Source organism: Nomascus leucogenys, chromosome 20, assembly GCF_006542625.1.
Source record: "Nomascus leucogenys isolate Asia chromosome 20, Asia_NLE_v1, whole genome shotgun sequence".
NCBI classification, from domain to species: Eukaryota; Metazoa; Chordata; class Mammalia; order Primates; family Hylobatidae; genus Nomascus; species Nomascus leucogenys.
The window spans coordinates 34,442,855-34,514,943 of record NC_044400.1 but is presented as its reverse complement, the minus strand read 5'-3'; positions in this window follow the sequence as shown (position 1 = coordinate 34,514,943).

Sequence of the window (72,089 nt, the reverse complement as noted above, 5' to 3'; positions counted from 1 at the left end):
GCAGGGCCTAGCTCGGGGTAACAGGGGCTCTCCTGGTTCAGCAGTTTAGATGAGATGATTTCTAGAGGCCGAATGAGCACAAACTCAGGGAGCTGCTCTCTGCCAAAGGAATGCTGCCCCACTGCCTCCTGTGCACATGTGGGTGGGTTTCCTGGCTGGGAAGCGGTGCAGCCTAGGGGCTTGGTGTGGGTCATGCTCCCAGGGAAGGATTTTCACAGCAGAAGAGAGAAAGTGGTGGCATGAGTCAAAGCTGTGCTTCAAAGTCACTAATCCAAGCGCCACGCGTCCAAACAAGTCACGGAGTCAGGCTGGAGGCTACACGTCAGAGCAGTGAGGTCCTGCCCTTGGAGGCCAAGTCTGGGGCTGTGAAACCACTCGTGAAGTAAAGCACAGAGAGTCAAGCACTCCCAGCATCCTGCGTTCTTCCATAAGCACACTTACAAAGGTAAGGGAAGACAGACTCTTAAGGCATGAAGAGGAGCGGTCCCTCTGGTGAAGACACAGAGGACCTGAATGACGGGGGCAGTGTCCAGGCAGGGGAAGTGGTGCAAGGGCCCTGAGGCCAGTCAGGCAGCTGAAGGAAGCCAAGGAGCACTGCTTGGAGCAGGAGAACCAGAGGGAGGGTGGCAGGGGCAGGTCAGAGAAGCAGCAGGGCTGGAGGGAAGTCACAGGCAGACAGTGAGCCAGGAGGGCTGAGCCACGAGGGCAGCTCCGGGAGCTGAGGCCATCCAGGAGCAGGCAGGAGGCAGACTGCCTATGCAGCAGCCTCCTGCAGAGTCTCAGAGATGCCTGAGCCCAGGGCACAGATGCCACCCCAGGAGAAGAGGGGTCTGACCAGCAAGAGATAGGGTTCCCACATGAGCCATGGAACAGAAGGTACCACCTTACCTGCTCTTTCCCCAACAGAGAGCAGATGGGATCCCGGGGCTAGGGTGGAGGAGGGCAGGGAGGGTAGCCACAGAGCTGGTGTCACTGAAGACCTCCTGTCCCTCAGCCCTCCACCCCAGCTCAGCTGCAAAAGTAGGCATGACTCAACCACCAGACAAGCGCAGGGCACCCCCAGAGCTGTAAGAACATTTCCTGTAGAGACCCCAGGAGGCAGCAGAGAAGGCCTGAGTCAGCCTCCTCAGTGCCTTGTGCCTAGAGGAGCAACAGCACAGCCAGGTGCACACGTGTGGCCTCAGAGTCCCATGCAGAGAGGACACAGAGTATGTGTCAAATGCCAGGGCGCCACAGACCAAGGCAGGACCTGGATGTCCCATCGGATGCCAGCGGGAGACAGCAATCACCCAGCCTGGGTCAGACACACTTAGCAAGAGAGGCCCCCTGGCTCTCTCCTGCCAGTTCTGAAGCCCTGCCTCGGTTTCCCAGAGCCGCGGTTCTCCACAGCCTGGACTGAGCCAGGGGAGAAAAGTTTGGTGGTTGGGGTGGGAGGCAGTAAACTTAAACTGAAAATACTTGGGATAGAAGAGATTGACATCATTACATTTCTTTTTTTTTTTTTTTTTTTTTTTTTGAGATAGGGTATCACTCTGTCACCCACACTGGAGTGCAGTGGCATGATCATGGCTCCCTGAGGCCTTGAACTCCTGGACTCAAATAATCCTCCTGCCTCAGCCTCCTGTGTAGCTGGGACTACAAAGGGCTAGACACCATGCCTGGCTAATGTTTTGATTTTTTGTAAAAACAGGGTCTTGCTATGTTGCCTGGACTGGTCTCGAACTTCTGGGCTCAAGTGATCCTCTTGCCTCAGCCTCCCTAAGTGCTGGGGTTACAGATGTGAGCCACTACGCCCAGCCACATTTCAAACTTCAGAGCACTGAGGACAAACAGAAAATCCTATAAGCTTTCAAGAGAGACATAAAAATAAGTTGACCTGCGTTAGATGTAATAATCCAGGAATCACAATGCCAGAGAGTCTTCTTAGTAATTCTAAAATCTGTTTTAAAAAAACCTACATCTATACATATGGCAATACCTTCAAAATTCTATAGAAAAATCATTTTGATCAGAGAATTATATACCAGCTGTAGAAGTTTGCCAGGGCTGCTGTAACAAAGTATTGCAGACTGGCTTAAACAGAGATTTATTTTCTCACAATTCTGGAGGATGGACATCTGAGATCGAGGTGTTGGCAGGTTTGGTTTCTCCTGAAGCCTCTCTCCTTGGCTTGTAGAGGGCCACCTTCTCCCTATCCCCACAAGATCATCCCTCTGTATGGCCTATGTCCTGATCTTCTCTTCCTATAAGGACACCAGTTAGACAGGATTAGGGCCCACCATAATAGCCTCATCTTACCTTAATTACCCCTTCAAAGGCCCCATCTCTAAATACAGTCACATTCAGAGGTACTGGGGTTAGGACTTCAACATGCAAGCTTGGGAAGCAGGGGGACACAGTTCAGCTGATACCACCAGCCAAACAAGTCTGACATTTTCAGACATGCAGGCCCTCGGATTGCCCTCCCAGTCACCCTTCTTTCCAGCCCTTCAGGAAATGAGCTTTCCCAAATTAAGGGCATGACATAATCAAGGCTGGCATCACCCTGCCAGGTCTGCAGGAAACAGAGGTCCAATGGGACGGAGAGCTGAGGACAGTCTCCAGTCCAGCAATGAAAGTAGACTCCATGATGGCTGAGCAGCAGGGCCAGAACAGCCAGGGCAGCTGGGAGGTCAGGGGCTCCCAGGAAGACTTTGCAGGAAAATGAAATTGATGGAATAGCTAATGTACTGGAACACCATGAGAGGAAATGTACACCAACAGGAAGGGGCGCTGGCAATAAGCGAGGAGTTTGGGGATCAGTTAAGGACAAGGACAAAAAAGATAAATGTAAAATACAGATGATTATTCACTCTGGACAAAACAAAAACGTTATGCAAGAAAGAAAAAGAAAATGAAGTAAATGAAAAATAGAAAGCAATCATCAACTTCAGGTAAAACAAAAACGTTATGCAGGAATGGGCTTGGCTGTGAAAAGCCCTAATAGGCCGGGTGCGGTGGCTCACGCTTGTAATCCCAGCACTTTGGGAGGCTGAGGCGGGCGGATCACGAGGTCAGGAGATCGAGACCACGGTGAAACCCTGTCTCTACTAAAAATACAAAAAATTAGCTGGGTGTGGTGGCGGGCGCCTGTAGTCCCAGCTACTTGGAGAGGCTGAGGCAGGAGAATGGCGTGAACCCGGGAGGCGGAGCTTGCAGTGAGCCGAGATTGTGCCACCGCACTCCAGCCTGGGTGACAGAGCGAGACTCCGTCTCAAAAAAAAAAAAAAAGAAAAAGAAAGGCCCTAACATAGTCACAAAGTCACAATATAAACACAGGGTGTTAATCTTGTCAAGGATGATGGGACCACCCTCAACTCCAAAATAAAAAGCAGAGCTCAACTTATTGCCAACTCAAGCAAGGGAAAGCACTGCTGCTCAGGCAGCCTCCCGGAGGAAGCAGAGCTGGGAATGAAGGAATTAGTGGACCACCGGGTCGGGGATGATGCCATCACCCATCCCTTGAAGGTTATTGGGTGAAAGAGACTGTGGTTGATTGGCTGGCACTCCTGGGTTTAGTCAAGTAGTTCATTCCCTGATTGGCTGAGTTTCAGTGAGGGGCTGACACTGATTGGTTGGCTACAAAACATGTTTCCTAAGGCTTTTGAAAGAGTTTTAAACCAGTTCTGCTGCTGCTTGTTGCCATGGCTACAGAATAATGGGTCTTTTCCTAGGAGTGTGGGAACGATAGTATTCTCAAGCCACCCAGAATTAGGATGTAACTGTGTTGTTGATTAAGGGGGATTGGAAGCGTGGGGAATCTGTGTGTGGTATTGCCTACTTTCCCACCTTCCAGAGAGGGGAGTAAAAGGGTAACACCAGAAACTGGAAAGTCAAAGTTAGCCATGCAAGCATTTTACTTAGAGCTATAAACACAACATCAAAAGAACAGCTGAGGCTGGAGTCCTCCAAGTAGCCAGAAACTGCAAGGTGGGACAAGGGACTGCACCTTGCCTAACAAACCTTGTGGGGCTTTTCCACACCTTCAGTCTCATAGACGCGTAACTTTGATAAAATATTTGTTTAACTGAGTGTGATTTTTTTTGAAGTTTTCACCTGTAAGTTATTAAAATGTTTTTGTAAAAAAATGAGAGTCCCACCCCTCGCACACTGCGGCATGGAGGTAGATGTCTGCACTGGGTGCTCAGTCTCTGCGCTGGTGAACTCACACAGGGCGCTGCCTCGCTCACCTACCTCACTCACTGTAGCATCTGAGGAGGTGAAGAAGTTTCAGGTGCCAGCCCAGACACACCTCCCTGGGCTCACACCACGTACACCCTGTGTGACTCCTCCAGCTGGAAGCTGGAGGGCAAACTTCACCCCCAGCTCAATAGGGAGTCACTAAATCAAGTTGAACAAAAACCAGGCACAAAACTAAAGTACAGAGGTGAAAAGGTGATTGAAGAGGGCATCAATAAAAAACTCCTGCAAATCCACATTTAAAGAAAAAAAACTCAAGAAAAATGAACAAAATACACAAACAGGCATTTCACAGAAGAAATACACATGAGAAAAGATGTCGTTCCTCATTAGTGATCAGAGAAATGCAAATCAAGGCCCCAGTGAAATTCCATTTTACACTCATTTGGCAGAAACTGAAGGGTCTAAAGAGAAGTGGTGCTAGAGAGAGAGGATGCAGGTGTGGACCACAGATGCTCTGCTGGTGGGAGGGCACACAGCGCTCTGCTGGTGGGAGGTACAGCTATGCTGGAAAATAATTGGCGTATCAATGTGGACCAGTCACGTGCCCTAAGGCCCAGCAGCACCACCCCTAGGTATATATCTGATAGAAACTCTGGCACATGTGTGCCAGCATGCATGGACAACAATGTTCATGGCAGCATTCACAGAACAAAACTGTGGAGACATTCCAGGTGCCACACAGAAAAGAATGAGGCTCCTTCACAAGGCGGAATTCCACACTTCAGTCAGCACAACTGCACCAAAGGGTCAGACGATGGTATGGGTGATCTGGAAGCGTCTTATCAGGGAAAAAGCTGCATTCCACGAGAGCACACACAGCATTAAACCCCATTTAGGAGGAGCATCAAGCTGAGCTTTACACACAATGATAGACCTAGGATTCAAAGAAGTGTACTAAATAATTCCTTAATCCAGGCGTCATTAAATGACAACTTTTCCCCCGGGAATCTAGAATAACTTCCGGTGCAAATGCTCCAGGCCCCTGGCAGAGGAGCTCCTCTCCCTGGAGGCTGCACTGCTGCCTTCTGGTCTATTAGAAGCCATTAAGTCCTGAGACACACACCCTCCCCTTCTCCCTCTGCAGCACTCCAGGGTCAGGGGGCACCAAGGGCCTGACCATGGGCCTAATTGACACCACCCCTGGAGCCCTTACCCTGATCTCATCAGGAAGATCAAAAGTGGGGGGCGGGGATGGACCCATAGCCAGGGCAGAAGGGATGTTCATGATTGTAGCTATCGTGGTGGCCAGATGTTGTGGACAATTGTGCAGAGCTGCGGGGGCCAGACCGTGCTAGGGTGACGGAACTTCAGAGCTAAACCTGGGACAGGCAGGCTGAGATGCTTGTCACCCACATGGCCCTCCAAGGGCCCAACCCCAGAGGGCTTCACTGCATCACCATGGCCTGGATCTGATGTCTTGCCAGGCTCCTCAGGGACAGCCCATTGTCATCTTCAAGTATCAGCCAAGGGGACCTCAGAACTATTTGAGTTCTCTTTGAGACCCCCCATTCTTATGAGCACCCCATCACCAGCAAGAGAGAATCTCTTCACTTCTAATGGAATTTGATTCCCAAAGGGAATTCTGGCCTTCTCTGTCCCATCAGTCAGGCTCTGAAGTTAATAAAAGGAGTCCCTAGACCTGCAGCCCTAGACACATTGAATACACATGGCAGCCTTCATGAAAGGCACTTTGACCACAAGCTCTGTTGGGCATAGACAGGCTGCCCGTGAAGTGAAGGTCCCTTGCACCCAGAGGAAGGTGGTCGCTTCCTGGGGAGGGGAGAGCCGGGAGAGAGGAGGCTCCTCCCTCCCTTCATGAGGCTGACTAGGGCTGGGCTGTATTCAGGTCCTGAAGGAGAAATGGCCCTGTGGTCAGCGAGCAGCCCTGTCACTTGGGGACCTCAGAGCCCCAGCACTATCACTGGCCTTGAGGCATCAGGCACAACAGCTGTCAGGAAGGAGGAGGTGGCCGTGCCAGGTGCCTGTGGTCTTTCCAGTCATCCAGTCTCCGGCAGCCAGGTCCCCAGGCCTGGAGATGCCCCCTTGCCTCCTCTGTTTGTCATCGTTGCTATGGCCGCTGTTTTTGTAGACAGTGCTGTCCCCAGATTGACTCAGCACAGACCACAGGACAGGAGTTTCCCGTACACCATCCTTGACCCTCCCCTGTACCTGCCAGGCCAGTGTGCCCCTCCTCAGGTGACAGCTGAGGCTCAGAAGGAAAGAACTTGCCTGTCTTCACCTGCAGAAGGACCCCATGCGTCTGACTCCAAAGCCCTTCCCAGGAACACTGAAATGACGCTTCGAAAGTACCTGCCTTTTCAAAGGGCCTGTCCAGACCACTGGCAATTCAGCATGGCCTGGCTTAAAGGCCAGGCCCCTCCGGGGAGGAGTGTGGTCTCCATAAGAAGGACTTACAGGAAAAGGCCAGGGATGGGGAAGAAACTGAGGCTGCTGATGTAATCCCGTGGGGTGCCTGGCTGGGGCTGGGGTGTTGAAGTGTGCCTGGTGACTCAGCAAAGGCTGTGCAGCTCTGCCCTGCCCTGTGTGCCCCAAGATGAAGTGGGCAGTGACTTAGGCCTGCCCCTCTCCCACCCAAAGCCCTTTTGTCTAGATTTCAAGTATACCTGGCTGATCCCAGCTAGGTGTCAGCTGGGCTGGTTCCTTCCAGCCTCTGCTTGGCGTGAAGATTCCATCTTCTCCCATGTCCCGATGTCTGCACAGGTGGGGTAACTTCTAGAAACTTTCACTAACCCCACGTCCTTGCTACCGCCCCTCAAGTTTCTCCACTTTTCTTTTCCAAAATCCCATTTCACTTCCTATGGGAAGAGCCAGGCCTTGGGGAGCTAGTTCTGCAATCTGGCTGTCCTTGTAAATCTGCTCCAAGGCCCTGGGAATGGACGCTAATGTGCCCCAGGCTGACCCCCTACCCTGAAGAGTGGGGCAGGGCTGGCATCCTCAGTCATCCCGGGAGAGTCTCTGCCCCCCACCATGCCCTGCTCTGCTCTGTGCTCAGCCCTGGTCCAGGTGCTGAGATCCGGTGGCACACACAGGATGCTCACAAAGCATGTTAGAACAAAACTCCATGCAGTAAGTGGGAAGGGGACAGCCAGGGCCATGGGACATGCTGGGTAGAGGGTGTGAACTCCAAGACCTCACTGAGGGGTGGCTTTGAGACAAAGAAGTCTGTGAGGGAGCTGGCCATGTGGACACCAAGGAACTGGCATTCCCGCTGAGGAAACAGCAAGGACAGAGGCCCAGCCATGGGAGGACCTGGGTGTTTGAGAAACATGAAAGGCCTGGGGCCCAGGAGCAGGCTAGCGGCCAGAGTGGAGCAGGCGGGGCCTGTGGCTCCTGCCAGGGCACTGTGGACCCCTGGAGGGGTCTGCACAGAAGCAGGATGTGGTTGGAGCCGAGAAGCATGGTGCTGCTGTGGTGAGGAAGGACTGGTGGGAGGCAAGGGGGGCTGGGGAATCTCCTAGGTGATGCACTGGCCAGCTCGGGACCCCGCAGCAAATGCCACCAGCTGACAGAGACTCCTGTCATTCTGTTGTGGAGCCTAAGAGCCAGAGAGCAAGGTGTCAGCTGGGCTGCTTCCTTCCAGGCCTCTCTGCTTGGTATGGAGATGCCATCTTCTCCCATATCCTCACATGGCCTTCCCTCTGGGTATCCATGTCCTCATCTCCTCTTCTCAGAAGGACACCAGTCACCTTGGATAGGGGCCCCACCCATGTGGTCTTGTTTACTTTAATCCCCTCTTTAAAGCCCCTATCTCCAATGCACCCACCGTGTCCATGGAGAGAGGCTGAGGCAGCCAACCTCCAGCCCGAAGCACCGGGAAGCTGGGACGGCGAAGATGTCGGCTTCCTTAGTCCGGGCCAAGCAAGAGGAAGCTGCAGCCCACCCGGGCAGCCCTCACCCTGACACCTTCAGCAGTAAACAAGATAAAACAACTTCTTAAAGATAAGCGTGAGCATGTAGGTGTAAAAGTTGGTGTCCGAACCAGGGGCTGTAATGGCCTTTCTTATGCTCTAGAATATACAAAGACAAAAGGAGATTCTGATGAAGAAGTTATTCAAGATGGAATCAGAGTATTCATTGAAAAGAAAGCACAGCTAACACTTTTAGGAACAGAAATGGACTATGTTGAAGACAAATTATCCAGTGAGTTTGTGTTCAATAACCCAAACATCAAAGGGATTTGCGGCTGTGGAGAAAGCTTTAATATTTGAAATCTCAAGACTCCTCTGGCTATAGGTTCCAGGAAAGCTCGTGGAAGCTTTGGGGCTCAGTGCAGAGATCATGTGACTGTCACGTGCTGGAAAATAAAGTGATACATCTTGTAAATGAAGCCAGTGTGTTGGATTCCAGAGGAAATGATATTTATATTCTCTACAGGGGACAGAAAATGAGAAGCCATCACTCTCTTTGTATCATTTAGGTCTCTTGCATCCTTTGTTTTAGAACCAGTTTCATTAAAGTTGCCTTCCTGGGCACCTGTTTATCCATTTCCTGAACTGTGTGCACTCCTTAGATCGCTATTGAACGGCTTGAACATCCCTCAGCATTTCTCCCAACCAGATTGGCGACTCCTAAAATCCGAGACAGGACGTCCTGACTGCTGGTAGTAATGTGGTGGTGCATTGTTTTTTCCACCCAAACTTAACATAGCCTTTTTATACATTTTTATGAAAAATTTCATTGTCAACTGCCTCATCGCATACCCTTTAATAGTACCAGGCAAAGATTTTCTTCAACTATAGTACAGATTAGTTCTGAGTGATGGTGTCAAAAGGTGAGAAAGACGTCATCCACCTTTTTTTCATCCATTTCTTTTGCCACCCTATATGTCTGTTCAGAGATGGGATCTCAAGCTGACTTTGATTCTTTTAGTTGAGGAGTCTCTTAAAGCCATCTAGCCCACCTCCCTCAATTCCCTATGTGAGGAAGCAAAACCCCAGGGAAGTCAAAGGACCCCTCTCCACCCCGACTCCACAGGCCGGGGGAGAGTAGGGACTCTACCCCCCTCTCCCCTTCCTTGTAGGTGACACATGCTCTGCCTTCTGAGGCAGTCAGCGAAGGCAAATGGTCTGACTTCTTTATGTGGTCAACATTTTGATAGAATTTCTTTATAATTTGATAGAGATTATATTATTTTTATTGTATTTTGAGTGGGAAGAATTTTAAAACCTTTTTGTGTGAATTACCATCTTGTTTCTTTCACCTTTGAAACAATGGTTTGTAGCAGAGACGACATTGTAGCAACCCAGAATTATGCTTTTGGAATGTGGTCCTCACTGTACAGGAGAACGTGGGGATCTTTTGTTAAAATTCCCAGTGTGCATACACTTTCTGGTTCCTCGGTCCAGTTGCTAAAGTTCTTAATATTTTAGTCTAACATATTTATCACCAACTTTTCTTTAAAACTGTTCCTTTTGTCACTTAGTTACTGATTTTCCTGGGTTTGACATAATAAGTATTCTATGAGATGATATATATGCTTTTCTTGAAAGCTGATTCTCATGAATTCAAGTAGCTGAGTTCCTTTATGTTTTGTTTATTCACTAAAGTAGCTGGCACAAAACACACCAAAACCTAGAGCGGTAGTTTTATGTAAATGCTCATGAGTTTGTATCAATAATATAATTGTTGATCCACTTATAATTCATGCAATACTGTATGTATGTAGAGATTGAGTTGCCAATTAAGAAAAACGTGGCCTCTTTGTGATCATAACAAAAAAAGGCCCCTATCTCCAAATACAGTCACATTCTGAGGTCCTGGGGTGCAGACTTCACCATATGAATGTTCTGGGGTGAATCACAATTCATCCCACTACAGTGACAATAACAGGAATCCTGGGGAGGCATAGTGGGGGCTGGGGCCATCAGGGCAGCAGGGAAGATGGTGAGAAGGGGTCAGATCCCACAGGCAGGCACCGAGGGAGGGTGCAGAGATGGGCTGCCTAGGTGAAGGCGTTAAGGGGTACACAGTCCACAGTGAATTTAACACCACCAATGACACTGATGAAAAGTTGGTGGCTTCATAATATTACCATGTGCAGACAATAATATATTCATTGATAAAATACTACTCCTGCAAAAACTGTTCTGTTTATCTCATTTCTATCACTGCTGCAGTCACTGTTGAGTTCTAATAACACATGTGTGAACCTCAAGCTTGTGCCTCTGTCACTTTTCCTCTTGTCAGCATTGTGTTCTACATACACATTAATTCAGAGGGCTCCCAGCTGCTCGGGTGGTCCCACATGGGCACCAGCTCTCACAAAAGTTCACGGGTTTCAGAATCACACCAGCCACCATGGCCAAATCAGGTCTCCAACCCCTTCAAGTAAACAGGATATTTAAAATAAACATTAACAGCACAATTATAAAGACAAGGGAAGGCCGGGCACGGTGGTTCATGACTGTAATCTCAACGCTTTGGGAGGCTGAGGTTGGAATTCAGCCTGGGCAATACATAAGACATCATCTCTGCAAAAATAAAAATAAAAATTATCCAGGTATGGTAGCAGAGGCTGAGGTAGAAGGATCATTTGAGCCCAGGAATCTGAGGCTGCAGTGAGCTACGACTGCACCACTGTACTCCAGCCTGGACAACAGAGGAAGACCCTGTCTCAAAAAAAAAATTAAAAAACCCAAAACAAAATAAAGACGAGGAAACAGAACATCAGTTACTTCAACTCTGTCAGTCTATGGGACCACTTGGGGTGTTTATTTGTGTTTAAAATATGTAAAGTGATAAAACTGTGAACTTCAAGGTATAACATTTTTTGTTTGACAAATATACATATTAGTTCATACATTAAATATTACTGATTTTAAATACTATCTTTAAAAATGAAATGTAGGCTGGGCGCGGTGGCTCACGCCTGTAATCCCAGCACTTTGGGAGGCGGAGGCAGGCGGATCATGAGGTCAAGAGATTGAGACCATCCTGGCCAACATGGTGAAACCTCGTCTCTACTAAAAATACAAAAATTAGCCAGGCATGGTGGCAGGCACCTGTAGTCCCAGCTACCCGGGAAGCTAAGGCAGGAGAATTGCTTGAACCCGGGAGGCGGAGGTTGCAGTGAGCCAAGATCACGCCACTGCACTCCAGCCTGGGCAACAAGAGTGAAACTCTGTCTCAAAAAAAAAAAAAAAATTTTTCACTTTTATCATGGCATGATCATACATACAAAGTTCAATTTAAGACACTCTATACTCCGCATTTTTTTTTTCTGGACATGATTGTTAGTTTTATCTCATGACTATGACTGATAATAATTCTGCCATACAGAAGAGGGATGTCTTGGTCAGTTTCGGCTGCTGTAACAAAGTACCATAGACTGGGTGGCTTAAACAGCAAACACTCCCTCCTTGTGCTCTGGAGGCCAGAAGTCCGAGATGAGGGTGGCAGCATGGTCGGGGTCCTCACCTGACCTTTCCTTGCTTCATGCAGAAAGAGAGAGAGAAATCTGGTATCTCTTCTTGTTTTAAAAGGCAGGAATCCCACAGCGGGGCTCCTCCCTCATGACCTAATCTCACCCAGAGGCCCCACTCCTAATGCCAACAACTTGGGGCTTAGGGTGATTCAACACATGAATTTCGGGAGGATACATGCCTTCTGTCCATGGCACAGGGGTTGTTAGAAAAAGTTATAACCGGCCGGGAGCGGTGGCTCACGCCTGTAATCCCAACACTTTGGGAGGCAGAAGCGGGCGAATCACGAGATCAGGAGTTCAAGACCAGCCTGGCCAACACGGTGAAACCCCATCTCTACTAAAAATACAAAAATTAGCTGGGTGTGGTGGTGGGTGCCTGTAATCCCAGCTACTTGGGAGGCTGAGGCAGGCAACTCACTTGAACGAGGGAGACAAGGCTACAGTGAGCCAAGATCTCACCACTGCACTCCAGCCTGGCAACAGAGCAAGACTCCACCTCACAAAAAAGAAAAAGAAAAAGTTATAACCTCTGGGTGTCAAAAGTGCTTGGAAGGCCCCTGGGACTCAGGGTATGTTTGGAAGGTGGAACCAGCAGTTGAAAACTGACTACAAGTGTGAGGACGGGGTATGTTGGGGTGCCTGGCTGGCACCGGCTGCAGGAGGAGCAGATGTGGCTGGGCATGGGCAGGGAGCGGGAGTCAGGTTTTCAGGAATGTTCCATTTGTGATATCTGCTGGACATCCCTGCTGAGCTCTCAAGTGGACAGTCAGGTAACCAGGGCGAGGGCCCAGGGAGAGGTCGAGGCTGAAGGGCAGAACTTGGGAAGCATCGATAATTACATGGACTGGAATACGAGGAGACTGCCTGGCGGCACCTCAAACAAATTACAAAATCCCAGGCACAGCTCTTCAAAGCGGCCACAGGCATCGGAGAAGCAGCTCCCCCGGGCCTGGGCAGCAGCGGGTCCCTAGCTGGTCTGAGGGCCCAGCGAGGTGAGACCGACGTGAGCCAGCCAAGCGGGGTGGAGGTGGGAGACACAGGGGATGTCTTGAGAGCACAGTAAGCAGTGCCGTGTCTGATGTGGGATTTTATCATCAGGCCTCAGGAGAAGATTGAAGAGTTCTAAGTAGGAAAGTGACGTGATCCGATTTGAGTTTTGAAAAAATCACATAAACCCTGCTTTGTGGAGAGGGGATTAGAGAAGCAAAGTAATCTATCCAGGTGAGAAATGACACATGGGGACCAGGGCAATGTCAGCAGAGATGGAAAAAGCCAGTAGAGCCGAGAAACCAGAGGCAGGTGACCCACACAGGAGATGAGTATGGAAGGAGGGGACTGGGCTGAGAAGAAACCCTGGATGTGGGGTGCCCTGTGCTGAGACGGGGAAGGCAAGGGCAGGGAAGGGCACCATTTAGTTTAGACATAACTCAATGGCCACGCTGGGACACCCCAAGAGGAAGTGGGGCCCAGTCCCACTTCCTCCCAGGATCTGGGGTGTGGCCTGCGTCAGGTCTCTCTGTGCCCCATTTCTAAAGAGGGAGTATAACTCCCACGCTTCCTACTCTGCAGGGCTCCCTGCTAGAGGAAATGAGACTCGGTCATCCATTCAACAACACAGAACTTAGAACTCACTGGCAGCGGGCACTTGGCCGGGTCCTGGGTCTGATCCATAATAGCAAATCAAAGTCCCTGCACTTAAGGAAGCTTACATCTCATGGGGGACCCAGGCAATAAGCAGGGAGACGTGGACACATTGGGGGTACATGTGAAAGCAGAACCAGTGGGACTTGCCGATGAGCTGGATGCAGAGAGTGAGGGAATAGGAGGAACCAGGACAATTTCTAAGATTCATCATTGAGAAACTGGGTGGACAGAGGTGGCTCACACAGACGTGAGAAAGACCCAGAGAGAACAGATTTCAAGGGAAAAATTAGTGATTAAAGTTCGGGGCACGTCAAGTTTGAGAGATTTCTTGGACATTCAAGTCATGGGACCAGGTAGTACCTGAGCTCCTTGGAGGGCCCGGCACACACGCCACAGTGCTGGAGGCCATGTGATGGATGGGCTGGCCAGGGAGATAAGACGAGGGCCCACAGAGTTCGAGGACCTTGGGAAGATGGAACGAGCCTCACCGAGTCTGAGAAGGGAGGGGTAAGCCACACAGAATGGGCTCACAGAGACCATGAAATAGGGAGGGCTACGGGTGTGGTCACCCAGGGTGATGCTGCTGAGAGAATGGGGAGCGTGGATTTGACAACGTGAGGGTTCGAGGCCAGGGTCGTTGGTAGAGTGGCTGCGGAGGAAGGCCACAGAGCAGATGCAGGACAAAGAAGTGGTGAGGAATTAGAGACCACGCCAAGAGCAGCTCTCGTAATGTGACTTACACAAGGGATGATCATAAAACTGATAGAGAGGCATTTTCATGTTCACAGTTCAACTTTCAGTCCATGCGAGATGTTGCTACTTAGAAAGAGGACACCCAAGACAGGAGCCCAGCGCAGGACAGGGATGTTGAGTGTGGCCTGAGGACCCATCTTTCTTCAGGGCTGGGGTTTCTTTTGGGGTCGCCCTCAGCTAAACACCAGGGTGATTGGAAACTTGGAAACCCAGGGCATCTTCACACCCAGTGAGGGCCTGCCAGCCCTGAGCGTGGCTCCGCTGCCCCTCCCTGAGATGGGCTCTGCTCCCAGCTCACTGGCTCTCACCCAGCTATTTGTGCATCCGTTTGTTTAAAAATTCTTGCTGAGTCCAAGGATTCAGGCCAGAATTAGACCTCATTCTTGCCCAGGAGGACAGATAAGGAGGCAAAGAAGAACATGATAAGCTTTGGGGTGGTGGGGGCGTGGGGCTGCAGGGACAGGGGAGAGCCTGTGCCAGTCCCATTTGGAGCAGATGGGCTGGGGGCTCCTCAGGGGGAGGCGACTCAAGTGCCAGCCCTTAACAGCCAAAGGCAGTCATCCCAGTAAAGAGGGCAGTGGATCCCAGGGCTTAGCAGGTGGCAGAGGATAAGTGCCTTGGTTGGGGGCCAAGCTGGCCCTGGGTCTGGATTACGCATTTTTCACTTTTCCATGTGTTTCTCTCAGTAGTCCTGGGAGGTTAAGAGAATTTGAATTATTCACTCTGATTAGCAAATGATTAAACCGAGGCCCAGGGCCGGCCTCACCACCATCTCAGGCAGAGGCACAGGATCGGGAGCCAGACTTACAAGTGCTTACCAGCACTGGGCTCTTTACACACACAGCCTTCTTTGCTCTCCTGGCTTCTTGCAGGAGGTGTCTCTGAGGGACAAGGGAGGGAGGTGAGGCCCAGGAGACCACACTGCGGTGATAGGGAGGTCAGGCAGGGCCTGGGAAAGTGTCCCTGCTGCATACCACCCCCAGCTCAGAAGGCGGCCTGAGGCCTGGGCTTTCTGAGCCCAATTGACAGAGGGAACAGGAGTGAACCCTGGCACTCTGGAGACACCTGGAGCCTTGGTGCTGACAAGGCAGGGACTAACCTGGAGCCGCGGCCAGTCAGCAGAACAGCAGCTGTCCATGGCCTGTGGTAAGGCCCCGTCTACCTGCCCCTGGAAGTCAACATCATTGAGTCTCTCTCCTTCCTGCTCTGCCAATCCTAGATTATCTAGGACTTGACGTCCCTCAATGGTTGGATAATTGTCCCTGCCCACATCTCTTGTTGAATTGTAATCCCCGTGGTGGAGGTGGGGCCTGATGGGAGGTGACTGGATCATGGGGATGGATTCTCACGAGTGGTTTAGCACCATCCCCTTGGTGCTGCCCTCAAGATAATGAGTGAGTTCTCACATGATCTGGTTGTGTAAAGTGTGAGGCACCTCACACACACCCTCTCACTTGCTCCCACTCTGCTGTGTAACATGCCTGCTCTCCTTTTGCCTTGCACTATGACTGGAAGCTTCCTGAGGCCTCCCCAGAAGCTGATGCTGCCATGCTTCCTGCCTAGAGTACCATGAGCCAATCTGACTTCGTTTCTTGATAAATTACCCAGTCTCTGGTATTTCTTTATAGCAATGCAAGAACAGCCTAACAGATACCCCCTCTGGGTCCAGGAGGTAATACTGTGCCTGGGAGGTGAGCCCCACTTCCCACAGGCCCCAGAGGTCTTGTCAGCAGCAGGGAAGGCAGGTCCTATCTGGAGACCAGGTGAGGACACGCTCCAGGCTCCCCTGAGTCTTTCATGGGCAATAAATGGCCTAAAGAGCCTGGGCCTCCCCTGCTGTGATCCTTTCCCCCGCTGCCCCCAGCTCAGGAACCTGAGCTTCACCTAGAGCAGCCTGCAGATCCCGAAAGAGCAAAGAGGAAACACAAAATGTCCCAGTGACAGCCACAACACCATTCTCTATAAGGCAACCAACCCACCTGCCACCCTGCCAGCTCCAGCTCCAAATATGCCCCATGCCTGGCAGTGTCTGGAGGAGGAGGCAGCGTCAGAGAAGGCTGTTTCCCAGACGGGAGAAATTGCAGCACATTGGCATGTAGTGGGAATGAGCCAGTAGCAAGGGGGAAAATGATGATGCCGGAAAGGAGGAAATTGGGGATCCCTGCCCTAAAATTCCTGGCATGTATGCTGAGGTTCAGTCTCCTTCCTGGCGCACAGATGAACCAGGCCCAAAATACACCATTGCCAAGAGTCCTCTCAGCCAGAGAATTCTTGAAGAGCCCCAGATGCAAGTAAGTGTTCCTCTCAGAGATGAAGAAACCAGAACTAGAAGATGCAGTAACCTTGGGACCCAGGGATGTGACTCATCAAAGCATAAGGATTACTCGAGTTTGGGAGAGGATACATTTCCTTTCTTTGAAAATATTTATTGTTGTGTTCTTAATTTTTTAAAAAGTCTGCTCATGGCAGCCACTCAATAAAAATGTAAAACAGGCTGAGTACAGTGGCTCATGCCTGTACTCCCAGCACTTTGGGATGCTGAGGTGGAAGGATTGCTTGGAGCCAGGAGATCGAGACCAGCCTGGGCAACATAACGAGAACCCATCTTTACAAAAGATGTTTAAAAATTTTCCAGGCATGATGGGGTATGCATGTAGTCTCAGCTACTTGGGAGGCTGAGGCAGGAGGATTGCTTGAGCTTAAAAAATCTATAGAGAGAGACAGAGACAGAGAGATTGAAATCAAGCCCAGATGCCAGATGGTTTTAGGGTGAGTTCTAAAAAGCAGTCAAGGAATAAATAATTTCATTATACAAACTATTCCAATGCATAGATAGAACGTTAGCTCACTAGAAGGCTAGTGTAACTGTGAGAGCAAAACTAAACAAAGATAACATTATACAAACAGGGAAAATTATGGGTCAATTATACTCATGAACATAGATACCAATATCATAAATAAATTATTAGCAAACCAAGTCCAGTGATGAATAAATACAACAATATATCATGATCAAGTTGCTCCCAGGAAAGCAAGATTGATTTGCTATTAGAAAATATATTGATGCAATTCACCAATACAGTTATTAAGATTAAAGAAAGGGAATGAAATAATCATTTCCGGCTGGGCACAATGGCTCACACCTGTAATCCCAATATTTGCGAGGTCAAGGCAGGTGGATCACTTGAGGTCAGGAGTCTGATACCAGCCTGGCCAACATGGTGAAAACCCATCTCTACTAAAAATAAAAATATTAGCTGGGCGTGGTGGCAGGTACCTGTAATCCTAGCTACTGCTTAATAATAATTATTATTATTATTTCCCTATAAATAGATTTTTGAAATTTAATGAAAAGCACCTCTTCACGTACTGGGAATAGGAGCAAACTTCTTTAACTCGATAAAGTCTATGTCTCGAAATCCAGTGAAAAAATCATACTTAGCACTGGCATAACTTATTTGAAGTCAAAGACAAAAGTATCTACTATAACTATTTCATTTATCATTGTGCTTGAGGTCTTAGCCGGTGCAATGGGAAAAGAAAGTAAAAGGATTAGAAAGAGAAAAACATATTTTATTATTTGCAGATAATGTGATTTCTGCACAAAAAAAATCTAAAAGAAAAGTTTAGCAAGTTCACTGGATATAAGATGATGATAGTGTGTGTGTGTGTGTGTGTGTACACTCATGCCAACAACATTACATTTTAAAATGAAAATTTTTGAAAGTATGTCTTCCAATAACAATAAAAATGATATGTACTTAGGAATAAAGTTAAGAAATTTGTACACGACTTATACACATTGTTGCCCTGTGCAGCCATGAAGTTTGTACACTGCACAACTCCAGGCGGCATCACTAAACGGAGATACACAATTTGCACAACTGCAGCCATGACTTTATAGAAAAAATTCTAAGAAATCATTGAAAAAATTTAAAATAAACGTAAATACATGGGTAGTTTTACCATCCTCTTGAGATTTAGCATCATAAAGATATTGGTTCTTCCAAAATTATGCTATAAATTAAATGTAATTCAAATAAAAATTCAACAGCCTATTTCATGGCACTTGACAAAGTGATGATTTTGAAAAATATCTGAGAAACTAAGGGCCAAGAATACCAGCAAAATTTTTAATAAAAAGAAGTTGATAGGAATATTTATCCCATTAAATATCAGAAGTTATAATAAAGCTATAATAATTAAAGCAGTGTGGTATTGACCCAGGAACCATCAAATAGGAAGGTGGAACAGAATAAAAAGCCCAGAAACATATCCACACATATGTGGAAACAATGTGTGAGTTGGCATTAAAAATAGTGAGGACTGGGCAGCGTGGTGGCTCCAGCCTGCAATCCTGGCACATAATGAGGTGAAGCAGGAGGATCTCTTGAGGCAGGAGTGCAAGACCTGCGTGAGCAGCATAGCAAGCCCTAATTTATATCTATATAACAATAAAACATAATTAACCAAATAAAAATAAAATAGTGGAGACAGATGTTTCCATACAGGAAAATATAAAAGCAGATCTTCATTTTGTACCACATACAAAAATCAGTTCAAACTAAAATAAAAATCTAAACATAAAAAGTAAAACTTTTAGGAAAAAATATGGGAAAGCATCTTTTATGGTCTTGCTACAAAGAAGGATTTCTCGAGAAACACAAAAAGGACAAGTCATAAAGGAGAAGGTTAATGAATTTGACTACAGTAAAATTTGTAAGTTCTTTTTTTGTTTTTTGTTTGTGTTTTGTTTTGTTTTGTTTTGTTTTGAGACAGGGTCTCACTCTGTTGCCCAGGCTGGAGTGCAGTGATGTGATCTCGGCTCACTGCAATCTCTCAGGTTCAAGTGATTCTCCTGCCTCAGCCTCCCAAGTAGCTAGGACTACAGGTGCGTGCCACCAGGCCCAGCTAATTTTTGTATTTTTATTAGAGATGGGGTTTCACATGTTGGCCAGGCTGATCTCCCAACTCCTAACCTCAAGTGATCTGCCTGCCTTGGCCTCCCAAAGTGCTGGGATTACAGGCATGAGCCACCATGCAGAGCCAAAATTTGTAAATTCTATGAATGAAAGATATCAAAAACAAAGTAAAAACAAGCTCATACTGAGAGAAGATATTTGCTGCTTAATAACACACAATTAGTAGCCAACATATATAAAGAATTCCTACAAATCAAAAAGAAAAAGACAAACAACCCAAATTTTTCAATGGGTAAACACTATGAATGAGCAATTCATAAAAAGAGGAAAACCAAAAGAAGGAGCACCATAGGAAAAGATGTCCAAGACTCCCCAGTAAAGGCAGTTGTCCCTGGGAGGCCCTGGTGTATCTCAGCCTCACACTAACTTCTCCAGGTATAGGTCACTCCAAGAGCCCTGATGGGAAGCCCAGAGATGAGTGAGCCCGCCCTCCCTTTAGGACCCCACATTCCGAAGGGAGAGAGAGAGGCATGATCACCCACATCCCTGCACGGAGCATGCCAAATGGATATTTGCACGAAGGTTTGTGCACCACCAGGTGGGAACTGCCAGCTCCACCCAAGGCATCTAAGGAAAAGGCCTCTGGAATTGGGGAAATTCTAGCTTTCAAATCCTAATGCAAATATGACATTTGTGACACAAATTGCTTTCTACTGTCTAGTTTTCAAAACCACTGGAAGAGAGAAAATCATCATGGAGTAAGAGAGAGGCTTGGACAGAGAGATCAGAGAAATCCTAATTCCACTACCAGCTGCTCCTAATATGCTCAGGTAATCCTGGTCTATCACCTACTCAAACGTCCAATGTAGATATCAAATGGACATCTCAAACTCAACCTCCCAGGACTTCAGCTCCTCAATCTTCCCCCACCCACCTGGCCTGAACCTTGCCCGACTCCACTCCATCCTTCCCATCACTCAGGTCAAAACCTTTAAGGTCATGGTTGACTCATCTGCTCTAATGGATCAGGAAATCTTGAGAGCTCACTGTGCAAAATAGATCCAGAATCTGGCCACATCCCTCCACTGCTAAGGCCCTGGCATGAGCTACCACTACCTCTCACCTGGATTATTGTAGTAGCCACCCAAGGGTTCTACCTGCCGCACCCTTGCCTCCATACACAGCAGTCATGTGACCTTTTTAAAATAGAGTCCTGATTATAATGCTTCTCTGCTCCAACCCTCCCTGGCTCCCATTTTGGAGGAAGAGCCTAAGTCTCCATGGTGACCTCAAAGCCCCCCACAGCATGGCTTCCCTTGCCCCAGCTATAGCTCTTCCTGCAAGTGCTCTGCTCCAGCCATGCTGGGCTTCTGGCTCTTCCTGGGGCACTCAGGCATGGCCCACCTTGGGGTTTTCGCAGGGTTGTTCCCTCTGCCTGGAACATTCTTCCCCCAGATAACCCCATGGCTAAATCCCTCACCTCCTGCAAACCTTTGCTTAACATCACATTGGCTTGGAGGCTTGCTCTGACTACTTATACAAAATTGCAAGCTGCCTCCAGCCCTTGCCCAACCCAGGATCCCTAATCTCACCTACTCTGCTGGGATTACTCAAACATGAACTCCTCCTAACATACTAGGGCAGTAGCTGGCAGTTGGAATACCTACTGAATTGAAAAGCTCTTAACATTGCTGAGTCCCAGCTTGCCCATCTTCCATAGCTGAAATCTTTTTTTTTTTTTTTGAGATGGAGTCTCGCTCTGTCGCCCAGGCTGGAGTGCAGTGGCGCAATCTCCGCTCACTGCAAGCTCCACCTCCCGGGTTCACGCCATTCTCCTGCCTCAGCCTCTCCGAGTAGCTGGGACTACAGGCACCCGCCACCACGCCCGGCTAATTTTTTGTATTTTTAGTAGAGATGGGGTTTCACCATGGTCTCGATCTCCTGACCTCGTGATCCGCCCACCTCAGCCTCCCAAAGTGCTGGGATTACAAGCGTGAGCCATCGCGCCCAGCCCATAGCTGAAATCTTTAACCTAGCTCAAAGGTGCTTATTGCTGGAAAGATGAAAGGAAAATGCTTTTAAAATATCTAACACTGCACAAGAAATGAGTAGGGAGAGCTGCAGTTCTTCCTTTCAAACCACCCTTTAATAAAAGGCAAAGATTGCTGACTAAGCCTTCAGGGGTGGGGATAACACAAGTAGGGGCCTGGACAGCTGTAGGACAGGCTGGAGGCCCCAGGTCACTTGTGTGGATGGCGTCACCTACAAGTATTGGCTACATTTTGTTGAACTCTTGCTCTCATAGAGGTAGAAAGTCCCCTTGCTAGTTAAAGACATGGAGCGGTGTCCTGGCTATCGGTGCTTCCTCTGCTGAGTGCAGGGCCTAAGCACACAGCATCCTTGCCAGTGTCATCGGGGCTGAGAAAGGGTGTTGGCAGGTGTTTGCCGTCACTGTACAGTAGAATCAAATCCCTGTCACAAGTCTCTTGGAAATATGATGCAATTGCACTCTCCATGCACGGGTTGCAGCAGGGCCAGGCTCAGAGATGCAGGGTGTAATCTCTCCTATGTTAGTCTGCAACTAATTGATTGTCTTCCCGGCCAGGAGCCAAAGCCATGGCTCACTGTAATTGTGTGAATCGGAAATCCTATCTAGAATCCACTTCCCTTTCCTATTTGTCAAGATCACATTCAGGATAGGCTGTAGTTTCCAGTTGGAATATTGGGCCCCTGCACAGATGGGCTGAAATGTAATCCAGCACTGCCAAGAGCATCCCAAAGGTCGATTAATTTTGCCTTTTCTCAGAGAGGAATTTCCAAGAATCATAAAGTGGGATTGTGCTGGCCCTGGGAGAGGTGCTGAGCCCCTGCCTGGGCTGAGGCGTAAGGTTTTCGCCACCATTTCAAACTGAGCTGGGTTATTGAGAGACCAAGGAAGCAGCTGCCACCCACATACACAGAAGGAAACTACTACCTTGAAAGAGGTTCCTTAAACCACTGAGCTCCCAGAAAATCTGAGCCTGGCAGTGGTATTGCTGTTGGTCTGAATGGAGGTAGTCCCTGCTACAAGCTATGAGCAAGCACCGTGCTCAGAGCACACCATGAGGTCCTCTGCTGAACCTGACAACCACACTGCCTCCCACCTGTACCTGTCACAGATGAGCACAGATCCCCAGAGAAGTGAGGTGACAGGCTCGGTTACCCAAGCTGTTCAACATCCAAGCTGAGACACAACTCCTACTCTGTCTACACAGCCCACCGCCAGAGTGGGGATGCTCCAAATTGCCCACGCCTCCTACCTCCTGCAGGCTCTGGTCCCAGGGGGGTGACTGGAGGGGGAAGCACACAGGCAAACAGCCTCCTGCACAGTTTGCAGGGCCAGGCCCAGCCAGGATGCCAATAGGCATAGCAGGCATGAAGAGAGAAGATTCTGGGCTTCCCATTTCTGGCAGTAGAGCAAAGATGCTTTGTAGACTGTGGCGAAGGCTCAGAGGCCCCCTGAAAAGACAGGCTCAGAGGTGGAAGGAGGGGATAAGGGGTCCCCAAGGAAAGCCAAATGCTAAAGAAATCTGAGCCCATAGCCCTTGAGGGTTAGAGAACCTGCAACATCAGGCTAGAAGAGGGTGGGAGATCATTCAGAGCCCCACATGGCAAATCTCCAAATACCAAGAACAGCCGTCTTCCAACAGAATCAACAGCCTGTCCACTCACACTGGCCAGGAGAGCCAGTCCCGCTGCATTTTCTCCTGTGCCCACTGAGCACCTGCCATCCAGCCCTGCGCTGCCCTGGACACCCTAAGATGACCACCATCAGCCACCGTTGGGGCTCCTAGTCTGGAGTAGGGAGCAAGGCACACGGCTAATGATTCCTGTGACAAAGAAGGAGGCAGAAACAGGTGTGGCCTGTCCTGGGGAGCTCGAGAGGAGGCATCCTGGGGGCAGTGGAAGCAAGGTTGGATGGGAGAGGAGCAGCACTGCCGAGCCAGCCTGAGGGCCCCCGCTGGGAGCCACTGACACCTGTCCTCACCCATCCTGCCCGCCACACACACTGAGAGCGTCAGGCTTGCTGAGCACAAGCTGCCCATAGAACTTCCCCTTCCAACCAGGTGGCACCCGAGACAATTTCCATGGGGAAATGGTGGCCTTGACCATCCCCGCCACCAGGCTAGGGCACCCTGGCAGAGCTCTAATGAGGGTTCCCCATGAAAGAGCCATGGTCCAGACAACGGAGGGGCTGCCTGAGGTCACAAAACAGGCATGGCTCCACCAGTCCCCAGGACTCAGGACATGGTGTCACGCTCTGTCTCCCAACCACCCTCAGAGGCAGGCACGCATCCATTCTCACTGCTGGGAGGGCCTCCGGACTCAAGACACAATGTCACACTCCATCTCCCAACCACCGTTGGAGGCAGGCACGCAAACCCTCTGACTGCTGGGAGGGCCCCAGGCCTGCGGATTCCCACATTTGGGTTCTCTCCAAGGCTACCCAACTGCTCCCATGGCCCTTGCACATGGACCCCAGAGGTCAGACAAGGGTCCCCGTGCCTGTACCCTTGGCAGACACTGGCACTGGCCTGGCCTACACCGTTTTTTTGGGCCTGGGCTGGCAATGGCCTGGCCAACATCACCTTAGTTGCTGATTAAGGCCACGCTGTACCCAGCCCCAAGGCCAAAAATAAACATGCCTTTTTGCACGAACTAGTTAAGAAGTCCCCGCTGAGTGTGCCAGAATTTCCTTATCTTTCCACAACAGACATTTTTACAGGAAAACTTGAAATGTTTTTCATCCATCAGAATGGCAGGGTGTTGCACAGGGAGCCCCCTTGCCACGGGCCTGGCATCTGCCCCGCTTTCTGGGAGTTTAGTCTTAAACTAATCTCCAGTACACCAAGGAGCTGGTGGCTGCAGCTGTGTTCTGTAAGCTGGGTCACCTTGGATCACAGCTTTGCAGGTTGTTGGGGACCACAGGTGTGGTGTGGTGAGCGTGGGTTCCAGGGTGAGACCCCCTCCTGGGTTCAAATTCTGGTTCTGCTACTCATGAATGTGAGCAAGTCACTTCACCTCACTGTGCTTCGGGTGCCACTCTTGTGAAGGGGGAAATACCGAAGTGAAATCATGCATGTAAATCATGCCAAGGTAGATAAATCATGTGTGTGGATAAGTCTGGAAAACCCATGTGCTTAATCAAAGAGAGTGGGCTCTGGAGTCCTGAAGACAGTCACTCAGCGAAGTGGCCAATGTGAGGTCCCTGCTGGGTGTCCAGCCCCAAGGCAGACCTCGAGCAGACTGGACAGGTGAGAGTGGGAGCTCAGTGTCTGTCCTCCACATGCAAGGGAGGCCCCTGTGCAGCACACTCGCTGTGCTCAACTGGAGCCTCCACACCCAGATGCCCAACATCCTTGCAGCACTTCCAACTTCAGAGCCCACGTTCTTGCACTAAACCAATGAAGCCTATTTGGGGTGGTGCTGGGACCCCTGAGGACGCACCTGCCCCATCACTGCACCCCTCAGGCCAGGATGACACTGGAGGTGTCTCTTTCACCCAGGGGTCTTGAGGGGAATTCTCTTTGTACTCCACAGGTCCAACTGCAGACCAGTGGTGTTGAACAGAGTAGGAAGAGGGAAAGATATCTCAGTAACTCTGCTAGAAGTCCCCATTCTAACCACGGGGGCTCAAATGCTGGAGGCTGTTGTTGAGGGAGTGCCTGCCCTGTGCCTGGAGCCACATGCTCAGCCCTGGTGTGAGAAATAAACTCACCCATCCAAACCGAAAGAATGGACTCAGAGACCTGGAGAACAGTGAAAATGAGACTTTTAGTGATGGTCTTTCAAGATGCGGTGTCTGATGAGCAGACACCCCCAGCACAGTTTGAATAAACAATTTATCCCCTAATGCTCAGGTCTCTCCCCCGGTTCCTCATAGGCTGAGTGCTATGGGGTCACAATCTTCCCCAACATCACCTATCAGTTGTGGGGTAGGAGCTCTAGGTGTTTTATTTAAGGGTGTCCTGCTGCATTTTGTTGCAGCCCACAATACATTGCAATCCTAGTTAGCTCAGGGGCTCTTCAAGTATTTGACTTATGACCTAAGTAGCTGGGCCAGCTGATAAGAACAGACAAAACAAGCTATTTTGCAGGCTAGTAAACTCATCTTAGACTAAACTTCTTTGGTTCGAGTGAAGGCAACTAAGGGGGGCTGACAAGCAGGCATTGGCTATCCAAGCAGGGGCCTAGTATATCCTATTTCTTCTGTAGTTTGCTGACCTAAGCCGATTTAAGGCACTTTGTCTTGGAAATGGACCACTGTGTACATTATTTCCTTCACTGGCAATGGAGGTTATGAGTAGGCAGTATTAACACCACATACGCAGGGAGAAATGAAGCCCCAGAGGCTGTCACTTGTCCAGATTAGCACAGGGCACAGCCAGAAATAAAAGCCGGCCTGTGAGACTCAGAGGCCCACACTTCTTCCACCAGGCAGTACCCAACATGTGCTTAGAGCAACAGCCAGCCAGGGGAGAAGAGTGAGCCTGTGTAGCACAGACTGCAGCAGTCACTGGGGAGTGGGGGACTGATGGGTCTCAGGGGCCCCCAGGACACCTGAGGGTGCAGGTGAACAGGGACCAGAAGCACACATGGGCAAGTTCAGGAAGGCTCACAGTGGGGCCATGACAGTGCTGTATTGGTAAATGTTTAACAGCCTGCAGAGTGAAGGGGGGGTGAATGCTGATGCACAGCATTAGCCAATTGCCATGGTATAAATACCCCATCATGGTCCACTTCAAGCTTCCAAGAGTTGAAGAACCAGCTTGCAATGTTTCAAACAATGTGGCAATTGGCTCCAACCAGGCACTGGGTCCTCTCTGACTCATGTGAGGCTCCCAGGGATGCTACCAAAGGTGCAGAGCTGGTACCGTGGGGCATGGGACCAGCTGGGCAGATAGGGTCACTGGGGAATGCAGAGGGAAGGGGAGCCCTCACAGCTGGGCTTTGCTGGCTCTCCTCTTTCCTGCGCTGCTGAGAAGGAAGGAGAGGCTGCTGAGGGGCAGGGGCAGCTGCCTCATGGCCCAAGAGCAACCTGGACAACGTGGTGTGTGCCAGCTGTGCGTTTGCCTCTCCTTCCCCTGGAGAAGCTTCCACCCCTGAACCAGGGGAGGAAGATAAGGGCAGCCCCAGGAGGCCTTCTTCACACAGCCGTGGCCTCCTTGGGCCCCTTTCTCCTTTTCGTTTCTTGGTCTCTAGTCGGGCTGCTGAAGATGTGGGGTCACAGGGAGGGCTGCTGACTCCAGGAGCAGCCGCTGAGCCTCCTCACCCACTCCAGGGGCTGCAGTCAGCCTCTCTTGGCTTACTCAGAAACTGTTCAGACATATGAAAAGGCATGAAAACTAGTTCCACAACACCTGTGCATACAGCACCCAGATCAAAGCACGAAACACCACATGTGGGGATGGGCACAGTGGCTCATGACTGTAATCCCAGCACTTTGGGAGGCCAAGGCGGGAGGATCATTTGAGGTCAGGAGTTCAAGACCAGCCTGACCAACATGGTGAAATCCCGTCTCTACTAAAAATACAAAAAAACAATTAGCCGGGTATGGTGGTGCACACCTGTAACCTCAGCTACTCGGGAGGCTGAGGCAAGAGAATCACTCGAACTCGGGAGGCGGAGATTGCAATGAGCCAAGACCTCGCCACTGCACTCCAGCCTGGGCAACAGAGCAAGACTCTGTCTCAGAAAAAAAGAAAAAAAAAAAAACCACCACATGCGGGATCAGGTGAACCCTCCCCATTCCCACCCCCACCCCATTAAGGTAACTACTGTCCCAAGCTGGAGTTCACCCTCCCACTTCAAGCCTGTGCGGTTGCATCCCTAAGCAATGCTGAGCACTGCTTTGCATATTTTAAATTTTTTCTGAATGGCCAGGGACCCTCTGCAACATTCTGCAACTACAGCTTTTATTCATCAGGCTTTTGTAAGGAGACGGCCAGCTGTGGAATGACTCCTGGGTTTGGAGTGAACGCTGCATCAAATCACACAATCCCCATGGCCTCAGTTTCCTCATCTATAGACTGCAGATAGCAGCCCTCCCTGGGGAGGCAGTAGGGAGAGGCCCAGCCCAGACATTGGCCTTCCCTCCCACCCTCTTCCCACCCTCTTCCCTGTGTGGACTGAGGTCTCACTCCACCCCGGCCTTCTGGGCTTCTCATCCAGGCCGGAGGCAGAGCTGGCTCAGAAGAACTGCCCCAACCTCCACTCCCCGCCCACCCACAAACAGAGCACAGCTGCAAGGCCTCCCAGCCCTTCTTCAGTGGAGAAGGAAGTCGGGGACCCTACTCTCACCACAGTTTCTGTCTTAGACGAACAGAGGTCTTCCTGCCACAGAGGGCTGCTGCCTGTTCTCTTAGCACCCAGGACAGCTTCACTGGCACGACCCCCTAATGGTCTCTCAGCTGCCCAACACCAGCACCAGCTCAAACCTTTGAGGGATCACACGGCTTTCGGAACTGCAGCCTTCGGGACCCGCCCACAGTGCCCCCCACCCCAGCCATAGCACAGACACCTGCCTGAGGGGTGCGTGCCCGACCTTTCCCCACAGCCACACCCACCTCCCAACCTTGGTGCAGAGTCCGTCTCATGAGGCCTCCTCTGGCCTCCCAGCTGTTCCTGCTGTCCTCTTCCCCTGCTCTTTACATCTGGCTTCCCTCACACACGGCTCCCGAGAGAGGACTTGGGGAGCAAAACTAAGGAATCAGGTGACAGGAAGGGTCAGTGGATGATCTCAGCTGGGCAAGCTGACTGACTCCCGTGAGCACCTGACAGGTTCCCCGGTGGCCCCTGCTGGGATGTCCCTGTCTGTGGCACAGGCCATGCCCTCCTAGGATGGCCACTTTCAACCCCTAATCTCACCTGGGCTAGGAGCCCACCCATCTCCTGAGGTCCTAGGGTCCTTCCAGGACACCCCTGCCTGGTGTTGACACACCGCCTTCACCCACGCACACTGTGGGTGGGAGGGGAGCTCATTCCCAAGCAGGCCCCGCCCCCTTCATAACAGCCCCCTCCGCTGGGTGCCTCAGCGGTCACTAGTGCTGGTCCCTGGATATTTCTGAATCCCTGCCTTCCAGACACACGATAACGTTCCACTTTCATGCCTACCCCCTGCCCCTCTTCAAGGGCATGGCCAAGTGATTTGCATTGGATGGTGACATGGGGACATAGGAGCCATGTGCCACGTCACCTTTAGAGAAAGCTTTAAGGGCCAATGCACAATCTCCTGTATCGTGGGAACACAGAGAAGCCTATGGCAGGTCCCTAAGTGACTATGTGAGCAGAAGCCTCCATCTGCCCATGTGGGACAAGGAGCATGAATGGAAAAGACATGCCATAGCATCAAGCCACTGAGTGTCGGGGGTGCTTGTTACTGCAGCATAACCCAGTTATCCTGGCTGATAACCCTCCTACACCAAGCACAATCACACCGCATCTCTGTGTCCTCCAAAACCCAGTGCCTCCACCCAAGAGCCTCTCTTGAAGCCTGCTCTCACTTGCTCAGGGGAGGGCAAGGCACCCTCACCTCCCCTTTCTGGGAGTGGGGTGGGCACAGCACACAATGACCCCCACAGAAGAGCCTTCTGCACTGAGGGCCTCAACCCCCCACACAGCCCAGAAGCAGGATGTGGACTAATGCATTCCTCAGGGCGTCCTCGTGTGTGGCCTAGCGTCTTGCTTCAGGGCACTTGCAGAGCTGGGAAAGAATGACTCCAGGACTCCATGGGGACAGCAGCTGCATTTTCACTCTTTTTTCCCACTGCCCCCATGAACCGAACCTCAGGCTGCTCCTCCCCAGGCCCTGCTCCCTGGATGAAATCTCAAGTGGGTCCTACAGGTCCCCTGGACTTCTTCATAGAATAAAACATTTTCCTGTCACTTTTAGTCCAAAGCGGCATTACTACCATAATCTTTTGTCAACATCAGAGTCCTACACTTGATTGAGAGGAACCTCTTGTTTCTCCAGCAGACCAGGCCAGGAGTCACCCCTCAGGAGGGTGGCCGCCTCCAGTGATGCTCAGTTGGATGGGGAATTGAGGGCAGAGGATCAAGTTCTCATCGGGACTGTGGAGGGTGACTCAGGGTCCCTCCACAGCATGCACGCCCTCACTCCTCCCCGCTGCACCCCGTGCTTGGGACCCTGGCTGACAGCCTCTTTGGTGTCACTTTGCCCCCCTCTTCTCCTTTCCCCTTTCCATCTGCATCTTTCACCAAAACCCCACAGCACCTTACGGGGGGCAGCCTCTATAGTGTTGACGTGAATTGGTAGCACACCCAGAGACCAGCTTCTGCTTGCTTCCCTCGCAGCAGGGCACATGGGACCTCACCAAGCAGGAGTCACCAGATGCACTGGACAGGACAGCAGCCTCCCAGCATAGCAAGGCAAGGCTGGACCAATGTGGGCGCCAGCCCCTGACCACAGGTAAACAATGAGCTTTACTCAACCCCCACTTGGCTATGAGAATTTAGCAATTTCTGCTCAGATGAAGGATTCCTCACCAATTAGCAGAAAAAATGTGGGAGGAGGTGGCAAAAATGAATTTTAATAAAATGTGAACATGCCAGATCCCATGTGTGGAGGATGCTTGTTGGTGCCTCCCCAACATCTAGATACTCCCTTCCCTTCCCTTCCCTTCTGGACAGCTCTGCTTCCCACCTGGCCATCCATGGAGTCTCAGAGAAGTGGCTCCTCTTCAGGCCCCAGGCATGGAGCCCATGTCCCAGCCTGAGCCAGTCCACACCCTCGCACCCTGTGACAGACCCAGTAACTGGGGTGGAAGTGGCTGTGGCCTCTGCTTCTCATGACGGTGACTATTGGCCGTAAGCACCAAAACCAAGGCTCCTTCTGGTTGGGCATGAGAGAAGATGTGTACCCACGAAGCTGCAGTCTGCCATCTTGGTACCTGATAAGAAGCAGGCCTCGGGTGAATCTGACATTGTGGAAGGCAGCATGGAGCATGGGCCTTGTGATAGCACCAGGCCTTGGGAGCAAGCCTCACCAGAAGCCCATCCCAGTCTGGGCTTTTCACTTGAGTCAGTCAAAGAAGCCTCTCTGTTGATTCAACTGGTGCAATTGCTTTTGCTGTTGCTTGTGATCAAAAGCAGCCTAACAGATACACTATTATGCATTTGAAAAGGGTGGCATTTAGGATCTGGATGGATTTGCTTCAAAAAAAAAAAGGTGGCAGGCCATGGTGTGGTATAGACCCACTGGCATAAGGTGGGGTGGAAGATGGGGAGGGGGAAGGAATTTAGTAAACTCTTATAAGCTAATTGATTTTTATTTAAGAACTGCAAAAGTCAACATTTGCAGGGGCAACTCTCTTGACCCTAGAAAAACATTGTGGCATATGCAAATTTGATTTGAACAACTGGGTAAATATTCATTCAATTCAGGATGCTGCCCCCCTTCTCCTCAAGAAGGATCAAGCGCTTGTTTGCTCAGCCACTGATCCCCCCAACTCCACTGCATCCTGTCAACACCCCTGCAAGCCCAGACAGTGGAGGGGGCAGGGCATCAGCCCTTCTCAAGGACTCCCACTATCCAGGCTCTATCCACATCCATCTGGCATCTTCCCCCACCAAAACATGACCCCTCGGGATGGGGAAGTGGCTGTTACAGCACCATGCAAACTTCTCAATTTGTCTCTATGTTACAAACCTTATCTGCTGAGTCCTTCTCTTTCAAAAAGGCTGGCTGTCTCCATTAAAAACGTAGGCTTTCAAGACTATATCTCTGCTAGGTACTTTAGGAGCATATTTTGGAATCAAAGTCAAACTGTAATACTTGACATATTAGCTAGGGTTCACCAGAGAAAAAGAACCAATAGGATATATATATGAGGACATATATGTATAAGAGAGAGAGGTTATAAGGAATGTGATTATAGAGCTCTGCCAGTGGCAAGCTGGAGATGCAGAAGAGCCAGTCTTGCAGTTCCAGTTCAAATACCATCAGGCTCAAGACCCAGAAAGAGGCCGGGCGCGGTGGCTCACGCTTGTAATCCCAGCACTTTGGGAGGCCGAGGCGGGCGGATCACGAGGTCAGGACATCGAGACCACGGTGAAACCCTGTCTCTACTAAAAATACAAAAAATTAGCAGGGCGTGGTGGCGGGCACCTGTAGTCCTAGCTACCCGGAGAGGCTGAGGCAGGAGAATGGCGTGAACCTGGGAGGTGGAGCTTGCAGTGAGCCAAGATCGCGCCACTGCACTCCAACCTGGGTGACAGAGCGAGACTCCGTCTCAAAAAAAAAAAAAAAAAAAAAAGACCCAGAAAGAGCCAACACTTCAGTCTGAGTCCAAAGGCAAGAAAGCAGCAATGTACCAGCTCAAGGCAGTCAGAGAGGAGGAGCTCCCTTTTACTCAGCCTCTCTCTTCCATTCAGGTCTTCTACTGATTGGATGAGACCCACCCCCATTCAGAAGGGAAATCTGCTTTACTCAGTCCACTGATGCCAACGCTAATCTCATCGGGAATCACCCTGGCAAGCCCACCCAGAATGATGTCTGATCAAATGTCCAGGCATCCTATGGCCCTGTCAAGCTGACACATAACGTTAACCATCACACTTGGTCCCAGGCCACCTCCGCCTCTATGCACTGGAGGCAGGGCACCTGGAAAGCAGCCACTTCTGGGGGAATGGTGCAAAAGCTTGCATAATATCCTAAACATTATCCTGCGACACTGATTTTCACCTTCACGTTCTTACTACAGAGTGAATATTCCTAACACAAAAATTCAAAATCCAAAATCTGAAACTTTTTAAGCAGCAACATGATGCCACAAGTGTTAAATTCTACATATAAGTACTTAACACAAACTTGGTTTTATGCACAAAATTATTTAAAATATCATATAAAATTACCTTCGTCTATGTGTATAAAGTGTACATAAAACATAAATAGGCCGGGCATGGTGGCTCATGCCTATAATCCCAGCACTTTGGGAGGCCAAGGTGGGTGGATCACCTGAGGTCAGGAGTTCGAGACTAGCCTGACCAACATGGAGAAACCCTGTCTCTACTAAAAATACAAAATTAGCTGGGCATGGTGGTGCATGCTTGTAATCCCAGCTACTCAGGAGGCTGAGGCAAGAGAATTGCTTGAACCCAGGAGGTGGAAGTTGCAGTGAGCCGAGATCGCACCATTGAGCTCCAGCCTGGGCAACAAGAGCGAAACTCCATCTCAAAAAATAAATAAATAAATTTTGTGTTTAGACTGGGTTCCATCCTCAAGATATCTCATTATGCACATGCAAATATTCCAAAATCTGAAAAAAATCTGAAATCTGAAACACTTCTAGTCACAAGCATTTTGAACATGGAGTGTTCCATTTTACATGGAGTGCGTATACAGGGTACTCACCCTGTAGAAGTCCTCCCTAAGCCATCAGCCCCTCCCTCCCCCTTGTGGCTTATCCTCATCCTCCAGGCCCCTTCCATCTGAACCCCCTTCCCCAGAAGAGGTGGCAGGCAGGGCTGTTGGGGGAGCCTCTGCCCAAAACTCTGGGTGAACGGAAGCCCAGAAGCCTGCATCCAGATTGAGACTGATCCTGGGAGGAGTGGGCGACACAGACACAAAAAGCTGGAGGGCGAGCAGGAATGGGAGGCCAGGAAGCAGAGCCCACGGAGCAGAGTGGGCACCCACCAGGCCTGGCTCACCCCAGAGCACAGTCATTCAAAGCAACCTTTGCCTCCTTCACCATCTGGTCAGCACCAATGGGCCCAGGGATGGGGACACCATTTCTCACCCACCATCAGCAGGTGACCCAAACCTGGCCCCTCTGGCGCTGTCAGAGAAGACAAACAATGCCCATTTATAGGGCTGGGCTGGGGTAATGGTTATCTTGGCCTGCTGATAGTCCCTTTCCCCATGAAACACATAATGCACCATAAGCACTGCTCAGAGGCCGATAAAAATAGCTTTGGATCAAAGAGGTAGTTTCCTTATTTTGTCTCCAAGGACAGATCAGAGAGCTGGACTGCATGTGGGCAAATCAGTTTCGGCTCTTGGCAGGAGTTTCAATGCTTTCCCTCCACATGCACAGAAAAGTCTGCCAATGTCGATATCTGAAGCTGAGATAATAGGCTGTGGGCTGTGCTTTGTCTTTTGTTGACGCACTCCCAGCCTTCAAGGTCTCTGCTATCGTTTTGTAGACAGACAGGCTAAGCCCAGACATCAACAAGCAAAAGCAGCGAAGTCCACTTGTGCCTGATGAACGGATGCGGGTGTGTAATAATGGTAATGACCTCCATTACAGACAACTGCTGCCTGCACCTCTGCAGACCCATAGCGTCATCCCTATTTTACATGTGAGGAAACCGCAGCTCGAAGAGGCCACCAGCCCTCAACCCTAAATCCAGCTACCCCGGAAGCCTGAGGTCTTTCAGGACTCCTCCGCAGATTTGGAATTAAACAGCCGGGGCTTGACTCCTATCTCACCGCTTAAAAGCCCAGGATCTTAATCTCTCTGAGCCTGTTTCTCCATCTGTAAAATGGGAGTCAAGACAACTTCCAAGCTATTTGTGACTCAGAGGAGATCGTATAACAGGGCTACATCGTGTGCAGATTGGCTTGTGGACACTAGTTATTATGGCGGTGTTTTTGTAACTGAGCCATTGATGCTCTGAAGGCACTGCTGCTCCCTCGCATGCCTCTAGAGGCAGGTGACATTACACCCACTTCACAGACGAGGAACTGCGGTGTCAGAAGACTAACGGCCTTGCTCACGCAGCCAGGACGAGGTGAAGCCGTCGTGGGAACCCTGGTGGCAGGCTCCAGGGTGGGCGCAGCGAAGCCTAGTACCCATGGCCACGGTTGTCATGTATTTTTCTATGCTGAAGACTGTCAGGGGCGATGGCGCATTGCAAGAGAATCTTCAAACCCTGCCAAAAGTCTGTTCTCTAGTACAATTCTCAGTCTAGGGGGAAAAGATCTGATAACGTCACGCCAAGGTGTTGCTGCTGATGGTGGTTCAGTCTGTAACGCTACTGGGTGTTTGCCTCCAAACCAAAGCGTGGTGGGGCCATGTTTCACTGGAGAGCTTAATCCCACCTGCTCAGCGCTGGTCATACCATCCCGCGCCACAGGCCTCCACCCAGCACCCGAGGCGAGCGGGCCTGGGAAGAAGGCTCCCAGGGTCCCGGAGCTCCGCGGCGAGGTTCGCCCACCTGGGCGCTCCCCGGGACAGTGAAGGGCATCAGAGCCCAGGGAAACCTGAGCGCAGGTCCGCGTGCGTCCGGGCCTCGGGGGTGGTTTCACCCGCGGGCGGGGAGGGGGCGGGGCCTTCTGCCAGTCACGCCCCCAGAGTGGAGCCCCGCCCCGCCCAACCCCGCGCCGCGGGAAGCCCCTGGGCACTGGGACCCTCTCCTTCCTCTGCAGGGCGGCCCCGCCGCAGCCTGCTGGTGGCTGTGAAGGTTACATATTGTGCGTATACACAGGTAGCGATGGCAGGGCAGACGGTCGCAGCTGCCTGTCGTCCCTCCACTCCCCTGCAAAGCCCCCTCCTCTGGACCCCCATCACCCCTGCTCCCAGACGTTTGCAGGCTTTACTGCCCTGCCGCGTGCGGGCCAGACCCTCCAGGAGCTGCCAGCGAGCATTCCTTCGGCAGAGGACCCACTCTGGGCGGGAGCAGGGTGGGCAGTGTGGGCGCGCCCACGCCCAGGCGGGCAGTGCCAGGCATCGGTGCGACCGCGGAGGGGGCGGCCTAGATGAGCAGACCCACCTCTCAGGATTTAATCCAAGAGACCCAGAAGAAAGTCCTCTGCTAGCTGGGGGCGAAGCTGGTCTTTCCCCAGGGAGTCCTGAAACCAGCTCTCTTGAGCCATTCTCTTGACAGAGTGTGGAGGCAGAGGTGAGTGAGGAGGAGGAGAGAGGAGGAGCAGGGAGCAGGCCGAGCAGCAAAGAGGAGCAGAAACCCCATACAGAGAGGGGAAAGAGAATGAGAATGAATATGGATTAGTCAAGGGCTGACATAACGAAACGTCACAGGCTGGGTGGCTTCAACAACAGGGATTTATTTCTCCCACTCCTGGGGCTGGAGGCCTGATCTCAGGTGCCAGCAGCATCCAGTTCTGGGAGGCCCTCTCCCTGGCCTGCAGGTAGCCACCTTCTTACATGGCAGAGAATGAGAGCAAGCTCCCTATTCTCCTCTTATAGGGGCACTAATTCTATTCTGAGGGCCCCACCCTCATGACCTCATCTAAACCCAGTCACCTGCCAAAGGCCACACCTCCTAATGCAGTTATATTGGGGGCTGGGGCTTCAGCCTAAGCATCTGGGGGGGAACAGGCATTGGGTCCAAACAAGTGGGCTCAGTACTGCACTGTTCCTCACCCAGGCCCAGCCTAGGGGCCCTGCTATTCTTTTGCTCCAGGCCCCAGGTTCTCAAAACTGCAGATTCCACAGGCTGTAAGCCCTCCTGAAGCATCCTGAGTGGGCCTCTTCTGGCACCTGAAACAGCCTTAGGAAAAGCAGCATCCTTCTTGCTTCCCTAGCTAGAAGATAAATTCGCCCTCTCACCCACAGCCCCATTTTCTGAGGGCCGAGTGCTCTGGGTCCCTGCAGGGTGGTGGGATTACCAAGAGCAAAGAGAGCCAGCCTCACCTTGGGGAACACACAAACCCGGAGCGCCCACTGTCCACAGACAGGCAGAGGGTCCCAGCTAGACTGCCTCAGCCGCAGGGCTCCTCGCAGTAGAATGCTGCTAGCAGGGCCAGTCAGGCTTCCCAGAGTGAACCTGAGATTTAGCATCAACATGCCTGCACTTACAAATGTAAATAACGCTCCAAATACCTTAGACCAACATCAGTGCTGGATTTGGCTTGCAAATAATTCATGTTTGGTCTAAATGGGTTTATTCTGCCTCGTTTGAGTGATCAGTTGCCTTAGAAAGCCATAGCATCAAGGAGTAGAGGCTCTGCTAAGCCAGCAAGAAGGGCATAATGCAGGAATTGAAATGCAGAGAGGGCTTCTCAGGGCCAGGCCGTTAGCAATTGCTATTAGATTAAGGGATCATTTGGCGGAATTTAAAATAGAAGTAGGGACAACTCAGGAGAAAGAATCAGACAGGATATTTCTCCCGCATCTCGCTGGAGGGTGGAGGAGACAGGCCGATGCTCTTCAGTGTCTGCGCTGCAGCACAGAGTTCTGCTTTTCAGAGGGGAGGGCTGACCGAGGAGTGCCTGCCGTCCCAATGCTTCTCAAAAGCCACTAAGTCCCCTTGCCTCCCACACTGGCTCCCACAGCTTAGTTCTATTATGCAGTGGAAATGCAGACCCATGCTGAGGAGATAAACCAAAAGCAAAGTGTTAGGAAGAAGAGGTCACCAGCTGCGGGCAGCCACGGACAGGGTAGTGCTGCCAGCTCCACGGGCACCATTTGCATGGCCACTGCTGACAACACTGCACATGGGACAGTCCCTTGGAGGCTTCTGACCACAGGCCAGAGAGTGACTAATAAGTGGAGAGTGGGGATTGCCCACACCCAGACCAAAATACCCCTTGCTAGAGTAACTGCCCTCAGGCAGGTGAACAAAGCCATGTCCCAGCTTCCGGACCACCAACTTCACTGCAGAACTTGATTCTCCTATCAAGCAGGGTCTCCTGGCCTAGCCAACAAGAACAATGATGAAGACGTATTGACTGCTGTCTGCACAAAGCCCTGGGCTAAGGGCAGTACATGATCCGTCCTATTGAATCCTTACAACAGCCTGGAAGCTGGGGCTGGCATTGTCCCATTCTCCAGATGAGAAATCCTAAGCGGAGGGAGAGTACGACTGGCCCAGCGTGGCACCCTGAAGACCTGCATGTGGAGGACATAGAGAAAGGAGGAGTTGGGATGCCCTGATCTGGGGGCTGGACTGCGGGTGGAAAGTAGTGCCTTTCCCCGAGGCTGGTGAGTGCCAGTGCCTGTTGGACAAGTCAGTGAACATGTCCTAGAGACAATTGGATGTAAGTCTGCAGCCCAGTGGAGAGGTGAAGGCAGAATTAGAAATGTTGGTGAAGGTGTCAGTGGTGCTGGTGGTGTGTGGGATAGCCATGATGGATCCACAGCTGCTCTCTATTCCCAAATGATGCTTTTCTATTCCAGCCAGGGCCAGGTGTGCAGGACAGGGAGGTAGGGAAGTTTCCCTTCAAGACCCTTCCCCGGGCCCTGCCCCTCTGTTCCAGTGTGTCTGGGATTGTCAGGCAGCAGGCCGTGCCTAAGACTATGTGACAAGGACTGGATGCTTACTGAGGTCATATCCTGTGAGCCTCTCCTCCCAAGAATAAATGCTTCACCCCAAGAACTCCCGCCTGCCTCTGCAGACCCCTCCTCTCTTGTTCCAGGACTGCTCTCCCTTCCCTTCCTCATTCTCCTTTGCCTATGTCAAGCACGTCCGTGTGAAGAGACCCCCAAACAGGCTTTGTGTGAGCAATAAAGCTGTTTATTCACTTGGGTGCAAGTGGGCTGAGTCTGAAAAGAGAGTCAGCAAAGGGAGGTGGGGAAGGGAGTTGGATAGATAATGGAAAATTACAGTAAAAGGTGGTTATTGTTAGCAGAGGAGGGGGTGACAACATACATGGTGGAGAGATTATAAGACTCAGTGTCCAGAAGAAGAATGTCACAAAGTCGATTGACCAGCTAAGGTAGGGCAGCGACAAGTCACAATAGTAAAATGTTGTAATGTTGGTTAATCAGTTAAGCCAGGAACTGGCTGTTTTACTTCTTTGTGGTTTTTTGACTGGTCCCGATTTCTTGGCTCCTGCAGGCCACCTGGATGTGTATGTATGTGCAGGTCACAGAGGTTATAATGGCTGAGCTTCGGCTCAGAGCCTGACAGCCTGGTCTCCTTTAGTTTGAGGAGAGAAAAATCAGGTCCTACAAGCTTGCACATCTTTGAAGGCCCGCCTTTCTGTCTCCATTTCTGTCTCTTTCCTCTGTCAGTACAAAACAGTGGAGGGAAACAACCTATAGGGTCCTGCCAGGAGAGAGGGAGGAAGGGCCGGGTAAGGTCCCCTGGGGAGGAATAGAGACAAGGAAGGGAAGGGGTGGGGTCAGAGCCAGCGCTCCCACATCCAGATGACAGGAGCAGAAGGGGGCTGAGAGGGGCAGCCTGGGGCCGAGGGTGGGGCTGGGACTGATAAGAACCTCAGGGTGAGAGCATGTCCAAAAACTGAGAACAGGGCAGAGCAGAGCTTTCAAAGCTGCTAAGAAGTAAAGAGGGGCACAGATAAGTGGGATTTACAACTTGGAGGTCATGAGTGACTGTGATAAGCTGTGATGGGAGGAGGGGCAGTTCCAGTGGGATAAGGAATGAAAGGATGCCCAGAAGACGCAACCTGTTGGGGAAGTCATGGAAAATGAGGCTGCAAAGAAGCGGGACTGCCTCCCAGGGGTGTGCCTGGGTCATTATCCTGGGACAAGGAACCAGCTAAGGTGGAATGTTGGTTTGCTGATATTCAGCCATTCCACAGTTGGCTGAGTCCATCCTGTTATCCATCTCTCATCAAAGAATATTTGCAAATCACAAATGTTAATCAGGTCTGACTTTCTAGTTTGTTTTGTGTGTGCATGGAAATACTTCATTTTTTTTTTTGATTGCAAAAATAACATATGCTAGGTTTTTTTAGAAAATGCATAGAGCATGTATTTCTCCAATTCCATTTTTCTCAGGCTAACCACTGCTTCTAGATCTTTACAGACGTTTTTCTTTACATCTTTACTTTTTTAACAAACATAGACAGAGGTAAACATTGTTCTGTATGCTGCTTTGATATCCAACAATCATTGACGTCTTTCCATATCAGTGCAGACTGATCAATTTCATTGTTTTAACAGGGTCAAAGGAGCCTACTGTTTTCATGGGCTCTTATTTATCTTATCTTCCCCCAGCCATCTACATTTAGAGTACTTCCATTTGGTGGTGGTTGTTGTTGTTGTTGTTGTTTTTCTGGGAATTGCTGAAATAAACATTCTTATACATATTTAATGCATCCCTGCAGGTACAATACATTCTTAGAACCTGCATTATTGACTCAATGGTAAGCACATTTGAAATGTTCATAATAATTTCCATATTTTCCCTCAAAAACAAGTACAGCAACACCACTGGCATTGTATATGGGTTCTTTTTCAATCTTTACTGAACTGATAGATGAAAAATTCTTTCCTGTGGGGGATGTTGCAGTGGGGGAGGCTGTGGTGTGTGGGGTCACAAATTCCATACAAATGTATGGAATTTCTCAGTACCTTTGGCTCGATTTTGCTGTAAGAACCTAAAACTGCTCCAAAAAATAAAGTCTGTTAAAAATGATTTGTGTTGTTTAAATTTTTCATTCCTTCAATTAATTTTAAGGTAGGACAACTTTTGATACATTTCTTAGCCAGGTGTGCTACCTCTCCTATAAATTTCCTGTTCGTGTCTTTTGCTTATTTTCCTATTAGATTTCTTATCTCATTGGGTTATCTGAACTTTTCATGTATTATGAATAGCAAGAAGTTGTTATTAAACAGAAGAAAAAGCACTGAGTCTTAAAGCCCCCAGGCTGCTGGGAGAGGAATGAGTTGAAGGAGGAGGTGGGCAGTGGGAGCCAGTGAAGAAGCTGTTCCCTGTCGGCCCCTATGCCATGCCCCGCATGGCATGGACACAGGTCAGCACTGGCTGTCTTCCTTCTTCCAGCACCCACCCCTGCAGTTTTGACTCTGACCTCCCCTATCTTTACCTTACATTATCTGCTTTTAAAACTCATTGTTTGATCTCCTGTTCCTGCTCTGAGGTTTTTAAAATGGATTTTGGGGTCATCTGTGTTGGATGACAGGAGGCAAGTAAGAAGTCCCTTGGAAAAGGTGCTTGAGTTTTGTCTGTGTTTATCATTCACTCACTCACTAAGAGTTTGGGGGGGTGGGGGAGGGCACTGGCATATGTTCTGTACCATAGCAAAGCAAAGTCAAGCAGCTTCCAAGAGGGGAGTCAGACACGTGGACCATTAGATTCAATTAAATTAAATCCAGTGCTACCAATGCTAGGACAGAACAGTGTGGGAAAGGGGAGAGGGGAAGAGAAGAGACCCCTGGGGCTGGGGAGGGAAGAGTAATCAGGGAAGTCTTCCTGGAGGAGGTACTACTAAATAGAAATTTCAATGATGAATAAATTCATGTGGCAGAGCTTCTAGTGGTTGCCCAGTATCTGTCTTCCCTTTCTCTCCACTGTCAGCTAGATTTCCGGCCATCTAGACTACAGAAATCATTTCCCAGACTCTATTGCAGCAGATTTGGCCATGTGACTAATCGTGGCCAGTGGGGTGTTAAGCAGAAGTAATGCCCCATTTCCGGGTTGTCTTTAAAGGGCAGGGCTATGCCTCGCCTTGTCCTTTTCTCCCTTCTCTCTGGCTGAATGCAGACATTGTGAGGAGTCATATAGGAACCCCCAGGTCCTTGATGACAGACAGAAGCTGAGGGGAGCCACTCCACCAGCCGTTTTGTTTATGCGCACATTTATGGAGGGCTTGCTCTGCACTAGACACCTTGCTAAGCACTTCCCAGCTATCATCTCATTTAATCTTCTCAACAACCTGGAGGTGGATACCATTCCTATCTCTGTTTTGAGAATGAGGAAACTGAGTCACAGAGAGGTTAAGTAACTCATCCAAAGCCACACAGCTTGTGAGAGATGAATCTGGAATATATACCAGTAACCCTGGAATCAGGGCTACTCCAGACCCTGAGCTCTTAGCCGATATATTTTGAAGCCTCTCTGTGCCTTCCTGCATCCCTCGCAGATGGACAAAGTTCCCGTCCTCCTGGGGCTGACAGACCAACAAGTGAGCAAGTAAAATAGGTAGTAAGTTACACAATGGGATGTACTACAGAGATTAAAGCAGGAAACAGGAATGGACTGAACAGAATGATCAGAAGCGGACATCTGAGCAGAGGCGGAGGCAGCTGTGAGAGTGTCTGGGGACACGCTGGCCTGCTTTCCAACCCCAGCCCAGACACACAGCGGCCCCTATTCTTGAGTTCTTGACAGCGTCTGAGCCTCAGCTTCCTCATCTGTATAGCCTGCCATGGCAGGTTGGGAAGGCGATTGGAGAGAACGTAAGTGGGCCCCGTGGCAGAGTAGGCACGGTGGTGTTGGTGCACTGCTCTGGGAGGGTCAGAACACCGTCTCCATGGTGCCCACCAAGCTCCAGGCTCCGTGCTCAGTGCTCCGTGGATCCACGCAGCCAGCTCCCCAGAGTCAGGCACAGCACCCCCACGCGGCAGACGTGAGAATCACTCCCACTTTACAGAGGGGGAGACTGAGGCTATGTCACTGGCATGAGCCCCCCCCCCACCCCGCCCCTGGCCACGCGGCTGACCTCCAAGCAGTGTCCCCGTATCCTTCAGCACAGGAGAAGCACTTTCCTCATTCAGCAGCAGCGGTGAGCCAAGCCTCTTTATGTGCCAGGCGCTGACCGAGGGACTGTAATTAGTGGGCACCGGACAGGTTAGAACAAGGACCTGGCCACACTGAGCTGAGGGCGGCACGCGTCGCACCGGCAGTGATGGCCTGATGTCCTGAAGAGTGACAGGACAGAGACAAAGCTCTCCGGTGTAGAAGTCAGGGTCATCCTCCACTCTACCGCAGGCACGTTTGAACCTAAATGAAGTGAGGAGCAGTCCCACATGCTATGGGGGAGGTCAGGCAGGCAGAGGAAAAAGCAAGCGCCAGCGCCGAGGCCTGCGCTATGGGATTTAAGTCTCCACTGCTGCTGGTCGGAGGCCTGGGCTGTGCCGCACCACGGTCAGCGTCTCCTCTTTCCCTCTCACCTCCCAAAGCACGTCCATCAACACCCACTCCTCCACCTCACAGTCTGTTTCTGGGACTCTTGACTTAAGGCAGGAGACAGTCCTAAAATATCTCCATGGGAACAGAAGAGTCAACCCGCTTGGGGTGGGCTTCCAGCATGCACAGAGCCTCAGGGAGGACAGGCTGCCTCCTTGCCCTCTCAACTTCCCAGGAGGTGGTTCTTGTAAGTATCAATTCACCGGCCTCAGAGGGAGGCTCAGAGAGGGCAACTAACTTGCCCGAGGTCACTGAAGCTCAGCGGTGCACTGGAGCCACTCAGTCCTGGCTCCTGAGAGCCGATGTTGTTAAACACGGCCATTGCCAAAAATTGAATTATATAAACCTACAATGAAGCACGTTATATTGCAACGAGAGGCAATAAATACACAGAATTCACCTCCTCCAAATTGCTTTACTCCTGTCCCTGTGCTGTTGAGGTTACTGGCACCTGGTGTACCTAGGTGGTGGGGATGGTATTCAGTGGTGGCCGCTGCACGTCTCCTCCCAACAAGCATCAGTGACATCACGGTGGTACCCTTAAATGGACCATGGTGAGAGTATTTCCACTACAGAAATCAGCAAATGCTACAAATTCAGCTTATAACATTACTGATTTCAGTGATAAAGAAATGTTAAAAATGAAGATTACATTAGCTGGGCACGGTGGCTGACACCTGTAATCCCAACACTTTGGGATGCCAAGGTGGGTAGATCACGAGGTCAGGAGTTTGAGACCAGCCTGGCCAACATGGTGAAACCCTGTCTCTACTAAAAGACTCCATCTCAAAAGAAAAAAAAAGGCAGATTACATTACATTAAAAGTGTGTGTCTGGAGGTGTTACACTTTGAAGAGTGCAGAAAAAGAAACAGTCTTCTAGTATTCAAAAACTGTTATCCTATTGAGCCAAGCAGCCACTCACATCATGGACAAACAAGTGGAGGTCTAATGTCCACCTGGGCCTGGATCTCTGCCTCTTGAGGAAGTCCATAAATTCCCCAGAGCACACTCAATCCAGCAGTGCCCTTGCTAGGACCTCAGCTTCTGTGGTTCTAGGCTGCCTTGGGGGCCACTCTCATTCTTTTTGGCATTTGGTGACATTTCATTTAATGTCAGCTTATGTGCTATTCCACACAATTGCCAATATCTTCATGTGTCTCCCCAACTAAGATTATTTACTGATGTTGACATTTGTTACCTTTTCTTTTTTTGTTTCTCTCTCCATTTTCTCTTTTCCTATCTTTAAAAATTTTACTGGCTGGGTGCAGTGGCTCACGCCTGTAATCCCAGCATTTTGGGAGGCTGAGGCGGGCAGATCATCTGAGGTCAGGAGTTCAAGACCAGCCTGACCAACATGGTGAAACCCCGTCTCTACTAAAAATACAAAAAATTAGCTGGGCGTGGTGGGACATTCCTGTAATCCCAGCTACTCAGGAGGCTGAGCCAGGAGAATCGCTTGAGCCCGGGAGGCGGAGGTTGCAGTGAGCTGAGATCGCACCATTGTACTCCAGCCTGGGCAACAGATCACACCATTGCACTCCAGCCTGGGTGACAGAGTGAAACTCCATCTAAAAAAAAATTTGCTGATATTTGTTTGTTTTTAACAGCATTATTAAGAGATAATCCATATATTTTACAATTCACTCATTTGAATGTTCAGTTCAATGTTTTTTGACATATCCACAGACACATGCACCCATCACCACAATCAACTTTAGAGTATTTTCATCACCATATAAGGAAATGCTGTACCCTTTAGTTCTCACCGCTTAACACCCCTACCCTACCCTCCCAGCCCTGAGCAACCACTAATCTACTTTCTGTCTCTATAGGTTTCCCTATTCTGGACTTCTATATTACATAATTGATATGAATGACTCGCTTCTTAGCATAATGTTTTCAAGGCTCACCCATGTATCCATATATAATTTCTTATTATGGCCAAATAATATTCCTTTGTATGACTATACCATATTTTGTTTACCTATTCACCAGTTGATAGACATTTGGGTTGCTCCTACTCTTCGTGTCTTATGAATAATGCTGCTACGAACATGTACAAGTTTTTGTGTGGACAAATGTTTTCCTTCCTCTTGGGTGTATGCCTAGGAGTGGAATTGCTGGATCGCATCCTACCATCCTAGTGAGAGTGAAGTGGCTTGTCACTGTGGTTTTGATTTGCATTTTTTGATGACAATTTTTCTGATGATGATGATATTGAGTATTTTTTCATGTACTTATTAGCAATTTATACATCTTACTTGGAGACATGTCTGTTTATACCCTTTGCCTATTTTAAAATTAGATTGTCATTGTCTTATTGAATTGTAAGAGCTCTTTCTACATATATGAATGTCCAACTTATCTATTTTTTCTTTGGTTGTTTATGCTTTTAACATCATATCTGAGAATCCTTTGCCAAGTCCAAGGTAATGAAGATTTACCCTTGTTTTTTCCTAATAGTTTTATGGTTATAACAGCTTTAATTTATGTTACATTAATGTTTGTATATGGTATGAGGTAAGGATCCAACATTGTTCTTTTACATGTGGCAGCGCCATTTACTGAAAAGAATCTTTTTCCCCCATTGAATGGTATTGAAATCCTTGTTGAAGATCAGTTGGCCATAGATATATGGATTTGTTTCTGGCCTCTCAATTATATTTTATTTATCTACATGTCTATCCTCGTGCCACTACCTCCTCTGTCTTCATTGTCATTGTTTGTAGTAAGTTTTGAAATTGGGAAGTGTGAATCCTTGTATTTTGTTCTTCTCTTTCAAAATTGTGTTAGGTATTTGTAACTCCTTGTAATTCCATATGGATTTTAGAATTAAGTTGTAAATTTCAACAAAGAAAATAACTGGTATTCAGATAGGGATTATATTAAATATGTAGATCAATTGGGGAAGTATTGCTCTCTTGACATGATTAAATCTGTGATTGATAAACACAGTATGATTTTCTGTTTATTTCAATCTTTAGTTTTGTTCAACAATGTTTTTAGTTTTCAGAGTATAAGTTTTGCACTTCTTTTGTTAAACTTATTTGTACATATCTTATATACAAATTTTGATGCTATTTAAATGTAATTTATTTGATGCTATTTAAATGTAATTGATTTCTTAATTTCATTTTTGGATTGTTGACTGCAAGTGTATAAAAATACAATTAATTTTTTATATGGGTCTTGGGTTCTGCAACCTCAATGAACTAATTTATTAGCTTTAATAGTTTCTTAGTGGATATCCTAATTTTAACAAGATTTTTCTATACAAGATACGTCATCTGTGAATTGAGATAATGTAATTTCTTCTTGTCTAATTGCCTGAGATGGAACCTCCACACAATGTTAAATGGGAGTGGTAAGAACTGGCATCCTTTCCTTATTCCTGATCTTAGCGAGAAAGTGTCCAGTCTTCTACCATTAAGTATAATGTTAGCTGTGGGTTTGTCATAGATGCTCTTTATCAAATTACAGAAGCTCCCTTCTACTCCTAGTTTGTTGAGTGTTTTTATCATAAAAATATGTTGGATTTTGGGCCAGGTGCAGTGGCTTACGCCTGTAATCCCAGCACTTTGGGAGGCCAAGGCAGGCAGATCAACTGATGTCGGGAGTTCCAGACCACCCTGACCAACATGGAGAAACCCCATCTCTACTAAAAATACACAATTAGCCGGGTATGGTGGCACATGCCTGTAATCCCAGCTACTCAGGAGGCTGGGGCAGGAGAATCACTTGAACCCGGGAGGCAGAGTTTGCAGTGAGCTGAGATCACGCCATTGCACTCTAGCCTGGGCAACAAGGGTGAAACTCCATCTCAAAAAAAAAAGAAAAAAGTGTTGGATTTTGTCAAATGCTTTTTTCTGTTTCTATTGAGATGATTGTGTGGTTTTTATTTTTTATTCTATTGAGATGGTGTGTTGCAATAATTGATTTTTACATGTTGAACCAACATTGCATTCTGGGATAAATTCCACTTGGTCACAGTGCATAATTTAAAAATATGTTATTGGATTCAGTTTGCTAGCATTTTGTTGACAATATTTGTATCCATATTTATGAAAGATATTATATTGATCTGTAGTTTTCCTGTGACAACTTTGACTGGTTTTGGTACCAGGGTAATACTGGCCTCAAAGTGAATTTGTAGATGTTACTTTCTCTTCTATTTTTTGAATGAGTTTGTGAGAGATTGCTATTAATTCTCCTTTCAGTGTTTGGTAGAATTCAGCTGTGACGCGATCTGGACCTTGGCTTTTCTTCATAGGTAGTTTTTTTTATTACTAATTCAATCTCTTCGTTTGTTACAGGTCTATTCAGTTTGTCTGTTTCTTCTTGAGTCAGTTTTAGTAGTTTGTATCTCTCTAGAAATTTGTACATTTCATCTTCATTATCTAAGTTTTAGGCATACAGTTGTTTATAGTATTTATTTATTTATTAATTTATTTTCTGAGACAGAGTCCCACTCTGTTTCCCAGGCTGGAGTACAGTGGCACGATCTTGGCTCACTGCAAACTTTGCCTCCTGGATTCAAGCGCTTCTCCTGCCTCAGCGTCCCGAGTAGCTGGTATTACAGGCATGTGCCACCATGCCTGGCTAATTTTTGCATTTTTGGTAGACATAGGGCTTCACCGTGTTGGCCAGGCTGGTCTCAAACTCCTACCTCAAGTGATCCTCCTGCCTTGGCCTCCCAAAGTGCTGGGATTACAGGTGTGAGCCATCATGCCTGGCCCTGTTTATAGTATTTCTTTATGGTCCTTTTAATTTCTGTAATATTGATAGTAATATCTCCTCTTTCATTTCCAATTCAGGTAATTGTCCTCTTTCATTCCTCAATAAGTCTAGCTAAATGTCAATTTTGTTGATCTTTCCAAAGAACCAGGTTTTTATTTCATTGACGTTTTCAGGTGGTTTTTCTAGTCTCTATTTTATTAATTTATACTCTAGTCTTTATTATTTCCTTCTTTCTGCTTGCCTTAGGTTTAGATTGCTCTTTTTTTTTTCAAGTGTCTTAAGGTGGAAGGTTAGGTTATTGATTTGAAATCTTTGTTCTTTCTTAATATTGGCATTTACAGCTATAAATTTTCATTCTTAGCACTGCTTTTGCTGTATCCCATGAATTTTGGTATGTTGTGTCTTTGTTTTTACTCATCCGAAAGTATTTTCTGACTCACTTTTGATTTCTTGTTTGATCCATTAGCTATTTTGGAGTATGTTGTTTAATTTCCACATATTTGTGAGTTTTACAAGTTTTTTTTTCCCTGATATTGATTTCTAATTCATATTATAATTGGATATTGTACTTTGTATTATTTCCACTCTTTTAAACTTGTTGTGGCTTGTTTTATGGCTTCTGGTCTATCCTGGAGAATGTTCTATGTGTACTCGAAAACAATATATATTCTGTAGTTGTATAGAATGTTCTGTAGATATATGTTAAGTCTATTTAGTTTACAGTGTTATTCAAGTCTTCTATTTTCCTGTTAATCTTATGTCTAGTTCAATACATTATTAAAAGTGGGTTATTTAAGTCTCCAACCATTACTGTTGAATTGTACATTTCTCTCTTCATTTCTGTCAGCTTTTGTTTCATGTATTTGGGTACTCAGTAATTAGTTGCATACATGTTTACAATTGTTGTATCTTCCTGATGAATGACCCTATTATCATCATAAAATGTCTCTTTGTACTAATATTTTTGGTTTTAAAGTCTATTTTGTCTGACATCAGTATGGCCACCCAGCTTTATTGTGATTGCTTTTGGCATAATGTGTCTTTTTCCATTCTTTTACTTTCAGTTTATTTGTATCTTTGGCTCTAAACTATGTATTTTGTATTATAGATAGCATATGGCTGAATCATGTTTTATCCAGTCTGACAATCTCTGTCTTTTGACTGGATTGCTTAATTTATTCATTTAATGTATTATTGATATAGCTGCCTTGCCCTTCACCATTTTACTTCTTATTTTCTATGTCCCCATCTCTCTTTTTGTTTTGCTATTCTCTTCTGCCCTTTCTATTGTATTATTTTCTAATGCAGTATTATAATTTGTTTGATAATTTTTTCACTATATTTTGGGGTTGTGTTTTTAGTCATTGCTCTAAGGCTTACCATGTATATCTTAACTTATCAAAATCAGTTTCATATTTATACTAGCTTAATTTCAGTGACATATAGTAATATTATCCCTATATAGCTCTATTTCATTCCCCCCTCTTTTTATGGTATCACTGTTATGCATATTACATCTATTAATGTTACAAACCTAACGATACATTGCTATAATTGTTAACTTGCTATCTGTAGTCTTTTCCTTAGCCCAGAGCAGCTTTTCTTCCCACTCACCTCCTTTGTGCCATTATTGGCAAATAGATTACATTTCTATATTTTACACACCCTGCAATATACTACAAACGTATTATTTTATACAATTGCTTTTTAAATCAGTTAAGAGAGAAAAAGAAAATATGCATTTATATTATCTTTTATAATTACACAATTGCCATTTTCTCTTTTTCATGCCCCTCTGTCTCTTTTTTAATCCTTCCCTTTCCTTCACTCTGATTCTTCTTCCTTGGCTGCTTATCAGACATCTGCAGACCTTCTTGTGACACTCGGGACAGGAATATTCAGATGCTTCTCCCCAGCAGCTATGGGACCTGCCACTGGAGCAGGAGAAACAGGGAGGCCATAGTGAACTCTGCCCTTGGAGCCCACACGGAGGTGTTTACAGAAAAAGCACATCATGGCTGAACCCCTACTGTGTGCCGGGCACCGGACAAGCCATGCTATAAGCAGGATCATTATCTTTACAACAGCCTGGCCAGGAAGGTGTCATCATTCCCATTTTGCAGATGAGAATGAGTAAATGATGACTTGCTTAAGGTCAACAGCTGAGTCAAGATTTTAACAGCAGTTTGTTTTATTCCAGTTCCAGAGTTGGACAAGCATCACACGACGCTGGAAGGGATGCATATTTTATCCACATTTAGGCACATTCCTTGAGTGCAGACAGAGAATGTCTCCAGGTTCTCCTCCAGGAGGTACCCTGATAAATCCACCTGACTTTACTCTGTTCTCCAATAGAATCTAAAAATCAGGATGGGAAATGTGGTTTTGCATGGGTTGAGGATTTTGTTTTATTTTGTTTGTTTTAATTACATCTCCCTTTACCTTCCTGTAAAATAATGAGATACCTAGATAAAGGGGAAAATCAAATTCCTCTATTCAAAAACAACCACTATTAATATTTTGTAGCATTTTCTCGTGTGCTTTTTCCTCAAGCCTTCTGTGTGATATATTCTGTGTAAGGTTCTGCTTTTTTCCTTTGACATTCCATGAGCATTTATCTGTGCCATTAACATTTCTTCATAAGCATGATTTTAACAACTGCCTGATCTTTCATCATATGACTATTCCATCATACTCTTGAGCGCCCCGATTGCAACAACCTCATTGCACAGAAGGACACATGAGCATGATGATGGGGCCCTCTCCCAGGCACTGGGGCAGTGAGAGGCCAGTGACAGGGAGGAGAGAGAGAGAAACGGGGAGCAGAGGAAGACATGGTCTCTGCCCTGGAAAAAACTGATGGCCAATTTGATGGACTCAAAGGAGTGGATTTTGAATTCTGGAAAGGAAGGAGCTAGCAAAGTGGCTAGATCTAGAATTCAAAACTAAAGAGAAATAACAAGCCCAGAAGAAAAGATAGAATGCCTCAGTCCATCATCAACTCCAATGTAGCAACATTCAGACACAAGTGCTCAGATGCAAGTGGTGGTTTAGATTGATTAGACAGCTGTATGCAAGACAGATGGGAAGAGAATGAGCATGCAAGCAGAGACCAGCTAAGTGGAGGGAACTGCCCACTCCATGTCTGTTCCCTCCTTCAGGTAGCAGGACCTCTGTTTTTCTTGAGGAATCTCCTCCTCACTAGATCCAACCTTGATGGAATGGCCAACCAAGCAGCCCACCCTCCCTCAGCCAGGAGAGGAGCCTCAAATGCTCTCTCGCTGTGGGGCCAATTCTTAGCACAGGAAGACACAGTCCTGGGACTCCTGCTTTGACTCCTGCCTTGGCTCAATTCAAATCATTCTTCAGTTCTGACGGCTGCCCTAGAGTCTTCCAAAAACTTCCCTCTCCTTAAGTTGTCCAGCCACAGTTTCTGTTACTTTTCCTAAAGAATCCTGCCCACAGAGGAGTGAAAGCTGCAGAGTTCCAGGCACCATCACAATACAGGCTGGGCAGACACCCAGTCATCTAATCATCACCACCACCAGAGGAGAATGCTGAGCGGCCGCAATTCACCCCTGGCTGGCTGGTGCCAGTGCTCCTCAAACTCTGTGGTGTCAGACCCCAGAGCTTGGTGCTTGTCCTGACCACAGGGCTCAGACCCTTTCCAAGCTTAGCAGCTGACTGACTGATACATGGAAGCCTCAGAGGCACTGAGCCCCCAGGATGGCCCCTCAGTGAGCCCTAACCTCACCAGGGGTGGACAGAGTCCAATCCCAGGAGACCCTGAGATCCCAGCACCTCCCAAAGGGACCCTCCTTCAGATTTACACCAGGGGGGCTAAGGAGTCACTTCATGACAGGCGTGGACACAACACACAGAGCTGCAGCTCACTTTCTTAGCCTGAAAAATCTCCCCTATTGAAATAAATATTAGAATTAACCAGAATTCAGAAGACTGCCTGGCCTGTGGCAGCATGCTGTATGATTTTATTTCAAAAATTGTGAAGATAATCACGATGATGATGACATTTTACCACAGTGGTTCCCAAACTTTACCAGAAAAAATGTATTATGGATGTATTCATGTTCAAATTTGTTTAACAGTGTGTCAAACTCTTACGTGGGACCCAATATTTAAAGGAGTTTGCAGAGGCAAAGTGGCCCTTGTTGGATGGAGGAGGGGACAGAGCGCACCCACCAGCCTCCTGTTTGCCCCTGTAGCATTTTTGTGGAAACTTAGGTCATGATTTGAAAAGTCATTTCAGAAACACTTTGCAAACCAGCCTCTTAACTAGAGCAGGTTATTTTCATAGGAGAATCTGGACTCTGGGACAGCACACAGGACAGCCTGTTGTAGCCTTTCGCAGGGCTCCATTGAATGGCCAATTGGTCATTTCCCTGATTCCAGCCTCCCTGAGAGGAGAGGGATTGTGGCAGGGATGGTCCTCGTGACCCCTCTGACCTTCACCAGCCTGTGCTAAGTCTCCAACACCACTTAGTACCGGGACAATCCTGAAAGCCAAATACCATTAGTATCCCCATCTGACAGATTTTTTTAAAAAAGAGTAAAAGCGTAGGGAGGTTAAATCACTTTCCTGATATCAGTTGCCACTAAGTGAGGTTCCAAGTTGAACCCTGACCAGAGTCCACACCCGTGGCCACTGCGAACCTGGAACACACTGCGGACAACCGGAAAGAGCCGCAGCAGAAACCCCAAGGTGGGGAGGAAGAGCTGACATACTGAGGCCGGGCGGCGCCAACAGCTCCCAGCTCCCTCCCCAACCCCTGGTCCCCCGGCCAGGCCCTGGTAGGCAGGGAAACCATAAGAAAACTCCTTGCCTTCCACCCACCCGGAAGGGGCCCTGGGAAGCTGAGCTGGGACCTTGGCTGGGGAAGGCAGAGTGGGGTGGAGCATGGGAGAGGCAGCAGCCTGGGCTTTAAGGGGCAGAACTGGGGACAGCCCGAGATCCCATCTGTGCTGTGGTCCAGTCACCAGGCCAGAGCACACAGGAGTCCTCGCAGAGCGGCTGGGCTGGGCTGGGCTGGGCACCCTGGGAGAGAAGCCCCAGCCACGTGCCTCGGTAGGGTGTGCAGCACATGGCTGTAGGAGTCGGTCAAGTCTCCACAGCACAGTGAGGGCCACTGCTGTGGAGTGGCCTGAAGGCCCAGGAGGCCTCAGGAGGATGCGCAGATGCCAATCCCAGCACCCACCCCTCACCCCTCCTCCTGCTCCCTGCCGAGCAGCCGAATCTGCCCTCCCAAGTTGCTGGGTGGAGCATTGCTTTTTCACTTCACCCCGGATATGTCTTAAAACGGCGGCGGTACCAACTGTGTACCAGGAGCCCTGCCTGGGGCAGGGCAGGCAGCTGTGGGGCAGCCAATGCCCATGTCACCGGGGGGATGGTCACACGGAAAAAGCACTGCAACAGTCTGAGGCTTGGTGCTCACCAGGATGCTGGGTTGCTGCCCGGGGGACGCCCGGCAGAAAAGTGCTTCCAGGCCATGGCAGCTGGAGGGGAAGCCATTAAGGGGCGGGGGCCCAGCAGAAAAAGTGGCTCCAAGATGCCAGCATGGTCCCTGGCTCAGCCCCCTCCTCCAGCCTGGGCCCCACAGTCAGCCTGCTCCGTGGCCGGCCCCCGCCCCTCAGGGGGTTGAGCCCAGGTTGAGTCCCGAATGCTGTCAGCTCACAGAGCTCTCATGTCCAGGGCACACCCCTGTCCTCAAGGATCCCCTCTGCCGGGAGAAGATGGAGCGCTGGGGCACACAGAGTAAGGGCCCAGCAGAAAAGCATGCAGGCTAAAATAACTCCGTCTTGGGTTAGTCCACTCTGTTAGCTTCTGGTTAACTCTGCTTCTGGGAATGCCTCTGAGATTTCCAGTTTATCTATTGTTCCTTGTGTGAGAGCAGGCACTTACCCTAAATCCTGCCCTTAGATCAGATTCCTGCCCATTCCTTCTAAAGCACGTACACCCTTCGCTATGGTATAGAAGCCCTGGGCCTGGGGTAACAGTGCAGAGATCTTCCTGTCTTGCGGCCACCCAAGACCACGCTTCTGTCCGTACATTCCCCAATAAAACCACCCTCTAACAACGAGCTGGCCTTGTCTGCCTCCTTCTGTGGTTTCTCAGCTCCTCCTGCCTTTGGGGGTCTCTTTGCATACACAGTCCATTCGAGAAACAAGAGGCTGCTGCAGAGACACACACATGCTGGGAGCACTCAGAAGAGGTCTCCCCTGCAGCCCTGGCACTCGGTTATGCCACACGGAGCTGGGAGGGACCAGGGAAGGGACAAACAGGACCCCTCAGCTTCCCAGGGCATGGGGGGGTGGGGTTGGCACAAACCCAAGGGGAGAGAATCTGAGAGGAACCTGGGGCCAGAGCACTTGGAGTGTTCTTTGGTCTGGGTTCATGTGCAACCCTTCGCTTAGAACTCCCCCAGGAACATGTCGGCATCCTTCAGAGTTGCCCACCGGACTCAGAATGAAGCCTGTACCACGAGGCAAGGCCACTGGTCCCCTCACAACCCCACTGCTGCTTTCGTTTTAATTGAATGACCACCGTGCTGTGACAGTGTGCACCTACCGCCCAGCCCAAGACAAGCACCTACAAAGGGGGATGCCCCAGCGCCCCATCCTGTCCTGGCAGAGGGGATACTTGAGGACAGGGGTGCGCCCTGGACATGAGAGCTCTGTGAGCTGTCAGCATTTGGGACTCAACCTGGGCTCAAACCCCTGAGGAGCAGGAGCCGGCCACAGAGCAGGCTGAGGGGGCTGGAGGACGGGGCTGAGCCAGGGACCGTGTGGGCATCTTGGAGCCACTTTTTCTGCTGGGCCCTCACCCCTTAATGGCGCCCCCTCCAGCTGGCATGGCCTGGAGAGCTTGGTGAAGGAGGATGTGATAGTCCCTCCTGGAAGACATCCAGATGGCGTGGTAATCACTCATCCAAAGGCCCGCTCTGCACCAAGCAGAGTGCCCAGGTACTGGCTGCCCCGAGCACAGCCAGCCTCTTTGCATGGAACCAAGCCAACTTTTCCTCAGGCTATTTTAGGGTGGTGCAGATGCAGAGGTGAAACTCCGGGCTGGATCCCCAAGCCCTGTCTCCCTGAGTACAAACACACAAGAACCTGTGTGCGCTCCTGACTGAGCATGGCCAGTGTGACAGGAAGGAATGCTCTCCACGCCCCATGGGCCCCGTCTTTGGTGTAGCCCTTTGCCAAGATGACAGCGACAGGAAAAGGATGGTCCTGTCATCAGCAGTGAGGCCGAGCATTCCCCACAGACAAATATAAAGCAATCTGCAAAATCTGGTTTGGGTTCGCTCTAGCACAAATGTCAGTGGAAGTCAGCAGCTCTGCTCTCAGGAAACCCAATCATCTGTCATAGGGAGTTTGCGTGATAAAGAAAGACGCCTCTTTCCCCTCTCTTGCGCCACATCATTAATCTCCTGGAACGGCTGGGGACCCGAGAGCACCATCAGCGGAAAATGTGAGCATGTGACGGAGTGTGCACTGCTCTTTCCAGACGCAGACCCCTCACAGATAGACATCAGCCCCAGAAGGAGGACCGGGAGGCCCAGGGGCTGCCACAGGAAGGAGAGAGAGCCACGCGCTGCAGAAAGTGATCTGATAGCTCACTGTCAGTTCAACTGAAACCCATCACGAGCGGCAGAGATGGCAGATCTTCCTGTGAACCACAGGGTGGGGTGCTCACAGCCCCCACCCCCACCCCCACCCTGGGTCCTGGGGGGATGGAAGGAGGGAAGCGGGAAGGAGGGGAGGAGGAAGGGAGAGGTAGCCCAGCCTATAGCCAAGGGCCCTCAGACTCTTGCAAACATCGCTGCACTGTGAGGCCAACAAGCTCAGAGCTGTAGGGAAGTTCAGAGATAATTTGTGGCAAAAATGTGTTCGATTTTGTCAGAAAGAAACTGAGAACAGAGGGAAATGACCTTGCAGGCTTCTCACGCACATGTTAGCCACAGCCTCGGCAGTGGGATTCAGGACTCTCAGCAACACCTTCTGGCATGGACAGAGTCAAAACGCCAGTTCTCCACCCAGAGGCCAGCACAGATATTCACTAAGCATTGCTTGTGTGTAAGAGTCCATGCCTCCGGGTGCAGTGGCTCATGCCTGTAATCCCAGCACTTTGGGAGGCCAAGGCAGGCAGATCACAAGGTCAGGAGTTTGAGACCAGCAGGGCCAACATGGTGAAACCCCGTCTCCACTAAAAATACAAAAATTAGCTGGGCGTGGTAGTCCGTAGCCCCAGCTACTCAGAAGGCTGAGGCAGAAGAATCGCTTGAACCCAGGAGGCGGAGGTTGCAGTGAGCCGAGATCACACCACTGCACTCCAGCCTGGACAACACAGCGAGACTCTGTCAACAACAACAAAAAAAGAGTCCATGCTAGGTGCCCTGCCAGATCACAAGGACAAATCATCACATAAATAGTGATTTCATCTAAATTGTGGTAAAAAGCATGCAGAGCTGACAGACCATAAAATCAGGGCACCTAACTTAGCTGGGGCTGGGGAACAGGGAGAACTTCCCTAAGGAGGTGACACTTCAGCAGAGCCTTGAAGGGTTTGTCAAACAAAAAAAAATGGGCAGAGAGTGTTCCAAGGAAGAGGGTCCCTCCCATGCCCCTCCCTTTCTTCTCTAAGCAAACTGTTTGCTCCACCAAGCTTACCACTTTCTGACCTTCACACACAATATGGTCATGACTTTCCCATGTCCAAGAGCCTTCATTCATCCAGTCCCACCCTCATCTGCTCCTCACACCCAGCAATTTAGCTCCTGCCCCCAGCCCAGGATCCCAGCCTCCTCCCACACACCGCAATGAGTGGATCCCAGCCTCCTCCCACCCACCACAGTGAGTGGATCCCAGCCTCCCCTAGCCCACCACAGTGAGTGGATCCCAGCCTCCCCTAGCCCACCACAGTGAGTGGATCCCAGCCCAGCCCACCACAGTGAGTGGATCCCAGCCTCCTCCACCCACCACAGTGAGTGGATCCCAGCCTCCCCAGCCCACCACAGTGAGTGGATCCCAGCCTCCCCCAGCCCACCACAGTGAGTGGATCCCAGCCTCCTCCAGCCACGTGAGTGGATCCCAGTTTCCTCCTGCCTACCGCAGTGAGTGAATCCCAGCCTTCTCCCGCCCACCACAGTGAGTGGATCCCAGCCTCCTCTAGCCCACCACAGTAAGTGGATCCCAGTCTCCCCCAATCCACCACAGTGAGTGGATGCCAGCCTCCTCCAGCCCACCACAGTGAGTGGATCCCAGCCTCCTCCCACCCACCAGAGTGAGTGGATCCCAGCCTCCTCCTGCCCACCACAGTGAGTGAATCCCAGCCTCCTCCCACCCACCACAGTGAGTGGATCCCAGCCTCCTCCCACCCACCACAGTGAGTGGATCCCAGCCTCCTCCTGCCCACCACAGTGAGTGGATCCCAGCCTTCCCCAACCCACCACAGTGAGTGGATCCCAGTCTCCTCCCACCTACCACAGTAAGTGGATGCCAGCCTCCCCTCATCCATCACAGCAAGTGATCCCAGCCTCCTCCAGCCCACCACAATGAACAAGGCTCAGCTTCCTCCAGCCCACCACAGTGAGCAGGGCCAAAGTGTGTGGTGGGCTCCTGCAGCTCCAGGACTCCAGACCCCATTGCCACAACATTGGCTGCAGGACTGGATGCACCATGGACTTTAAGCAACAGAAGAATGAATGAATGAATGAATGATGAACCCTATAACGTGGCAAAATGCAACATAAGGGAAACTCTGGGATTCCATTCTTCTCTGGCCAACAGCCCACACCAGCCTGGCCAGTGGGTGCACTTGGGGGTCCTGAACATGAGCCCAGGCTCTCCTCCCAGGTGAGAACAATGCCATTTTACAGGCTTCAAAGAGCTTCTCCATTTGGTAGTCAAAAAACAGCCTTACTGAAACTCCTTCCTGCTGTTTGTTATTTAAAGATTTAGGAAGCCCTTTACTTCTATTCGTCCCTTTCATCAGAGTCTCATGAGAGAGAGAACAACTTCAAGGCCTTGCTTTCTACCCTGTGGCAGTGGAGAAGGGTGGTCAAGGAGAGAAGGGATTTAACTAGAATGGCTTCTAGGGCCATCCCACTCTAACATTCCAGGCGTCCTCAGCCACCAGTCTTAAGGACAGTATTATCTTGAGCAGAGGCAGTGACTTGCCAAGATCCCTTGGCTGATCAGCAGCAAGGTTGGGATTCTGGTGTGGCTCTGGCCCTAGGACCCCTGTCCCACTTCCCAGTAACTGTCCAGGAAGGATGCTAAGGCTCAGCCTCTGCCAACGTGCATCTCTCCAGCCCAGGTCACAAAGAGGCCTTAGCCTGAGGACTCAAATAACAAGTGCTCCAAGCACAGTATCCATGCAGCCAACCTCACGTGCTCAGCTTCCAGGCCTTTGCATCTCAGCCTAATGGAGCAAGCTCTGAGCACCATGAACTTTTAGCTTTCCTAAGCCCCTTGAATCCAGGGCCCCCAGAAGTAAGGACAGCAGGATGATCAATTGATAAATGTCCTGGACACCAAGACACCTTCCCAGGGCCTCTGATGCGACCTGTGACCTGCTGACTGACCCAGCAGAAAGGAAGGAGGCAAGCTCATGTCAGCTGACCAATCACCATGCATCAATCACACAAACTTAGTTTTTATGCATGAGGAGGTGCTGATGAGTTGGAATTTTAAGAACCAAGACAGCTTCCAGGATGTAGGAGTAAAGACAAGTCACCTTGCAGTTCACTTTTGTTTCCCGGGGACTTCGCAGGAGTGGTCCCTGACTAGTTATGATCTCAGCAAAGTATCTTTTTCCCCCAGGAAAGGCTATCAGAAGACCTTTTGTTTTCTGCATTGTATAATCCCTCAAAAAGAATCTCAAGGGCTTTCTTGGAGGAAAAGGAACAACATCACAACCCTGCAGTCCATGGGTGGGCACAATGCAGTTTGTGTGGGGACCTGGAACTAGGCCTTCACCAGAGCAGTGAACCAGCATTCACGGAGCTGTGCAGGGCTTGTGTTCAACAGTGACACCTTGTGGCTACAACAGAAACCACAGTGTCTCTGGCTTCATTGGATTCTCCAGGTTTCTCTCTGGTGTCTGGAAGCAGTACCAGCTCCAGGTTCTTAGGTAGTTTGGGGAGTTTCTGCCCTTCCTACAAACCGAGCTGGTGAAAATTCTAGAAGTTCAATTCCATGTAAACATCTCTCTCTATCTTCATCAAGCTGGTAAGGGGCCATTCCAATTCTGCACGCACTGTCTTGTTTAATGCTACTACCTGTGTGGCACATACCCGTTGTCTGCATTTTGCAGATGAGGGTGTTCAGATGTTAACAACTTTCCCAAACTCATACACCACAAGTGGCAATGCTGCAATTCAAGCCACAATCCTGCACCCCACAAGGCCTCACTCTGCTTATAGCAGAAGTCAGAAACTAAAAAACATCTCAGGGTCACACTGCCTCCAGGTATTGTCTCCCTTTGGGTCCAGCCCAGTTAAAGCTTCCCTGAAAACCCATCTCTATCTGCACCTTCTCCAATCAGCATAATGCCTTTGGTATTTGATTCATATGTGGCCTAAGCCCCTTGGATCAAAGACCATATGTGCCACATGGCATAGTTTTTTCGCGGGTGGGGGGGTGATGTGTGAGCGTGTATATGTGTGTTTCATTTTGCTTAGCTAGTGCAAGAAACATGCCTAAGAAATCAGCATAACTTTTGAAAATCAATTTGTATTCTGCCAGCTTGAGTGTCATTAACAACCTCTGCTAATACAGCAGTAATGAACATCTGGAAACACAGCAGCTGCATGGGGAATGGGGTATAAAAAACACTAAGATGACAGCTTGATTTTCATAAGCTAGATTGGCTCTATGCAAATGGGAAAGGAAACAGGGACAAAATGGAAACCAGAGATAGAGCAGGGGAAAAGGACGAGAATGAGCTGCTATGCCCCAGGAACAGGGTCAACGGGAAGTCACCCACTCCTCAGGCACTACTGGCCCATCCTCTCCCAGCCAGGCCTCCCTCAGGCAGAGTGCAGATGTGCTCTCAGGCATCTCCTGGCCTTCAGCCTATGACTGTCCACAGGGTTAGCACCAGGTGCAGGTGAGCTCCAGTAGGGCCACCTGGCCAGGCAGGCTGTGAAGGTGTCCCAGGGTAGGAGATGTTCAGGCCTGGCCTGAGGCCTGAATTACTTGTGTCAGCTGAGCAACAGAAGAGGACACTCCAGGCCGAAAATGCTGCTAGTGTTGTAATCAGCCAGTGGGTTCTTCCTGCCTGCTACACAAACAAAGTCAACACACTAAGACCATGCTATTGCAGTAAAGAAAGAATTTAGTTGATGTGAGGCCAGCCACACCATTGAGGAGACAAAGTTATTACTCAAATCAATCTCCCTGAAGGTTAGAGGTTTTCCAAAGATAGTTTGGTGGGAAGGGGACTAAGGTAGGAGGCATGCTGACTGGTCGGGTCAGAGATGAAATCATAGGGAATGGAAGCTGTCCTCTTGTGCTGAGTCAGCTCCTGGGTGGGGCCACAGGACTGGCTGGCAGGTCCAGTCATTCAGTCATCAGAAATGTGAAAACCTAAAAAGAAATCTCAAATGGCCAAACTTAGTGATGGCAGTAGCGGCTCATCTGGAGAGGCCACTGTCATCATGCTGGCTCCAGCAGGGAGGCACAGCTGGGACTGCACACTCCACAGAGCCACTAGGAGCCAGGGATAAGTGGCAGCCCTGCCCCTTACAAGTTGGTGGGGTGGGAGCTCCCTGGGTGCAGCTACAGCTGCCCAAGTCGTGCCCAGTCCTCCCTGTGCTCTTGGAGGGACCAGGAGCAGACAGGAGCCCTGCCTTTGCCACAGCTGCAAAGCCAGGCATCTTTGCACTCTCAGGGTCCCGAGAAGGCCCCCTCCTGCCCCTGAAGGCTCAGAGGTGTCTGCTCCCACAGCCTGGCCTCTCCCAACTCCTGGCTCCCACTCCAACTTCAAGTGGGGTTGGGGCCAAGCCCAGGCACTGACGTAGCCTGGCTGGGTGTGCACACACTCACAGCAGTGCTGACACACCCACCAGCCCCCTGCTGGCTTGGCCCTCTCTGGACTTTGGGTGCCAAGAAGCATGGGAGGGAAGTTAAGGGTTGGCTGAAGGCAGCTCGGTGCTGGCCTACAGGCACCCCTGGCACGAATACCCTGGGCACTATGAATGGCAGCAGGAGGCAGAGAGGCTCCTGGGTGGACGGGGGAGGGTTCCCAGTGAGGCCCCACCTTCAGGCCAGGGAGGGCCTGAAGAGTGGGGGCTGAGCTACCAGTCCCATGGACCAGAGTGGGAACTTGTGGTGCCTTTCCTGGGCCCACCCATGGCTGCCAACAGCTGCCCACAGACCAACTGGCATGGACTTTCTCCCTTTTGAAGCCCATAAAAGACCCAGGCTCAGCCAGAGCTGAGCAGACATTGAGACAACCATCTGCAGAGAGGAGCTACTCACTCCAGGAGTCTGCTTACCTCATTCTTCCTGGACACAGGACAAGAACTTGGGACCTGCTGAATGGTAGGTCTAAAAGAGTTGTAACATAAACAGGGCTGAAACATGCCCCTTGCTTGCCACATTGCAGGCGAGAAGGTGAGAAAAGCTGCAGCCCTTTGGGGAGCCCAGACTAGGAGTTCCTGGAAGTAGGGCTGTGACTCCCTCTTTGGAGCCCTGTAGTTCCTGGATTCTCCAAGCTTCCGGGTGCTACTGTGTTCCCCAGTGACAGTCGTGGAAGCTGCCTGTGGTGTGCCTGGTCCAGCCACAACCTCACAGAGAGCCAGTGCCCATGCCTGCACCTGGAGCTGCCTACCCTGCTGCAGCAGCCAGTGTGCCTGACTGGGCATGGTGGCTGGACCCCAGACTCGCTCACTTACACACCCCTTATTGCACCATGCCTGGCTCACCCTTGGCAGGCATGGGATCCAGGCTGGCAGCATGAGCCAAAGATAGCCTGCTAGGCCGAGTGGGTGGAACGAGCCCAGCAGGCCTGAGCAAAACTTGGCAAAGGCATCTCCAGCTACAGAGTTTCCAGCCAGAAAAGTGACATCCCAAAGAGCCCATAACATTTGGTTCTACAATAGTGATGTTATCTGCAAGAATAATCAGGGAAGTTGCAAATCTCATGACCTCCAGTATAATGAACTGGTAATTATTGAAAATTCAAGCCCCTCTCATCCTCCTAACTTGATGGATTTTCATTAGTTTTACAAGAACCGTTTGGGGGAAGGGTTATTATCATTTAAACTATAAATCAAATTCTCACAAAGTTAGCTTAGCCCACACCCACCCAGGAATGAGCAAAGACTGCCAGCCTGTGAGGCTAGAAGCAAGATGGAGTCCACCATGTCAGATTTTTCTTACTGTCATACATTTGCAAAGGTGGTTTCAGCATGAGGGTGAGGAGCATCCTGAGAAGGCCAGGGCCTCAGAGCAGGGGAAGGTCAGTCCAGAGGGCCTGAAGGCCCTGCCAGGGATGTGCACTTCATCCTGCAAGTGTAGGGGTGATATGAATCTTCTTAGAGCTACATTACAGATGGGACCAATGTGCCATTCCCCAGGGGACAGATGCATGAGGTCCTGCTGGTATCCAGGTCATAACTTTCCTCATCCTGCAGGGCACGGCTCCTAGGAGCCCCCTGGCACTGCATACCCCAGAGATTCATCAGGCAGCAGGACAGATGAGGTCCTGCCCTCTTGGAACCCACAGACAGGGAACAGAAGCAGCAGACTAGCATGGGGACCATTCTGAGGGAGCAGGTGCTCTTTCTCCTGGAGTGGCCCAGAGTGGTTTCTCAAAGAAGATAGGCAGCACCCAAGCAGCTTCATGGGAAAGTGGGCACCAGGCAGAGGAACCCACAGGGGCAAAGCTTGGTGTGCAGAGTCTCAGTTCTGATGCCAGGGAAAGTGAGAGGGAGGCTGGCAGGTGAAGAGAGCCAGGGGGAGGGCGCCACTCCCATGCTGCCCCACAGGGCAAACACTGAGGACAACCTGACCCAGCCCAGGAAAACAAAGCTCTACCTGGGCCCCAGGCCTCTGCAGGCAGCTCCTTCCCAGCGCCCAGCACTCACACATCAGGAGGCTGGGACAATTTGGAGGGGCAGGAAGGAGGGCAGCAGGAGGACCCCTCCAGCATTCTTTGCTCTTTTGGTGAGGCCTTTCCTTGCTTAGACCCTAAGCATCCTCCTTTAGTGCTTCGCAGATTGCATGTAAAATTCATCAGAGGCTCTCAGTAGATGCCCAGACCCACATTAAGCCCTATAAGAGGAGAAGGCATTCCCCAACCAGTTCCTAACATAGTTTTCATCTCACCAGAAGGATAGGTCTCAACTCTGAAAAATTGGAAAATGCAGGAAAATACAAGGAAAATTTGAAAGTGTCTATAATCCTACTTCATTGTTGGTATTTAGGTATTTTCCTACATATACAGATATGCAGAATTATATTCAAATGGTGTTTCTGTGTTTATTTTAATCTATAGAAGCTGGATTTTCTGCCCTTCTAAGTAGCATTGTTTTTTGTTTTGTTTATTGCAAGGTAGAGCAGTGAGGAATGGAGGCATAGCTGGCACTTTTGTGACCTTTTAGAATCCTTGGTTTGCAGGCTGATGATAGGTCAGCCTTCACAAAGACCCCTGCCTTGGGGAGGGTGTGGAACCAGACCCCCACCTCTGCTTCCTAAGAAGTGAAGTGAGGGCCACCTGTTAGGACCTATGTACTACATTATCCTAAGGAAAGGCCCTACTGGTGACCTAGAGTCAATGCCAGTGGCAGGGACCAGAGAAGCACTGCTTTGGGTCCAAATGTGCCTCATCCTAGAGGGTCTCTGGGAAGCAATGCTGAGCATAGGAGATGACCCCAAAAGAGCTACCCTGTGCAGAGAGGCACCAGCAAAGGGATCTCCCCAGTAGGAGACCAGTGTCTCTATCCAACAACCAGTAGTAGGTATGAGGTGAGCATCCTCAAAACAATGATAAAAGGGATGAGACACTGGGTCTCTCTCACTCCACGTCTAATCTTGGTTTGTTTTGATTACTGTAACTTTGTAATAAGTTTTGAAATCAGAAAGTGTGAGTCCTCTCACTTTGTTTTTGTTTTACTTTTTCCTGGGGTCCCTTTCAATTCCATATGAATTCAAGGCTTGTTTTTTTCATTTATGCAAAATAAGTCTTTGGAATTTTGATAGAGACTGCACTGAATCAACAAATTGCTCCATGAACATGCACTATCTAATTCAGTGTTCTAAAATTTGTTTCAGCAATGTTTATAGTTTTCACTGTACAAGTCTTTCACATCATTGATTAAATTTATTCCCAGGTATTGTATATTTTGGATAAAATTGTAAATGAAATTGTTTTCTTAATTTCCTTTCCTATTGTTCACTGCTGGTTTATAAAATCACAACTTACTTTTGTGTATTGACCTCGTATCCTACAACTTGCCTAAATGTGTTTATTGCCTCTAGTAGTTATTTGTGATTTATTTGTGATTTTCAACCTATAAAATCGTGTCATCATCAAATGGAAATCGTTTCACTTCATTCTTTCCAGTCCGAGTGCCTTTTCTTTCTTCATCTTGCTAACTGCTCTGTCCAGGACCTCCAGTACAAGGTTGAGTAGAAACAGTGAAAGGGGACAGCCTTGTCCTGCTCCTGATACGGGCTTTCAATCTTTGAGTATAATATTAGCTGTGGTTTTTTTCATAAATGTCTTTTATCATGTTAAGGAAGTTTTCTTCTCTTCCTAGTTTGCTTAGTGCTTTTATCATAAGAAAGTATTTAATTTTGACACTTTTTTCCTGTGTCTATTGAGATGCATGTGGGGTTTTTTCCTTCATTCTATTAATACAACATATCACACTGATTAATTTTCTTATGTTGGGCTATGCTTGCATTCTTGGAATAAACCCCACTTGATCGTGCTGGATAATACTTTTAATGTGCTGTTGGATTTGGTTGCTACTGTCTTGTTTTGTTTTGAAGATTTTCGTATCTATATTCATAAATTATATTTGTCTATAGTTTCCTCGTGGTATCTTTCTCCAACTTTGGTATCAGGGCCTCGTAGAATGTGTTAGGAAGTTGTTATGAACTAAATTGTGCCCCTCAAAAATTCATATGTTGAAGCCCTAACCCCCAATCTCTCTCTCTCGCTCTCTGTCTCTCGCACACACACACACTCCCTGCATGCATACACAGAGGAAAGGCCACATGAAGGCAACCATCTGAAAGCCAGGAAAAGAGGCCTTCCCAGAAAACAATGCTGCTGGCACTTTGATTTCAGACTCCCAGCCTTCAGAATCATGAGAAATAAATGTCTGTCATTGAGGCCACCCCAGTCTGTGGTGGGATCATGTTATAAAAGCCCAAGAAGACTAGCGCAAAAGTGTTCTCTCCTTTTCTGTTTTTTGGAAGATTTCGAGTAGCATTGATGTTAATTTTTCTTTAAAAGTTTGATAGAATTTACCAGGAAGACCATTTGGTGCTGGGCTTTTTTTTAATTTTTATTTTAGTTTCAGGGGTACATGTGAAGGCTTGTTACATAGGTAAACTCATGTCACAGGGGTTTCTTGTACAGATTATCTCATCACCCAGGTGTTAAGCAAATAGTTATCTTTTCTGTTCCTCTCCCTTCCCCCATCCTCCACCCTCAAGTAGACCCCAGTGTCTGTTGTTTCCTTCTTTGTGTTCATAAGTTCTCATCATTTAGCTTCCACTTACAAGTGAGAACGTGTGGTATTTGGTTTTCTGCTCAAGATAGGCCTTTATTTCTTTATTTATTTAAGACAGGGTCTGGCTCTGTTGCTCAGGCTGGAGTGCAGTAGTATGATCTCAGTTCACTGCAACCTCTGCCTCCTGGGCTCAAGCAATCCTCCCACCTTAGTCTCCCGAGTAGCTGGGACTACAGGTGTGTGCCACCATGGCTGCCTAATGTTTGTATTTTTTGTAGAGATGGGGTTTTGCCATGTTGCCCAGGCTGGTCTCAAACTCCTGGGATCAAGCAGTTCACCTGCCTTGGCCTCCCAAAGTGCTAGGATTACAGGTTTGAGCCACTGTGCCACTGGACTTCTCATTTTTGAGAGTTTTTTGATTATTGATTCAATCTCTTTACTCATTATAGGTCTGAGATTTTCATCTTGAGTCAGTTTTGGCAATTTGTGTATTTCTAGGTAGGAATGTGTTCATTTCATCTACTTTGTCAAATTAAGTGGTGTAAAATTTTCATGATATTATCTTATAATCCATTTAATGTTGATAAGGTTGGTAGAAATTTTTCTACTTTAATTTCTGATTTTAATTGTTTATGTCTTCTCTCTTATTTTCTTAGACTAGACAAAGGTTTGTCAATTTTGTGGATCATTTCAAAGAACTTGTTTTTGGGTTTGTTGATTTCTCTATTGTTCTTCTAGTCTATTTTGTTTATCTCTGCTCTAAGTTTTATTATTTCCTTCCTTCTGCTGGATTTGGATCTAGTTCGTTTATTTTTGTAGTTCCTTAAGATGTAAAGTTAAGTTAATGAGTTAAGTTTTTCTTCTTTTTTAATCTATGCATTTATGGCTATAAAATTCCCTCAGAGCACTGCTTTCACTACATCCTATAAGTTTTGGTGTGTTGTGTTTTAGTTTTCATTCATCTCAAAGTATTTTTTTCTTAGTGATTCCTTTTTTGACATCATTTTGTTGTGTAAGAATGTGTTGCTTAATTTCCACCTATTTATGTATTTTCCGGGTTTTCTGTTGTTGACTTCTAGCTTTATTTCTCTGGGGTTGGAGAAAATACTTTGCATGATCTCGGTCTTTTTAAATTTACTGGGAATTGTTTTATGGCCTAAATATGGTCCCTCCTAGTGAAAATTTCAAGTGCACTTCAGAAGAATATGTATTCTGCTGTTGTTGGGTACAGTATTCTTTTTTTTTTTTTTTTTTTGAGATGGAGTCTTATCTGTCGCCAGGGCTGGAGTGCAGTGGTGTGATCTCGTCTCACTGCAACCTCTGCTCCTGGGTTCAAGCAATTCTCCTGCCTCAGTCTCCTGAGTAGCTGTGATTACAGGCGCCCACCACCACACACAGCTAATTTTTTTGTATTTTTAGTAAAGACAGGGTTTCACTGTGTTGGTCAGGCTGGTCTCAAACTCCTGACCTCGTGATCCACCCACCTCGGCCTCCCAAAGTGCTGGGATTACAGGTGTGAGCCATCATCCTTTTAACTTTCAACCTATTTGCATCTTGGGGTCTAAAGTGTATCTATTGTAAGTAGCATATAGCTGGATTGTGTTTACTTTTAAATTTTATTTTGCAAATCACCATCTTTTAATTGATAAGTTTAATCCATTTACATTTAAAGTGATTACTGATAATGAAGGAGTTACCTCTGACATTTTTCAATTTTTTCTACATGTCTTACATTATTTTTTCTCAATTCCTCCAATACTGACTCATTTTGCATTGAATTGATTTCTTTTCTAGTTTGCAACCTTGTTTTTCTCTTTATTTCCTTTTCTGTATTTTTTTAGTTATATAGATGAGAGGTTTCTATGTTGTCCAGCCTGGCCTCGAACACCTAGTCTCACCTCCTTATGCGCCAGGACAACAGGCCTGGGCCACCGCAGCTCCCTTTGTATTTTTTTAAATATATTATCTTAGTGGTTGCTATAGGAGTTGCAGTTACCATCCTACATTCATAAAAATCTAGTTTGAATTGCTGCCAACTTATAATAGCTTCAATAGCATTCCTTAGCTTTATTCCTACACTGATCCATCTTTGTATTGTGTTGTCATAAGTCATTTCTTTATAAAATACATACTTGTGTGTTCATTAACATAGATGCATAATTATTGTTTTATTTGTTTGTCTTTTACATCATATAGGAAACAAAGAGAGATTTTACAAACCAAAAAATATGATAATACTAGTTTCTATATTTACCTCTGCAGTTACTTTTGCTGGAGAGCCTTATTTCTCTTTTTCTTTCTTTTTTTTTTTTTTTTTTTTTTTTTTTTTTTTTTTTTTTTTTTTTTTTTTTCTTTTTTGAGACAGTTTTCACTCTTGTTGCCCAGATTGGAGTGTAATGGTGCTATCTCAGCTCACCACAACCTCCATCTCCCGGGTTCAAGTGATTCTCCTGCCTTAGCCTCCCGAGTAGCTGGGATTACAGGCATGTGCCACGATGCCCAGCTAATTTTGTATTTTTAGTAAAGATGGGGTTTCTCCCTGTTGGTCAGTCTGGTCTCAAACTCCTGACCTCAGGTGATCCACCCATCTTGGCCTCCCAAAGTGCTGGGATTACAGGCATCAGCCAATGTGCCCAGCTGGAGAGACTTATTTCTTCCTACAGCTTTGAGTTACCTTCTAGTCACCTTTCACTTCAACCTGAAGTACTCACTTTAGCATTTATTGTAGGGCAGGTCTATTATTGACAAACTCACTTACGTTTTGTTTGTCTAGGAATCTCTTAATTTATCCATTTCTGAAGGACAGTTTTGCCAGATATAGAATTCTTAGATGACAGGGGTTTTTTCCTCAGCAACTTAAATATATTATCTCACTGCCTTCTGATTATCATAGTTTCTGATAAGAAATTGGCTGTTCATCTTATTAAGTAGCATACATGACAAGTTATTTCTCTCTTACTGTTTTCAGGACTTTCTCTTTGGCTTTGGCTTTTTATAATTTAATTATAATGTGCCTCAGCATTGTTCTGTTTGAGTTTCTCCTGCTGGGATTTCTTTAAGCTTCTTGGATATTTAAGTGTGCCCTTCATCAAATTTGAGGAGTTTTCAGCCATTGTTTCCTCACATATCTTTTCTCCCCCTTTTTCTCTAGCTCATCCTTCTAGAACTCCCATAATATGTATATTAATATTTGTCCACCTGATGCTGTCCCATAGACTACTTAACTCTATTCATTTTTCTTCATTCTTTTTTCTTTCTGCTCCTGGGACTGGGTAATTTCAATTACCTATCTTCACGTCCTCTGCCTACTCAAACCTTCTGTGGAAGCTCTCTAGTGATTTTTTTTTATTTTAGCTATAGTATAATACTTTTCAGCTCTAGAATTTCTATTTGGATCTTTTTTATAATTATTGTCTCTTTATTGATATTTTCTACTTTTTCAGACATCATTTTTTCTGATTTCCTTCATTTCTTTGTCCATGGTTTCCTTCAACTCATTGAGTATACATAAGAATGAATTTAAAGTCTTTATCTGGTAAGTTCAGTGTCTGGACTTTCTGGAAAAAATGTTTTTGTCCATTTCTTTTTTCCTGGTAAGAGTTGGGACATTTTGAATATTGTAATATAGTAATTGTAGAAATCAGATTCTCCCCCTTTCCCATAGATTGCTATTTTGTTTGTTGAGGTTGAGGGCTGCAGTCACCCTGTTTACTAACTTTACTGTTTTTGAAAAATCTCTGTGCCTAGTTGTGTGTGGTCACTGAAGTTCCCGTTCTATTATCTGTTTGGTCAAACAGTGACCTGACAGGGAATTATTTGAATTCCTGGATCCAATACAAAAATGGGAAAAAGTGTGTTTTCTCTCTTTTAATTCCTTGGACAGGTGCTGCTTCAGCCAGAGTGGGTTGAAACAATGGCCAGCCTCTATGTTGGTCCCTCAGTGAACCATCAGACAGAACAAAATACACTACCCCATTTTGGAGGACAAAGTTTATTGCTCACCCTGGCACCAGCAGGCCACACAAGGAATGCCAGCTATCTTTCCTTCAGCTACCTGCCCCAAGGCTGGGGATGGAGGATGGTAGCTGTTACATAAAATACCAAATTTTACCGGCCCTTTTCTTCATCAAGCACTCCCCTGAATGCTGCAAGTATCTGACTAAATTCCAGAGCTCCAAAATCACTAGTTCTGACAGTTCTTGCCAGCTCACTAGTTGTTTGGTGGGAGGATGAATTCCTGGAGCTTCCTACCTTGTGCTATTTTCCATGACATGTAGCTCGTTGTTATTCTACCATTTTGTGGATAACTGTTCATTTTTTCCATAGTTATTATTGTATCCAGGTTTCCTCTCTCTTTGGGAGTAAGTTTTGGTCGTTTATATTCATCTAGAAGATCACCTATTGAATTGTATTTGGCAATTTCCTAACCCTTTTTTAGTCTCCCCCACATCTGAGATACTGCCCCCCACCCTTCCAAATCCCTGTGCTTTAGGCTTTTTCCTCTCCACCATGAGGATGCAATGCTTTGGGTCATAAGGTTTGACATACAACGAAAGTTTTGTTTCTGGTTTTGTCTTGTTTTGTTTTTCTTTTGAAACAGAGTTTCGCTCTTGTTGCCCAGGCTGGAGTGCTATGGCACAATCCTGGCTCGCTGCAACCTCCGCCTCCTGGGTTCAAGTGATTCTCCTCAGCCTCCCAAGTCGCTGGGATTACAGGCATATGCCACCATACCCAGCTAATTTTTGTATTTTTAGTAGAGATGGGGTTTTATCATGTTGGTTAGGCTAGTCTTGAACTCCTGACCTCAAGTGAGCTACCTGCCTCAGCCTCCTGAAGTGCTGGGATTACAGGCGTGAGCCACCACGACCAGCCTGTTTCTAATTATAGTTATATTTCCAACATTTTCGTGGCCTCCTTTTTATTAATTAGAGTGAATCCAAGTTTAGCTCTGAATCAAACATACTCCACTCACTTGCATTCTGGGAGAGTTTCCTGAGTGTTTGAGGAATTGAGCTCCCTGGAGGGAGTGTGGACTTACACATTAACCCCGAGTCCTCCCATAGAGAACTGTTTTTCCTGCAGTGCCATCCATCATACATACACGGGGCAAACACATTGGGGCCAGCAGCACCAGCTAGTGATTTATTTATTTTGTTGAGGGTTTCCAAAGAGCCAGTTCTGGTATTTATTTATGGTTTGGGGTTTTTAATTCATTAATTTGTATCTATCAATCCCTTTGTCTTGCTTTCCTTGTATTTACTTTATTCTTCTCTTATTAACTTGAATTGAAAACTTACCTTATCTATTTTTCTTCTGTTCTTCATAACATTGAAAAGCATTTAAGGTCATGAATTTGCTTCATTATAACTTTGACAGCTCTCCTAGCTCTTGATATATAGGGTTTTCACGTTCCTGTTTTCTTAGTATTTTGCAATTACAGTTTTAAATTCCTCTTTGATTCAAAAGTTACTTAGAAAACAGTTGCAGTGTTTTTATGTTTATGTTTAATTTTCACATGGATGGAGATTTTGGGTTTCTCTTTTGTTGTTAATCTCCATTTTCGCTGTACTGGGTCAAAGCACTGACCTGTACAATTCCTACTAGGGGAAATTTACTAGAATTCTTTTTCTTACTTTGTTGCCTAATGAATGCAATATTTTTGTAAGTGTCCCATGGGCACTGGAAAAGAACTGGGCTTCTCAGCCTGAAGGGCACAGAGTTTGATATGTAAACTATTAAGTCATCTTACTGATTACATTACTCAGAATCCCCACGTTCTTATTGACTTCTCAGGCCCTTAGGGAGTTATGTTATGGTTTTCTACTCTTACTGCGTATCTTTCAGGTTTTCCTTATGTTCATGGGTGCAGTTGGAGGGGGATGATATCAACCTAGGGCCCAATATTGCTCTGGAATCCTGTTGTGTAGGGCAGATAAGCACAACTGACAAATGTCCCTGAGCAAAGGAGAAGCAGCACATCCAGGGACAGTGGCATGTTAGGGGATTTCCCAGATTCCAGGGCTTTGGACAAGCCCCTATAGAAACTACCTGGGGAGTTGCACAGAAATATGACACCAAGTTAAGGAATCTGAAATTATACCCAGCCCCTACTTAAAATCATACCCACCTTCCCCCAAGTCTGCCCCTTTATAGCTTTAGCTCCTCTGCCCCCTTCTTAGAAGGGCACTAATCCCAGGATATACATACAAGAATGACCATAGTGGATATACCCATATTAGCCAAATATTGGACATAATGCATACAGCCATCAAAAGTAGAATGGATAGAGTAGATTCACACATCAGAGCGCCATAGAGCAAAATACAGAAGCAGCAGCACATACAACACGAATAGGCAGGCATGTGGCAGACCCACAGCACCCTGAGCCTCGACCTCCACTGGGACTGTCTTAGTGGGCTGCCATGCCACAGCAAAATTCCATAGACCAGGTAGCTTAAACAACAGACACATTTCTCACTGTACTGCAGGCTGGAAGTCCGAGATCAGGCTGCCAGCCTGATTGGGCTCTGGTGAGGAGGGCCCTTTTCCTGGCTTGCAGATGGCTGCCTTCTCATTGAATCCTCACATGGCAGAGAGAGAAAGAGACAGACAGAGAGAAAACTCTCTGGAGTCTCTTCTTAGAAGGGCACTAATGCCAGCATGAAGGCCTCACCCTCATGGATTTCCTTTAACCGTAATTACCTACCAAAGGACCCACTGCCAAATAGCATCACATTGGGAATCAGGGTTTCAACTCATGAATTTGGGGGGACACAATTCAGACCCTAGCAGTAACTCCAGGGACATCCCCTGCACTGGGCCTGGACAAGCACCCATTGAGTCTAGACCCTCAGCTACAGGACCTGCTGCCCCCTAGCTCCTGGTTCAGCACAGGTTCAGTCATCATTTGGGTTGGTCTGCGCATGGTGATGAGAACTCTGCATGCTGACCCAGCCTGGCCAGCATGCGGGAAACGTTTCTGGTGGGCAGTTCCTCAGAGCAGGAGCAGGCAGCAGCAGGCAGGAGGCAGAAGAAGGAACAGCACAAGCAAGCCAGGGTGTGTGCATGATGGGGGGATTGGGCAGGGCCACAGTGTGAAGCACAGGTCAGGAGGGGCAGGAGATGGGACTAGAACTGTAGTCTGAGACCTGGAGGCTGTGAGCACCAACCGGCAGCCTCCATTTCCATCCGTGCTCAGCAAGAGGGAGGCACCCTGGAGGGTTTATGCGGGGTGGCCTGGTGGGGCCTGTGTGGGCAGTGTCCCCAGCCCTAAGATGAGGCTGACAAGTTCTGTGCTGCAGCAAGGGGACCCCTTGGGCCCACAGGGCTCAGGCTGGGGTACGGGACAGCAGCAGTTGGAGTTCATGGTGGAAGCAGAGAGGAAGAATGGATTTGAGAAGGACTGAGAGCTTTTTTTCTTTTTAGGTGGAGTCTTGCTCTGTCACCAGGCTGGAGTGCTGTGGCGTGATCTCATCTCACTGCAACCTCCACCTCCTGGGTTCAAAGGATTCCCCTGCCTCAGCCTCCCGGGTAGCTGGGACTACAGGCGCGTGCCACCATGCCCAGCTAATTTTTTGTATTTTTAGTAGAGACTGGGTTTCATCATGTTGGCCAGAATGGTCTTGATCTCCTGACCTCATGATCCATCCACCTCAGCCTCCCAAAGTGCTGAGATTACAGGTGTGAGCCACCACACCCTGCCAGGACTGAGAGCTTTATTGTTGGTTGGGCAGAGTGGGAAGGAGTGAGAGGCAACTGGTGGGGAGTCACACATCAAGCTAGTG